At 48.3% G+C, this 72089-nt stretch overlaps 1 long non-coding RNA gene and 1 pseudogene across 4 annotated transcripts; one reads left to right on the forward strand and one right to left on the reverse strand.

Annotated features, from left to right (window-relative positions):
* Positions 1–19268: 19268 nt before the first annotated feature.
* On the reverse strand, positions 19269–33255 carry LOC119087240. Of its 4 annotated transcripts, none has more exons than XR_005090668.1 (4): positions 33172–33255; positions 22094–22177; positions 21416–21562; positions 19269–19882 (listed from the first exon to the last, which is right to left on the reverse strand). It is a non-coding gene; the product is annotated as an uncharacterized LOC119087240 (long non-coding RNA). The 4 variants fall into 4 exon arrangements; XR_005090667.1 differs by having other exon boundaries at positions 21390–21562; XR_005090669.1 differs by lacking the exon at positions 19269–19882 and adding an exon at positions 20068–20995.
* An 18181-nt stretch (positions 33256–51436) lies between these two features.
* On the forward strand, positions 51437–52285 carry LOC114700314 (annotated as a pseudogene).
* The last annotated feature ends 19804 nt before the right edge of the window (positions 52286–72089 follow it).

Here is a 72089-nt window from a genome sequence, read left to right on the forward strand (position 1 = left end):
GTTTCTTATAACCACCTGCCCCTCCTAGTCCTCCACAGATGGCCTGGGACTTCAGCATCTCCAGGCCTACAGAAGCAGAACCTGCCACCTAAACAAGGCCTCCAGCCACACCCACCTTCACTAGGAAGCTGGAGAAGTCGTTGTGTGATGGGAGGATAGACTGGAGAAAGGCACATCAAGATTAACAGATAAGAGAAGCCCATAAGTAAAGAAAGACTGGAAGCCCTTCCCCACCGGGGCTTCGAACAATACACAGAGCATGTGCGAGAAAAGTCCGGGCTGTACAAATGTGGGAGAACAGTCCTAAGTGAATATCATAGAAAGAGCTGAGGACTCTGGGACTTTTCCCTCTCCTCACCAGCCCTCTCCCATTCTCCCATTCCCATTTCCATTCCTTAATAAACTGCCTAAATTTCTATTCCTAACCACGTGTCCCTGCTCCAATCCATTGCCATGGGACATAAGAACTTGAGTACTTCAGCAGGGACTCAAACCCACACCCACTTCAGACCCTAGGCACCACTCACAAAGAACCATGTTTTAGCATACATCAATATCCACATTTGAATACTCAGTATATTTTTAATACAGCATTCAAACAACTTGGGTGGGATTGTGAATAAGGTGTTCACAATCTGAAGGCCCCCCTCTAAACTTCACAGGATTCACAAGCCACAGAAGTTTGTACTTGGGACACTGAAGGACCTCCCAATATTCTCCACCACACGGAAAAGCATGATGCTGGGGGTTTGGGGGGGGGGGTGGAGCTTTGGAGCTACAGAACAAAGGTGCTTGAAGGCTGAGCTTTTCCAAAGGTCTTCTAGCAGACCTTTGGAAGAGAAGAGGATTAGTGGGGACCGGAAGCAGCAGACTTGGGTGGGAAAGATGGAGATATATAACTAACCAGGGCCCGTTAAAGGAACGTTTGGTGGCCAGCAGCTCAAAGTCCCTTGCTGCTGTTGCACCATCGATGGTGCTCTGACCATGGGAGGGGACTAAGTGTGCAGCCAACTGGACAGTATCTGTGGGACAGCATGGCTTCAGCCAGCAACACGAAGCCCAGATCATTCCGCTGCTGGAATCGAGGTGTGACTATAAAGACATTCATGTAAAGGACGCTGTGGCCCACGAGCGACCGATGTCCTATGGACAGACATCCTTGCTCTCCTTCCACATTTTGTCAGCTGACCTACCACTCACATGATGGGTACACCACACAGCCGTGTGCAGAACCATCTAGACAGGTGCTGTACTCTCTGCCGTGTGCAAAGGGCAATGACATTGTCTCACAACATATTTCTCAAAACAAGTTCTGGTCTCTAAGCAATACACGGCTGTATTTCATGAGACCTTCCCGAGAGACTCCCAGTCAAGGCAATACGAAGCCCAGAAGGCCACCCAGCTCTCCAAAAGGTCATCTCAGAGCTCTGGGCTGTCACCACCAACAATGATAATTACAGCTGCCATTTTCACTAGCTGGGCTTTTTTCCCTGCTCCTAACGGCCCTTTAAAAATAGATCCTGAACCCAGACAGGCCTTCTTTCTCTTTCTTTTTCACTCTCTTATTCATTTGTTTACTTGTTCTGGTAGTTACAACTGTCATCATTGAGACAGCCTTAGATAGACAGAGTCTATATAACTCAGGCTCCAGGAACTCGTAGCCTCAGACTGCCAAGTGCCATGATCACAGGCATGCCCCCCTAATGCTGGCCCTGCCTTTCTCTCTATGGCATCCTGCGGGTTCGCATGAGCCTTCCCAGAGGCTCCAACTCCCTCAGAACTGACTGGCTGTGACAATCCAGACAATCTAGAAGGCATTTTAAAATCACTCACTCATTTCTTCAGCAGGGACTTTTTGGATGCCCACTTTATACCAGTGGTAAATGATCCTGACCTCACCCCTGCCCTTGGCAATGACGCAATCTGTTTCCTTGAAACCAGCTAAAAGCTAATGGCTGGCAGTACAGTTGTGTAGTGTGTACACTGCACAATGGTGCCCAGCAGACAGGATGGGTGAGACGAAATCTGTCCCTTTTCTCCCCCATCAAATCCGGTGCTCTAACTCAGAACTGACTGTCCCAAAAGGCACACAGAGATTCCCTTGTGCTAATTGTACCAGATGCTCCAGGCAAAGAGAGCTTGGTCCAATTTTACACAAGGTGCAGTATTGAACAACCACAGTCAAAAAATAGCTCTCACTCCCGTGCCCAGGTTAAGTCAAGGCTTTAGTTGTATTGAGTGGTGGTCCCAGAAGAGCTATCCACAGCACAACTCTATGCTTCTTACTATCACTGTCTTTTCAGGGAATGATTCTAGTTTGGGGCTGAGACTAATGTCTCATAGAGTGCTGGCTGGCGGACTTCTCTTCATGAGCCTTGCATCTTGATGTGCGTGGCTCACCCAGGAGCATTAGGGGACGAGGAGCAGCAGGCTCGATAGGTAAGAACATCTCCTAGTGCTTCCCCCAACTCCATGAAAACCAGAGCCCCAAATCCAGTGTTAAAGCTGTAGGTGAGCCCTGCCCACAGAGGGTCTTGCACCAGAGGCTGACAGTTCTGCCCTCTTTCCCCTTGAGCCCCTCTGTCACTTACCCATAAGCCCCCACGAGGCTTTCACCCCCCAGCAGCCAACTATTTTACTCTCTGCAGGAGGCTTTTCCCAGGGGGCTGGAACCTTCTGCCTGTGCCCCTGAGAGGCCTCAGCAGCCGGAAGCCATGGGGACCATTTCACCTGTGGCACCAGAATGGACGCCAGGCTTTTTTACCTGTAAATTGGGAGAGTGCACATGACAGCCTCTGACACTGCCTCCGCCGGATTGGACTTATCCCTGGATGTGCGTGCCATGGACCCAGATGTGTGCCATAGACCCAAGATGTGTGCCATGGACCGGGCTAGACATCATACTTGCTTGCCCGTTCCCTTCCCTAACATCTCCCTTTCCCTTACTGATTCTCCTCAGTGATGCTTTCTGGTAAAAATCACACACATTTCGCTGGCAGGTCAGATTCAGAAGTCAAATGCAGCATAGGAACCAATAGAAACTGTAGAACTGTAGCTAGAGTTTTCCTGCCTGGCCCACAGTCAGGGCAAATCTCTCTCACCTGCCAGTTCCACAGCCGCTCAGACCCAACCAAGTAAACCCAGAGACTTATATTGCTTACAAACTGTATGGCTGTGGCAGGCTTCTTGCTAACTGTTCTTATTTCTTAAATTAACCCATTTCTATAAATCTATACCTTGCCACGTGGCTCATGGCTTACCAGCATCTTCACATGCAGCTTGTCATGGCAGTGGCTGGCAGTGTCTCTGACTCAGCCTTTCACTTCCCAGAATTCTTCTCCTCCTTGTCCTGCCTATACTTCTTCCTGCCTGACTACTGGCCAATCAGTGTTTATTTACTAACCAATCAGAGCAACATATTTGTCATACAGGACATCCCACAGCAGTATAACCATATAGGCAGGGCATCTATCATTTCATTCCTTCATCATTCCAGTAGACATATGCCAAGGGCTACTTGAGGCCAGGAGTGATCCACTTAACTCAATCCTCTAGCTCCCTAGGAGATCAATTTCTCACTTTTGTCCACACACTCTCCATGAAAACTGATTTTCCAAGTGTTTCACTCTTTCTCACCCTTTTCCTCTCCCTATCTTTTGTTCTGCTCCTTACTTTCTGCTGAAGCTTGGGCATTGATATTCAGGGACTCCTAGAGATGTCCCTCTAGACGACAGCTTGATAGAGCAATAGCTGCTGGTACTGTCTGTGACCTCAGATGGGTGGGCCTTTGTATACTGCATGTGGCCCCCTAAAAATGATTGTTTTTTAAATTGTTATTCTAATATTGCTGTGATTGTAGCATGGGTGCCTACACTCTGCAGGAGATAAGTATCATAGGCTGATAGAAGCAGGGAGGGTCTGTAAGTCTGTACAGAGAAGGACAAAACTGGCGGGGGGGGGGCTTTCTCCCAGCAATAAGGGTCTCAAGTCCATTGTTTTGATGTCACAAAGAAGACAAATAAGTGATAGTGTCACACATAATAAGAACCGCCTCCCATTGGAGGACAGCAGAGGTGGTTGATCAGTGTGGTGTGGCCTGAAAGGAGGTAGACAGGATCCAGAGGAGAAGAGTGTGACACAGTTCAGCAGTAGAAATAAGGAGAGACCAACAGCAATACATAGACAAAACCCAAGTCAGGCACTATCAGAAAAGGGAACACACAGTAGGACATCAATAGCAAGACCAGAATGGAGATACAAAGAGAACACAGAAGAACGCCTGGGGCAGACACATGGAAGGTGCTAATAATGTCCCCCAGACAGCAGCCTGCTGCCATGTGCATGAGCCTTGTCCCCCCAAGAAGCCTCATATTATCTGAAATGGCATCCTCAAGAAAGACCCTCCAGCCAGGAGCCACCGAACAATAGACAAATCCTGCTGTTGTTTAAGCCCTGAGCTTGGGAGCGGCTTGTTATGCAGCCAAGTGATACTTGATGTAGACCTTGGAAGTGAGAGCTACCTTAACAGAGAGGTCAAGTGCAGGTGCCTCTGGAACCAGGCAAAGGGGGAGGCCGGAAAAGACATCAGGGGGGAAGCTAGAGGAAAGGACTCCAGTGGGCCATGAGGATGTGGGGGTTAAAGGTTCAAAAGGAAGTGAGTTCTGCATTGCTGGAAAAGAAAAAGTCCTACTGAGTGACAGGAAGTTTGTCATATATGCTCACCTTCCATGACATGGAACGAGAATGAGACCAAAGAACTGGGTTTAAATAAAGTATGGGCATTCGTCAGGGTTCTATGTTACTGCTCATAGGCAAACATAAGCCATTGTGTGTGTGTGTGTGTGTGTGTGTGAAGAGAGAGAGAGAGGAGAGTGAGAGAGAGAGGAGAGAGAGAGAGAGAGAGAGAGAGAGAGAGAGAGAGAGAAGTTTGTCAGGGAGGATAACCTAGGTATGGTCCTCAGGAACCTTCCATTCTTTTCTTCGAGACAAATCCTCTGTGATTGCACTGGATCACCACGGTGATCAAGGAAGTTTCCTTGGGCCACCTTACTTGATTCAATCATGTCTGCCTTTCCACATCAAACAATTACTAATTCCAGGAAAGGGCTATAAACATCTTTGGGATTGCTACTCTGTCTGCCACACCATGCTGGAAGCATCCATCCCTTTACACTCTACACATGCACCGTCTTCTGTTCCCAGCTAAGCTGAGAGCTCTGAAGCAGGTCAGGGGTAAAAGAGCGTAGACCTGCCTGTGGTCCACCTTGGGAGGCATTCATACTCAAGCTACAAAGCCACTTCTTACTGAGAAAAACTCACTTGATCGTGTGTAGAGAACAGAGTGCTCTGTTAGAGAGAGAAAAATCAGCCTTCATCCCACCCTGCATCTCATGTATCTTAGTCTTAACTGACCAACCTCCTGAAGTACAAGAAGTCAATTTCTGTGGCTTAAAAATCACCAAACCCAAAGCACTTGGTTGGAGAGTGAGAGGAAAGGGCTCTACCATCCATGTCCACAAGGATGCTAGACTGACAGGGTTGTGTTGATCATTTTGAATATATCAGCCGACTGTCTGTAGGAATCCCAGGATTCTGATGAGGTTCTTAAGGGGAATTTGTGGTGATTGCTCTTCATTTTAGGTCCATAGATGTTCATCACGTGGTCTGGGGCATCTTGGAACACCATCCCAATGTGAGGGGCTACTGTCCTTAAACCTATCAATCCAAGTTCAAAGCAAAGGCAATGAATGCCCTGAGTGGAGAGATGATGAGGGTCTGTAAAAGACACTGTGATTATAGAATTTTAGTTTCCACATGAAAAGACCACTGAAGTACCCTATATTCACTTCTGTGCTGGCTAGTTTTATGTCAACTTGACACAGACTAGAGTCATCAGAGAGGCAGCGACCTCAACTGAGAAAATGCCTCCATAAGACTGGGCTGTAGGCAAGCCTGTAGAGCATTGTCTTAATTAGTTACTGATGGGAGAGGGCCCAGTTCATTGTGGGTGGTACCATCTCTGGGCTGATGATCTCGGGTTCTACAAGAAAGCAGGCTGAATAAGCCATGCGGAGCAAACAAGTAAGCAGCACCCTCCATGGCCTCTACATCAGCCTCTGCCTCCAGGTTCCTGCCTGCTTGAATTCCTGTCCTGACTTCCTTTGATGATGAATAGTGATGAGGAAGTGTAAGCCTAATAAGCCCTTTCCTCCCCAATTAGTTTTGATCATAGTGAGTTTGTTCCTGGTCTGTTCATTTGATTTGTATGCTCTGATTGTATTTGTCTATTGGACTTGGTTTAGTTTATGATTTTACTTCAGGTTTATTATTGCCCATTTTCTAATCTTGACTATTCCTCTTCCTTGATATTTATATCTTTTCTTATTTTAAAATTTTTATTATAAAAATTAACTATACAAAAAGGAATTTTAAATCCTTTATCCAGTGTCTTCTGAGTCTTTCCTCCACACACCCTTCCCATTCTCCAAGATCTAACCCAGATTCCACATCCAGTTCCAAGTCTAGTCCAGTCCACCTCTGCACACAACAACAATCAACTTCTAGGCTTCTACTAGGATGCACCCTGCCTGTCCCTGAACCACAGACCCTGTCCATACCACATCCAACCTCTCTTGCACTACCTACTCCAGGGTCTAGCCAAGTGAGTCTCCCTGATCTCTCCTCCACTCACCCTCTATAACTCCCAGTTCTACCCTCCACTCCAGGTTCAGACCAGATAGTGTCCCAGCACTGAGACAAGGAAGGGGGTGCAATGTCCAACCCCTAACCAAGAAACTATTTGCAAAGAGAAAGTTGATTTTCTCCAATCAAGTATCATTAGGGTCAACAACCACATGCCAGGGCAGACCCCATGCCCAGGAGGAACTGGCCAACATAAAACCAATTCTGTGGCTTTTTATGTGGATTTTTCTGTCTTATTGATATTTGCTTTCAGTTTTGATTTTTGCTTTTGTGGTTTTATTTGTTGAGGTGGGAAGGGAGAGAGAATATAAATAGTATAAAGGGAGGTGGGAGATGTTGAAAAGTTGAGGGAGAAGAAAGGACATGATCAGACTGTATTTATGAAAAAAATAATACCAACGTGCTCAAGGTACTAGCTGGAGCAATAAGGCAAGAGAAGGAAATTAAACAAATAGAGAAAGAAGTCAAGCTATCTCTTTTTGCAGATGACATGATAATTAGAGATCCCACAAATTTTACCAGAAGACTTCTAGAAATGATAAACAAATCCAGCAACACGGCAGGATAGAGAATCAGCATGCACAAATCAATAGCTTTTCTATACACCAACAACAAAACAGAAAAGATGATTACAGACACACTCCTGTCCACAATAGCCTCAAAAAATAAAATAACTAAGATAAACCTAAACAAGAAAGTAAAGGACTATTGTGGAATAGTCTGCATGGAGATGTGCCACTGTGGTTGGTTTTATAAAGAGCTGGATGGCCATTAGCTGGGCAGAAAGGTTAGGTGGACTTCTGGGGACAGAGAGCTCTGGGGAGAAGAAAGGCGGAGTCATCAGCCTGACATGGAGGAAGGAAGATGGGCAATACAGAGCAAAGGGAACTGAGCCAGGTAAAAGAAACATAGATTAAAAATATAGAAATCTAAGTTATAAGAACTAGTTAGGAACAAAACCTGAGCTGAGGCCGAGCTTTCATAATTAATATTAAGTCTCCATGTCATTTTTTGTGAGCTGACAGCCCCCCCAAAAAAAAAGCTTGCTACAAAGGACCTCTACAATAAAAACTTTAAATCTCTGAAGAAAGAGATACAGATACTAAGAAATGAAAAGACATCCCATGCTCATATTGTGGAATTAACATTGTGACAATGGCTATTCTACCAAAAGCTATTCACAAATTCTGTTGAGAATCATACCAACCCAAGACTTTCTCAGAGGCCCCTGATGGAAGGACAGGGTGAATGTTAGTTCTATGTCCTCATCAGGAGCAGACTTAGCAAGCCCAGTCTGGGGCTGAGGCGCTGGGCCCTCAAAGGAGCTAAGGTTTTGGTTCCTTGGAATTTGGCTTTTCCCCTACAGAGACTGGAGTTGTCGGTCCCAAGGCTGCTGTGTGTGTTCAGTAGTAGGTAATGCTCTTGAGAGACCCTCTGTTCCCCTTACATAATGTTGGCTGATTTAGCCTTGCTGACTCTGTCTCATTGTATGATGGTCTCTGCTGACTCTGTCCCATTTCTGTCCTGGAAATGGCATATAAGATGCCATTCTTCCTAAGTTTGCTTAGCATGAGATACAGCTTATACAGGACCTCTCTGCCCCAGCTTTGATCTTCTCTGTCTTCTCTTTCTCACCCCCTGGGATCAGGAACCTGTAACTGAAGAAATGACCTTCTGGTTCAGGTCAAAATTCAGCACGATGCTAATCAAAATCCTCATCCCATTTTTCACAGAAATATATATTTAAAAAAAAACTCTCCTTATATTGATAAGCAACCACAAAAGACCCCAGACAGCAAAAACAATCCTGATCAGAAAGAAAAATGCTAGAGTGGTTACCATTCCAGACATCAAGATACATTAAAGAACTATAGTGATCAAAACAATATGTTCTAGCACAAAAACAGACAAAGACTCAAATGTAAGCACATGTGACTTCAACCACTTCATCAAAAAAGTAAAAAAACATACACTAGAGAAAAGAGAGCATCTCCAACAAATGGTCTTGGAAAACTGAGTGTCCACACACAGAAGAAGGAAGTTGAGGCCCACATCTGTCACCTTTCACAAAAACTAACTTCAAATGGATCAAAGCCCTAAAGGTGAAACCTGAAACTGCTAGAAGAAAAACATAGGCAGTCCCCTGCATTATGTAGGTATAGAAAGGACTTCCTAAATAGAACTGCATTACTCAAGAGTTGAGGCCAGCCACTGACAAATGACCTAGCAAAACTGAAGAGCTTCTGCATACCTAAGGAAACAAGAAAAGCCCACAGAATGGGAGAGAAACTTTGCCAACTATACAAAAAACAGAAAATAAAAAAATAAAAAAACATGGACCTGAGATCTGAACAGGGTTCTCAAAAGAAGAAACAAGTGGCTAAGAAACATCTCAAAACATGTTCCTCATCCCCAGCAATTACAGAAATCCATTTTTTTAATAATGAGATTTTTAGCCAGGCAATGGTAGAGCACACTTTAATCCCAGTACTCGGGGAGGACAGAGCAGGCAGATCTCTGTGAGTTTGAGGAGGCCAGCCTGATCAACAGAGCGAGGATCCAGGACAGGTACAAAGTTACCCAGAGAAACCCTGTCTCGAAAAACAGAGAGAGAGAGATAGAGAGAGAGAGATGAGAGACAGAGAGAGGGAGAGAGAGGAGAGAAGACAAGGATCAAACAGAACAGCTTGACAGCAAGTGCCAGAGGGTTGTGATGGGAAGGAATCCTCACTCACTGTTGATGGTGTGGTGGTCTGAATGAGAATGAACCTCATAGGCTCATCTATTTAATGTCTGGTTTCTAGTTAGTGGAGTTGTTTGGGAAGGATTAGGAGGTGTGGCCTTATTGGAAGAGCTGTCACTGGATTAGATGTGAGTGATCAGTTACTGCTCCAGTTTCATGCCTATCTGCCTTTCACCATGCTTCCCACCATGATGATCATGAACTAACCCTCTGAAACTGCAGGTAAGCCCACAATTAAATGCTTTGTTATATGTGCTGCCTTGGTCATGGTGTCTCTTCACAGCAGCAGAACAATGACTAAGACAGTGTGACTGCAAACTGGTACAGCCCACTGTGAGTCAATGTGGACAATTCTAAAAAAGCTGAAAACCTAGCATATGACCCAGCTATAACACTCCTTATTATATGCTCAAAAGACTAGACATCATACTCAACAGATACTTGTTCAGCCATGTTCATTGCTGCTCTACTCACAAGAGCTGGGAACTAGAAAACAACTTTAGTGTCCCTCAGCTGAATAATGGACAATGAAAATGTGGCAATACACACTATGGAATATTATTCAGCTATAAAAAAAATAACTAAATGAATTTTGCAGGTAAATTGATAGGACTAGAAAAGATCACATTGAGGTATCAGGCTAATCCAGAAAGACAGAGCCCATGTTCTCTCTCACTGGAAGCCCCTATCTCCCAGTCTTCATGTGTGAACATTAGCCTATAATAACTACAGAACCAGGAGAATTAAAGGGAATCGTGGGCGGGGTGCAACAAGAGGACAAATAGCAGGGTACGTGTCATCTGAAGGCAGAAGCTCTATTTAAGAAGGGGGAGCTAAAAACCAAAGAACAGGAAGAATGTCTGAAAAGTAATAAAGAATCATATTAACTGTGTACATAAAAATACCTATAATACCACTATTAGTCCATGTTTAAATATACATAGCTTAAATGAAATCTTCCCATCTAATTGACAGTACTCCCACAAAATCCATTAGAACATCCAACAAAACCCCTAATACCAAGCAAGAGAAGGAAGCTGTCTTTCTGAGTTATCAGAGTTATCTAAGAGACTCCCAAAATATTGTAGGCTACTGTCCTTGGTTGTCCCCTAGAGATAGAAATTAAGTCCCTATGCCTGAAGACACCATGCACTTTAAACACAGGACCAGAAGCCCTGAGCTAGATCTCACTAGTCCTCTGAGGACTCATTTTCATGGTATCAGAAAGGGTCATGTTAAGCTTCCAAAGGAAGGAAGCAACAAACAGTTCTACCCAGCAATGATGTCTATGAACCACAACAGTTACCAGCATGGCATGATAGCCCTAATCATCCAGTGGAGGCACTCATACACTGGTGGCCAGCAACAGCTCTTCTCATTGGATGGGGAAATCATGCTTGGTACCGGAAACCTAACCAACTACCCAGGGCTAGTGTAGTTGGAGAACATGTAACTGCCACTTTAGTAAGCCAGCTTAATCTCTAACGATGTGCTAAATATTTACCCTTACTTCCATAGATAAGTGTAGTCCTCTGCACTCATTAAGGAAACTTCTCTTTATGACATGTAGAAGCCATTACAGAAAACCACAACTGATCAAAATGTGAGTTAGAGACCAATTCCAAGGATAGTGCTACAAAATAAGCACATAAGGCCCTGAGGCTTCTGTGAAAGAGGAGGTGAAAAGATTGATTGTGAGAGCCAGAATATTGGGAAGTTTGCTGTAAGAGGCTATACCCATGAAGTCTCACCAATGTATCTGCCTAAACACCACCTAACCAAAGATGGCACCAAGGGACATGCTAATGTGAAAGCAGAGAAGCACAACCCCAGACAAATAACTACAGGCAACTAAGAAAGCTGACAGAGGAGGAAGTCTTCCCTAAGGAAGAGCACACCATTTAGTTATCCACACACACACAACACACCACACACACACACACACACACACAGTAAAAGAGATCTTGAATTTTAAAGATAGCAGTGGAAGTGTACATGGGAAGGTTTGTAGGGAGGAAAGGGATGGAGGAAATGTAATTATCTCAGAAAATATAAATTATTTTTAAATGATGGCATGCACTCATCCCATCTCTACCACCCACCTTCATCCCCAGTCTTTCTGTGAGCTTAAAAGTCTATCATGTTGAGGGTCCACCCATCCTCCAGCCTTGTCACCTAAGAGACAAAATATGCTCTGGGGTATCTTGAATGACAGCACATTTTGTTACAACATCACAGTGCAGAAGGGAGTTGCCATCCTTTTGGTGCCCATGACTTAAGAAAAAAGCACTCCCGGACACACCTGCTGCTGGAAGTCAGATCAGTGCCAGCACAATCATCATCAGAGAGACTTTCTCCAGCAGCTGACAGGAGCAGATGCAGAGACCCACAGTCAAACATTAGGTGGAGAGAGAAACCCAAATAGATTTCCATCAGGTCTCTCCCCTCAGAACTCAGGGAACCCCTGGAAGAGTGGGAGGAAGGAATGTAGGAGCCAGAAGGGTTGGGGACACCAGGAGAACACGGCCCACAGAATCAACTAAGCAGGCTCACAGGGGCTCACGGAGACTGAAGCAACAATCACGGAGCCTGTATGGTTCTGCACTAAGTCCTCTACGTATGTGTTGCGGTTGTTTTTAACTTAGTGTTTTTGTGGGACTCCTAACAGGAGTCTGGACTCTTTTGCCTGCTCTTGGACCCTTTTTTTCTGCTACTGAGTTGTCTCACCCTGTCTTTATGTGCGGTTTTGTGCCTAGTCTTGTTGTGTCTTCTTATGCTGTGTTCTGTTGACATCTCTGGAGGCCTGCTCCGTCCTGAAGGGAAGCAGAGGAGTGGATCTGGGGGTGGGATGGGAGGGTGGAGGGAGAGGAAACTGTGGTTGCGATGTATTGTGTGAGAGAAAAAATGAAAAGGGTATTTCATGAGTGTCGAGATGAAAGCTTGTATAAGCCAAAGTTTCTAAAGAATTTTAGGTGAAGGAAACTCCGCCAAGTACAGGCTTGGGATTCTAAACCCGGCCTGCCACCAGACTCCAGCAGCACCCCTACCCCATGCCACGTAGCCTGGGTGGAACTCGGCCAAACACACCAAACAGGAGCCTATGACACCAGCACTAGGGCACTATAATGATCTCTTTGTGATGAAGAAGCATGGCACAGTGTTATGGTGGATTGAGTGAGACAAGGAGACCCACATGCAGCCTGGGGCTGTCCGCCCTGGGCTCTGAGGAAAAAAACACAACACAACACCACCTGGCACTTGAAGCACCAGCCAGATGGGCATGAGTAAGCAGAGGTAAGGTATGGTATGTATGGTTTGTGGCATGGCATGCATGGCATGGCATGCATTGCATGTATGGTATGTATGTATGGTAAAGAGACAAAACGTTCATGTCCTATGGACAGAGGCACATCTGAAGAGGCAAGAGAGGAAGGGAGGGTCCTGAGGTGAGTGGCTTGATTGCCACCCGGGCCAAGGTGATGTCTCGGCCTGGTGCTGCTGGGACCCATGTCTGGGTTCCTGGCTTGACACAGCCGTGGTCCCTGTGGTTGTCTCTGACTCCTGATACTAACAAAAGCCAAGATGATAGAGCTTTACAGAGTTGGCCCCGCCACTCACTGGCTGTGCACCAGGGAGAGCTGGTCCTGTCCCTCACCGGCTGAAGCACTCAGGAGAGAGGATCCAACACCTCTCCTAGGCAGCACGACAGAGCCGACCCTGTTTGCAGGGGCGTGGGCAAGACGGCCCTGAGGGCATGGGAGTGGGAGAGCAGGCCACGCCCCTCTTGTGTCCCCATGTGGTGACCTAGATGAGGGAAAGATGCCCTCCTCCCCTCACCCCTCACCACCAGCAGCAGGTGGAGGACCTGACCTAACCCCTCACCAGCTGCAAGACTCAGGAGAACAGGCCATGTGCCTCACCCGGGCAGCAAAGTAGAGCTGACCCTGCAGATGGGCGCAGGAGAGCCAGCCCTGAGAACGTGAGAAGACGTAACTGGTACGGCCTCCCTCGTCTACGGTGAGGCGGTGGAGGTGAGGTAAAGGTGCCCTGCTCCGTGGCCTCTACCATCTCCAGATGGAAAGGGAGCTGCCCCCCTTGACGAGCTGCAACACGCGGAAGGCGAGCCTGCACCTCATCTGGGCAGCACAGCGGAGCTGACCCTGTTGAGAGCACAGGGGAGCCAAACTCTAGAATATGACCCTGGGAGACCTGGCCCCGCCCCTCATCTGCCATAGGGTGACGTGGTGAGGGAGAGAAGCGCCCTTCCCCCCACACCCGCCCATCAATGCCTGAGGCAAGTGGGAGAGCTGGCCCGAAGTGTGGGAGAGCTGTCTCTGACCCCACCAACTGCGCCCTGCACCCGACCGGGGCAGCACAGTAGCATCAACCCTTGGCGGAGGTGTGGGTGAACCAGCTCCAACGCTGTAAGCACGGGACAGCTGTCCCCACTCTTTGTCTTTTCTGCTGTGGTCTGGATGGGGCAGAGATGTCCCCCCCTTATCTCTCACCTCTTATCACCTGCAACAGATGAGAGAGCTGACCCTTCCCTCCCCCTTACCAGCGACACACTCGGGAAAGCAGGCCCTGTTCCTCACCTCCGCAGCCCAGCAGAACTGGCCTGGTGGTCAGAGATGAGGGTGACCCAGCCCCAAAGTCGTGAGCAAGGGAGAGCTGTCCACATTACTCATCTGACATGTGGCATCCTGGGAGGAAGAGAGATGCCCTCTCCACCCATCAATGCCTGAGACAGGTGGAGGAGCTGGCCCTGGGTCATAAGAGTGGGAGGGGTGTCTCTGCCCCTCACCAGCTGCAGCACTCGGAGAGTGACCTCTGTACCTCACCTGGGCAACACAATAGAGCTGACCCTGATGTGTGGGAAGAGCCGCTCCTAGGGCGTGAAAGCAGGAGGCTGGCCCCGCCCCTCCCTCATTGCTACTGGAGGTGAATTAGCCAGGGCAATGCTGGATCGCTCACCCTGGTGGTGAGGACAGGGGAGGGCTGGTGGGCAGACCAACCCTGCAGCTGCCCAGGCCCAGAACCAGGGTTATGACTTGTCCTGCCCCAGCATCCACCCCCGCTATGATCTGCTGGAACACATGAAGGGACCTGACCTGCAGACCCAAAGCTGCAGGATCTGCACAAGAGGAGTCCCAGTGAGGGACCAACATCAGTAGTGTGATAGAAACCAGAGTCCTCGAACCAGACCAATGACTCTTTGCGATAAAACACTTGCAAGATATATGGACAAAGGAGTTTAATGTGTGACTTGGTGTCACACTGCAGCTTCCATTGACAAGATTTTTAATTTTTTTTTCCTTTTTCCTCTTCTCTCTTAAATTTTGTTTTATTTGGGAGGGAGTGGTGCAGGGCAGAGGGTGGATTCAAAGGGACAGGGAAATGAAATGAATGGGATTAAGATACATGATTTAAAAGACAGACTAGAAAGTAAAAAAACAGTGAAAAGTCATTGAGGCAACCTACATGTCCACTCTCTAGCGAGTCGATCCCCACTTGCATAACTCAGGGAAAGAAAGACTTTGTCTTCATTTTCCTGTGCTGCTCTTCATTAAAGTCCAGATGTCCTCCGTAAGGGCTGACTAGGAAAGATTTCACAGCATGTCATGTGACTGAATGCTTGGTAGTGCTGGGAGATAGTGAAAACCATGGGGAGGGAAGCAGTACCTTAGAAAGAATTGGGTCGCTAGAGGGAATGGAAGCTTCCAAAAGCCATGGAACCAGCTGCTTCTGACACATCTTTCCAAACTCCCAGCACCTCCCAGGACAATTCCTCGCCTGTTCTCTGAAAGCCTAAGGTAAAGCTTTAAGTGGCTTCTTTGTCACAGGCATGAGAGAAGTACCTAATGCAGTCCTTGGGGTCAGCGACAGAAACCATAATGGGTGGTATCTTAGTTCACTTGTAGTGTCGGCTGCATGAGTCTGGAAGCTTTCCCGTTCCTCTCAGGATTGTCATCTCTCTGGATGGCCCCGGGTGTTCACTTTATCTGTTGAGATACCAACTTTGTCTTTCATTTTCTTAGTGTCGTCTGTTAGTTGAGGTGAGGGGTCATCGTTTTCTTGAGCCTTTCAAATAACCACCACTTTGGTTCTCTGGTGTTGCTCTAGTGCCCACTCAGTCCCAGTCAGATGCTTTTTCATCTGCTGCTTTGGGGTTTCAGCTGCTCTGCCTGTCTACAACTTTCAAGAGCAATCATTAGTTTTCTGAGGTACATGGGATTTTAAGATGGAGGAATCTGTGGCCATAAACTTCCCTCTTATACTTACTCTAAAATTTTTTTTTTAAGCATTACATAGTGGTGCCATTTTCCATCAGTGAAAGCAAACATGAAGAGCTTGGAAACAGCCCTATGATGAGGACATCCTTAGAGTTAACTACACCTTAATGACCCTGGCCCACCGATCATTTTCAAAGGTTAAGTAAGCATCATGGCATGTACCAACCAATATTAGAGTAGCTGTGAAGATCTTGGACAAGGCCATCATCAAGGCCTCTGATATCACAGCTGAGATGGACATCAGGAAGCTGTCCTAAACCCAAACATTGTGAAATTCTTCCAGATATTTGACAAACCAAAAAATGAGATTTGATCTTGGAATTTATGGCAAGGGGAGATATGGTCAACCTCATAGAGGCATGTGGATGCATGAGAGAGGAGAAGGTATGGCCCATTTTCCACCAGGTGGCATCTGCAGTTCAGTTACCTCCATGAAAGAAACATTGCCCACTGTGACATAAATATTGTTCACTGAGACATAAAAGCGAGAAATGTGTTCTTTGATGTTAACAGAAACAACAAACTCCAGATATCCTGGTGGCCATAAAAGTCACCACACCGCTGGCCAGATGTCATTGGCACACTTTCTTCTTTTGCACCAGAAATGTCAGAGGACAGAGGCTATCACGAACTTTCCATAGTTCACATGAGCCTTGGCATTCTGATTTTACACTATGGTCACTAGGTCCACACCATAACAAGGCTTCAACCTCTTTAGATCTGCACCAGCTGGTCACAGCCACAAATAGATCTGAGTTCTACGAAACTGATCAAAAACCTTGGAAAACTTCATTTCATACCTATACATTTTAGATCCTGGGTCCAAGGGGCCCATCAAACATGAGACATCCATGACTGTTTCTCTGTGATGAAGCCCTCATGATGAACCTCGAGAAAAACAGTCTGATGGGTACATCTATCAGCAAACATGGAAACTTGTGAAGATCCATTCAAACACAAGCCCTGCAGGTCCTTCTAAGCTCCCTTTCCCCATGAGGAGGGGAAGGGGTGAATCTGCTCTTCCTATCACTATCTCATCTAGAAAGAACCAACTGCAAGAGATGTAGAAAGGAGCAGGGCTGTACAGGGTACAGCCTGCCTGATATCGTCAGCAGTGACCAGCCCGAGGTTGCACCCACAGACTCCAAAAACAACAGAAGGGGCTAGAAGTGGGTGTGGATGTATAATCTTCACTTGTTTCTAAGGTTATATTGCTGTCTCCTTATCTAAAAGAAAAGCAGCACATATCCCATGGAAGAGGCTACAAAAAAAAGAAACCGAGTCCCACAGGAAATCTGGTAGACATGGCCACCAAGATTAATGCATTCTGCCATCGACAGACTGCATCTGTTTATAAAATACGAACCTTAATGTGTCCTACAGCATCCACCTAATCTCGGAAAGTTGAGCAAGAAACAGACAGCAGGTATAACCAGAGTCTGTGGAGGTGGGAGGAGGGTTTGGTCTGAGATAAATAGATTCAGAAGGAGGAAATCAGAGGGGAATAAGTAGGGCTAGCTCAGGGATGAGTAAGTCTGTCTATGTTAACAATCACTGATGGCATCCTTTTCATCTTCATTCAAGAATGAAGAACAGACCCAATTATCCTTTGCTAAACACTGGAGCTAATTTCCACCTGGTACGGACTTAGAGCCACAGAAGGGACACAGGCTGTGTGCTCAAAATCCTGTGGACCATCAGACACCAACAAGAAACATGGCACAAACCCCTACACCCCCTCCCCTAACAGCAAGGGTTGAGCTAACAGCTCCACCCTCCTTCAGTTCACTGTGACCCAAGCATCACTTTCTAGAGAGAGACATGGTCTACATGGCTTCCACCTTATAAAGTACCAACCCTCCAGGTTCTACATGTATAACTGAATGCTCACACAGAACTGAGCTCAGGTTCTTTACCAGCTATTCCCCTCATCCACACCAACAGCATCCCTGGTGAGCCTGGCAGAAGTACACAATCTGTATACCCAGAAGGAAGAGGCGAGGCAAAGAGAAAAAGGGGGGGCGGTGGAGTGGAACAATGCAGAAGAGAGAAAGTGGGATGGGGGAGGGCAGAAAGGCATGAAGCAAGGTGAAGCAGGAGCAAGAGAGTCCATGGGGAAATTCTAGTCACCAAGATGAGGAAAAAGGGAGTGAGCACACTGGGCAGGCCAGGGGCCTTGAACTAGCAGGGCCAGGGCCATACTTCCTCTGCAGAGATTGCGGGGCATGGCCAGCCACAAGAGGAGAGAATCTTGTCCCAGTGGGGGCCAGCTGGTACTAAAGGGCAAATGTGGGATGCTGCCTTGGAAATCAGCTCCTGGAGAAAGCTGGAACAGCAAGGTGTGCCAGGCAGGGCAAAGGGAATCCCCATTCTCCTGTAGAGCACTGTCTCACCCTCCTTCTCCTGCCTGATCATAGCTTCAGCAGCTCTGCCATCTTCTGTGTGTCTCCACAGCCCTCCTTACTCCAGCATCATTTAGGGGCACCTCCTCCCATCCTGAGCCTCCACAGAGGGATTCCTGGTGCTTCCGTTTGACCCAGCTGACAAGGTTATAAACAGGTAGAGCTCTGATGGCCATGGGGCTGACAGCCAGTAGGGGATTTTTTGTTTTTGTTTTTGTTTTCGTTTTTTTGGAAGGCCCTACTGGGTGAGGAACGTGCAGTGTCCTGAGCAGCATGCAGTCAAGGAGCACCACCTGGAACAAGCAGGGAGACACCTTGTGCTGACGCCAAGGGGCTAATCTCTGGGGCTGCACAGCTGAGAACACATTGAGTTCACTGAGTACTGGCCCATGGTAGAAGACAAGTTTCTGATTGTATCAGCCTCCAAAACTGCCGGATGTCACTCCTTGTTGAAGATCAAAGGATGACTGAGAGACTAAAGAGGTGTGCCTTGGGAAGGGTCCTGGTGTCTATTGTCCTGCCATTGGGTGTCCACTCTGACCCTCTAAACCCAGAGTTGTTGAGCACCAGGTCGTATTGAAGGAAGTGTCCAAGTGGCATGAAGGCTGAGCTGTCATGGGTAGTCACTGCATTTGCATCAGAGTCTACAACCATGACCACCAGATGAGTCTCCCCCGCCCCCATGAGAAACAGGGCCCAAGAACCAAGCAGCTTGCCTGTAAGGTGAGATGAGGTTTTAGGCCAGTAGGTGACTACTAAGTCAGGCCTCCGGTCTATAATGAAGCCAACAGCTGGGGAAGGTACGCATTTGCTGTTACTACGTCAGGGAGTCTTGCTGAGGACAAACGAAGTGAACCAGGCAAGTACTGAGTCTTTGAGATGCACAGAGGTGTGCACCAAAAGCCTGAGTGGTTTTTCTGTGGCATGACTACATCCATACTGTTCAGGACATGTTTTTCTGTGGCATGGCTACATCCATACTGTTCAGGACATGTTCCTTTGGCCTCTTACCCAAGAGAAGAGAAGTGGATGATGGACCCACAACGCCAGCCAGCTCATTCATATACTCGCCTGAACTGCTCCTCGATTTTCCAGGGGGAGAAGACACAGTCACAGGAGCTTACTGTGTACCAGGCTTTTAGCATCCACCCTCTTTATGGATTCCACAGATGTCACCTCACATGGAGAACACACTGTGAACCTTAAGGGACCCTAAATAGTTGCTCTTGGCCACAAAAAGTTTCATTGGAGAATTTGTAACTTTATAGGCAGTCTCTTGGTCCCAGCCATAATACCCTTAGTAACCAAAGGTCAATTCCAGAACTCTTGGGGCCATCTTTTCTTTCTTTGTTTCTCTTGAAGTAAGTGTTTTCAGGAGATATGTGAGTAAAGTAGGGTTCTGAAGGACATAAGACCCATGATCAGGCATGTTGGTGAGGAGCTGTTTCTGGGTGTGTTTCCAGATCCTGCAGCCAGGACAGCAGCAGGGCAGTAAGCCTCGCTCAATTCTGCAGAGGTTTCCTAACTAGGCCCTGCTAGTATCTTCCCAGGACTGGTCACAAGGGAAGGAGCCCCCAAACTCCAGCCAAAATGCACTCATTATTCTCTGGCAGGCCTTGGTTCTGGAGAACAGGAAACTTTTATGCCAGTTATCCGTTTCTCTAGAATGTTCTTCCTTTTTGCCTTATCCAGATAGACCATCTATGTCTCTTCCTCATTCAGTCTGAAGGACTTCCTCTGCCCTGAAGGAGACAAAGCCATGTTAGAATGGCATTGTTCATGCCTGCCCTGTTTAGAAAACACTGAGCCAAGAGTAAGTTCAAAGCCAAATGAAGCAGAGATGGGATCGTAAAAGAGTGGAGAAGATTTAAGAGTTAGCTCCTTCAGCAAGTAAGGAGGGCATGGACCTCAGTCAGATTACAGTGTCTTCTTTGAACACAGAAAACTTTGGGGTTTTATTCACAGAACCTCAATATTCATGGATGGGTGAGCTCATTGCTGAGCATGCTAAGTGATGTATTCACTACATTGCTGAACATCTCAGTTTAAGGTTATGGGGCACATGTTTAAAAGACTGAAGTGATGGACAGAAACACCGGTGGGTATACTGAGTCATGTAGTTGTGATGCTTCAAATAGTAGGAGGGACTCTGAGAAGGTACAGTGATACAGGAATTCTGTGACTGTCACTACCACAGCGGGCACCAGGGGAAAGCTGCTCCCTCTGGGGCACAAGGCTCACAGGGAGATGTTGGAGCACAGGCAGCTACTTCTAGAATTCATATCCAAAAACTGTTGGTGAGCTGTGCCCATATCACTCACTGAGAGCAAAATGTAGTTACCCGTGCCAGGAAGCCCCGAATGAAAGGGAACGCAACATACCAGCCAGTTGTGTCCCTCTGTCCCTGGTGTCTGGCCTCTGGAGCTCCTTTGGGAACATGTGACAATTGTATTTGCCCTTTACCCTCCAATTCCATTCTCCTGGGGAGTTTGCTCCTGCTTCTTCATAGCCCTCCCCCACCCTGGGGTCAAGTGGTCATGTTCCCAGTCCACAAGACACAAGGCTCACTGAGACCTCACCCTCTGTGAACCGCATGGCTGCAGTGTGGGGACTCATGCTTCAGTTGCATTGACCTTTCTGCAGCTATTGGGGGGACCTTATATTAGAACATTAGCTCCGGGAGGGTCTGCCAAAGAGGTCCCCGGAAATAGGACCTCTGAGTTTCTGCTCAGAGCCCAGAAACTGGGTGAAAAGATGATGGTGGTTGACTGATGGCCAAGTTATAAGCGTTGTGCTGGTGGCTCACTCCACCCCAAACCAAGATGCAGAGACGGTGGTAGCCCACGAAGCAGGGCCTATAAAAGAGCCATTGGTCAATGAGCTGGTGCAACTTCAACTTTCTTCAGGGACTTCCTAGACAGGGGTCACAAAACTGCTACTACCTCTCCTCTACTAACTAGTCAGCTTTGGGGCACCTGAACCCCTGTGCAGATTCTCGCATCTTATATGTCTACTTGGATTGAATTAATTGTAAAGTGTCCTTTCAAGAGAAGCACCTTCCTTCCTGGTAGTGTCCCCCTGAGAGAGGAACAGGGCAGGAATAACGGAAACTAAAGACCTGTGAATGCATATTGTTAGGCATCTGGCTTCATAAAGCTTAAACCATTAAACTCTGGTTGCTTAATATTCAACTGCATCTGAACTCTTCCATTTTAGGAGCATAGGAACCCAACTGGAGCCCTCCCGTACCCCCATTAAACTGTGGACTGTCTCACAAGCTCCAACTCTCATCTGGCCTCTAGGTGTTTGCAGATCTTGGAGGCAGGGCAGGATCTCTCCTCACGTGCTGCTCCTTGTGCTCGGATGTCAGTTGAGAAGTCACACCCTCTGAAGGCCCTGGCACTCTCCATGGTGGCATCAGTCTGCAAGACAGAAATCGAATCCTCTGCAGTTGATAGCCCAACTCCTCGGCATTCTCTCAGTAGACCCCATCTCTTCAGTTTCTCCCCAAGAGCCCACAGTTGAGACTCTCCCTGGGATGCCCCATTTCCTACAGTGCAGGGTCTGATGGCTCACCCACTGAAAGGCAAAGAAGAACCCATGAGGGTGATGCAGACAAAGTTGTGGAGAGGTGGGGCTTTTATTTGGCTGAAGTTTCTTCTGGACTTGGTTTGGAGAATGGCTGTGGATGGACAGAGATGCTAAGGGGGATGGAGCGGTGGTGGATATTCTAGACTGAAATTTGGAAAAGACAGCTAAAACAGGGAATGTCTAGCAGCTCAGCAGTCATCCCAGGACCTCCTATAGAGGATAACTGACAGCAGGATCCATGTTTATGCAGTATGAGGATGCTGCTGGCCTTGAGCAAGCCAGAAACCCTCATAGACCAGGACAGGAAGTCCAGGTGGGGAGGCACTGACACTCCCACCCCCATCTGGAAGCCTATTGAGTACCTTGACTAGGCTGATCCAGTCAACAAAGCAGACGACAGTTCTGCTGAAGATACTGGGATGGACTGAGCTCTCTCCAGAATCACCCTAAGAAAAGAGAGGAGTTAGAACAGGGTCAGAAACACCAGGTGCCTGAGTCAGGGCCCACACAGCGACACTGGCTCAAATCTCAAGGGCAGTGAGGTTGAGCATCAAGCAGCTCCTGGGCCTGTTGACTGGCGTTAGAATGGAGAAGGCAGAACCTGGCTGGAGGAAGGAGATCACTGGCCGTGTGTCTTTGGAGGCTGCATCTTGTCTCAGCTGCTTTCTGTTACAGGTCACTCACTCTCTTTCCCACCCACCATCAGGCGCTGCCCCAGCACACTCTCCCCTCCAGGATGCTGAACATTCTGAAGCTGTGAGTTAAAACCAGCCCTTCGCCCCTTAGCAGTTTCCAGCTAGGGGTTTGTTCTCAGCACCAGAAGCTGGCAAGCACACTGTCGCTCAGGTCTGCATTCAGAACACTGTCATCAGGGGCCACCATGCATTCAAACCATGAGAGACAGGGCATGAATGCTTTCTTAGCAACTGTCTAACTAACCTACCACAGTCCTCAGCCAATCTCTCCCAGTCTCCATTCTTTGCTTCTACTCTGTGTACAGCCTTGCTGAACCAAGCTCAGCACCTGCTCGGTGGTGAGAGAGTTGTCCTTACCAAGCACTGGCCATGGATCCCAGTGCACAGCACCACCTTTATGGCCACATTCTAGGAGGGAAATGTAACTGTGTCTCTCCACATTACTAGGAAACTGAGGCATAGAGAGATAGCCTAGTTTTTCAAAGCTCATTCAGCTACTACCAGAGCCAGGATGTGAACCAAGGAGAGATGTAAGTAACATCTGAGACATTAACCAGCAGCAGCACCCTTCACCCCCCAGGCCCAAGGCACAATTCTAAGATCCCCGTTTTACCTCCAGAGACATTGAGTGGTACACATAACAGGGTGGGAAGCTATGGAGGGGCACAAACTTCAGCTAGGTGACCAGTCCTATGCTTCAGTTTCCCCATGGTGAAATGGGGATACTAACCTTTCCCTTACATAAACATGAACATTAAAAATAACACATCCTGCCATGTACCTAGACCATGACAAGTGCTCAGAAGTGCACAGTTAACACCATTCAAGATGAATCTGGGGGCAAGCGGTGGGCAAATGAGGAAGCAAAAGTCTCTTCCCAGCTCCACCAGGACTGTCAACTTCACAGCAAGCTCTCCAAAACCTGACTATCCAAAACAAACAGCTGACCCACAGCCAGGGACATGTGCCAACAGTCACTAGCGCTCATTCTCTGCATACCATAATCCATCGTGCCGACAGGGAAAACTGCCGGGAGAGTGTTTCAAGCCCATTTGGCAAATGCAATTAATTGGTCAGCATTAAATTGTCTTTCCATAATTGCACATGCAGATGCCCAGGCAGGAGAAAGGGACAGAATGAAAAGGCCATTAATGTCACTTCCTTGCCAGTGATTAGCTATGCTGGTGGGAGATGCGGAGCAGTCCAGACACTGCGGTGGAGACCTGACTGCCCATTCACTCGCCACCCAGGCTGCAGAAGATCCTGGGAGGCAGCAATTCATCTGCACAGTGTTTCTGTGCTGCTGGCTACTTCTGAAGAGAGATGTCAGGTTCTGGGGCTGTGCCAGCTCCTCCAAGCCCTGAATCTTCAAGTTGCAGGTACATTTCCAGCCAAGGCTGTGAGCCAGGCCTGAGGTATTGATAGGACCCGCTCTTCAACAGGGAGAGTCTGGCTAGCCCAGGCTGAGTCTCACATGCACCCGGAGGAGATCTTGGCAGCTGATGCTCACAAAATCCCTGCCTCTCTGATCCCAGCCTGAATCACCCAGCTGCACCCGAGCCATGATTAACAGAACCATGGGGCTAAACAAGCTTCCCTGAAAACTGCCCCTCTGGGGGTTCTCACAAGGCCCCGACCCTCCCTGAGGACCTATGAGCCTTGCTGGGAGAGGAGGCATTTCTCCAGTGCTGTAGCCAATGTTAAGGTGCTTATGCTCCTGTAAAGAACCCCTTATTCCTGTTCCTGTAAGCAACCATAGTGAAACTAATTGGCTCACATATGCGTGCGCACGCGCACACACACGAAAAGTAGAATTACCTAGACTGAGACTCAGGGAATGACACCCACGTTGTAGAAGCGCCTAGAGAACATGTGAGAGGTGGGTGCCTGGCACAGCTAACGGCTTTGCCAGACGATTTTGAGACACACAGTCCCAGGGATGGCCTTCCAGATGCAGTGTGACCTTCCTCCCGTGAGCCTGGAAACCTGCAGGTTTCCATGTGAAATGCATGCCGTGGGCACTGCTTGCCTAGAGACTCCAGCGCAGGAGTGGCTTCCTTGACCGAGTGACATGAAGCCAGCCTAGCCCACGGTGGGTTTGCCCAGCCCAGAAAGTGTCTAAATATTTAAATAATTCACACCTAAGTAGCAGGAAACTTCCCAACAGAATCACCTTTAGTCTGAGAAGATGTAAAGCCATGCTCCTATACAGCCCGACAGAGATGGCCCCTTCCAGCTTGCCTCAATTCCCATTTGCCATCAAATTACCCATCTGGTATTTACATGGAGGAATTCTGATACAATAATAATAATAAACACCAGATAGTCACCTGAACAGATTGGAAAGGAGGAAATGGAATCCTTTCTCTTTGCAGATAATATGAGCGTAAAAGTAGGAAATCCTAATTGAAACTTCACATACATACACACATATGTGCACAACACTCCCAGAACTAACTAGTGAGTCCAGCAAGATGACAGGATATGATATCTGCACACAAAGGTCAATTGCATCATTATCTATTAATAGCGAACAGATCTAGACTGAAATTTGAACATCATATTCAATTGCTTTAAAAAAATCTAGCAAAATATCCTGGGAATAAATCTAGCAAAATATCCAGGGCTTCTATGCTGGAAACTAAGCAACATGAAAGAAATCAAAGACTATCTTAAGAAATGGAAAGGCATCCCATGTTCATGGATGGAAGGACACGACACAGTACAGGTGTCCATTCTCCCCACCTGAATACACGGGTCTAAAGCAGTCTCAACCAAAACCCAGCAACACACGGAGATGGTGTCTAAATACTTGCAGAAACATGGTAAAGGAAAACAAGGGGACAAATCATGCCACCCACTTTTGAGACTTACTATAGAGACACAGTATCAAGACAGTGTGGCACAGATAGAGGGGCCCACACAGAGAACAGTAGAACAGACAGATGTGGTAAACCCACAAACACACCCCCACAAGCAAGGCCAGGGATCCTTTTTTTCCAGTGTGCAGAAGCCTGTGGCCTCGTGCGCATCAGGCAAGTGCTCTACCACTGAGCCACACTCCAGCCCTGGCCGCTGACTGACAAAGATACAAGAGTTCACTGGAGGAAAGACAGCGCCTTCTGCAAGTACTTGGAAGCCTATAGACAAAAGGCAGAGGAAAGTTCTGAGAGAGAAGGGACCTTACTTTGGCCACAGCTCTGTGCTGAGCACCAGCTGTAGTAGGAAGAATTTAATAAGCACTCAAGAAACACATGCCAAGTGTGAAATGGTTATTTTAAATTTTTTAGACTATCTTTTTTTTTTTTTTTGGCACAATGAGCCACCCAGAGCCCTGAATATCTAACATAGTTAACCTTAACCCAATCAGATGGGTGTTATTATCCTTCCAGCCACTCACTGGCTCTATTAACCACATTCAGAGTAGGTGCCATGCCCAGGAGTAGTTAGCTAACACAACACAAACTCAATAGTACTTTTGTATACTTTTTGTCCCATAATGTTGTTTGGGCTTTTTGTTGTTGTTGTCTTATTGGTCATTTGCTTGTATATTTTAGCTTCTGTTTTTTGTGTTTTTTGTGTCTAGGGATGGTCTCTGTGGTTTTATTGTTTTGTTTTTGGTTGGTTGGTTGGTTTTTAAAGGGAAAGAGAAAGGGCTCGAAGTTGGGTGTGGGGAAGGCAGGGAGGATCTGGGAGAACTTGGGGGAGGAACAAGCATGATCATAATATACTGTATGAATTTTTTCAATTAAAAAATAAAAAATTAAGATAGCTCAATGGGTAGAGTACTTCAGTGTACAAACCTAATGACCTGAGTTTGAATCCCCGCACCTCCATAAAAAGCTCAAAATCTTCAGATGTAAGAGTGGTCCTCACCCTTCGTCAAGGAAACTTCTCTTTGCAACAGACAGAGACCATCACAGAAAACCACAGCCAATCAAAATGCAGAGTTGCTGAGCCCAGGCACAGTGGATACATCTACGATATAACTCCCACACCTAAGGCTCCGGGAACATCGGGTAAGACAGGGCGGAAAGATTGTAAGGGTCAGAGGATCAGTTTACTGTCAGACAGTGTCTCCTAGGCAATGTTAGGAGCTGCACCCGTGACGTCTCACCAGCATGGCTGCTCAAATGTGATTCTAACGTGGGGGGGACAGGGGGGTGGCACTCAAGCCCTGTGGCCTCAGCCTACACAAAGAACTCCAGACAACTAAGGAACGCTGAGAAAGGGATCAATGACCTTCCCCAGGGAAGAGCACGCCAGCCGGCTGTCCAGTGTCAAATGGTCAGCCCTGGAAACACACACACAAGTAGCACTGTGCAGACTGGGCACATTCGATTTAGGAGTGGGTGAGTGTGTATGCGTGCATGCGTGCGTGCGTGCGTGCGTGCGTGCGTGTGCGTGTGCGTGTGCGTGTGTGACCATCTAACAATTATTAATGGGGAAAAAGGCCATGAATTTGAAAGAGAGCAAGAAAGGGCATAAGGGAACCTCTGGAAGAAGAAAAGGAAAGGGAGAGATGATGTATGTATAATAATTATACGAAATCACTAAAATAAAATAAGCAGATAAAAGCTGGGTGTGGCTGCGGCTCCAGTGCAGAGACTGGGAGTTCAGGGGCCAACCAGCTCGCCTGAGACAGTGAGCTTGTGGTTCGGTGAGAGGAAATGTAACAGAGAGTGACAGAAGAAAACACGCCCTCCCCTGGTCTCCAAGTGTGTGGGCAATGGCACACACCCCTGTCCACTCATGTGCATGACACACACACACACACGCACACGCACACGCACACGCACACAGTCTTTAAAAAGAGAAGGAATTGTTTTTTAAGCAGTGGCTACAGGAAGGACACACACTGTCTAGTTGAATCCTCTCCTTCAGCCCTTTCCTCTGAGGAAGGAACTAAGAAGGCCGGCTGTGGCGACATACACCTGTGATCCCAGCACTGGAGGAACTGAAGCAGAATGGGAAGTCCCAGGCCAGCCTGGGATGCAGCGAGACAGCAAGACAGCGTCTCCAAAAGGAGGGGAGGGCAGTTGACCGGCAATGACCCCAGGCCCTACTGTCCAAAGACCAGAGCTGCATGCATCCCCCCAACCCATGCTCCCAGGCCTTTGCTTAGAGGCTCCTTAGTGTATACAGCTTAAGTACCAGCGCTCCTCGTGGGGCACGGTTCACCAAGCCGGCTCGTTTATTCATTAATTTGCTTTCCATATTTCCAAACAGAGGTGGCTGCAGGCGGGGCGAATCAATATTGCACTCCGTGATTCATCTTCGTCCCTGCCACCTCCTGCACCAGCTCCTTGCGCAGCTCCTCCGAGGGTCCTGAGCGCTGACGAATGGGATTCTCTGAGGCAGCCACACCACGTTAGCAGATTAAATCATTAATATCTACATCGGTCATTTTTACGAGGCTCCCTTACCCCAGATGCCGCCGCCCTGTTTAGAGACCCGTGCAGACATGCTGAGGCCAGAATTGCCGCTTCTGTGCTGTGATTGGCTGTGAAAGTCGAAATATTGATTTTTCTCTTCTGCATTTCTAAAAGCAGGTATATTGCCCACAGTTGCAGAAACTATTGAAACGAGGTCTGAATTCCTACCCGCTGACCCCACCCGCACCCTACACCACAGGGCTTTTCTAGAGAGAAGAAAATGGTCTTGGAATTAAAGCTTCAAGTTAAGGCCCATGGGTTTGTGGCAGAGGTCCGTCAGCACCAGGACTCTCGGGCCTCCCAGCCACCCACAGAGATGTCACATGTTCTACATGCCTGTGTTTGTTTCCCCTGCATTCAAAGATGATGCTGCAGACTTCCAGAAACTGAGTATTTTTTCTGGTTTCCTAAAATCGTGTGTATTGCCCATAAATTGGACATTCCATCTTTAGAAACTAAGTTGAGGCCATAAGAGCAGATCCTTCAAGGTGGATTAGTGTCCTTAAAACAAGAGGGGAGGACCCACTGAGGTGGCCTGGTGAGTCACACCAGTAACCTTAGTGCTGGAAGGAGGGGAGAGAAGAAAGGGGAAGAGAGACCCTCAGAGCCTTGGAAGTCACGGGCCAGCCATGGAGCCACCCGTGAGCTCTGGGTTCAGTGAGAAACACTACTTCAAAATCCATAGGAAGATACCCAACATCCACCTCTGTGACATCCACCTCTGACTGTTACACAAATGCACACACACCTGCACATTTTACCTGTATCCACACATGTACACACACACACACACACACACACACACACACACACACACACACACACACACGCTACACAAACATACAAAAATAAAAGTCAAAACAAAAATAAACCAAAAGGAAAGACCCCATGTGGGAGCCCTCATGGAGGGGCACTGTCACCTCCCTGGCTACCAGGGTCCAGGGACCGGAACTTCCCTGCTATAAGCAGAGGCCCCTTGAGTGTGCTTTTGCTCTGCCCTGGGCTTAACTCTCTATTAAAGGAGCAACTGATAAATACTTAAGGGAGTCTTTCAAAGTGGCACGGAAGGGATCGTAGACTACAGGTGATGAGAAGAACTGTATCCCGATAAAACTTTATTTATAAAAGCAGGGGACCAACTGAACTGGCCTGGGTCATCCCCCATTCAGCAAGATGGGCTTTTAGGCATGAGGCTGACTGACCCCTGGGCAAGCGCTGGCTTGCCCTGTACCATGCAGGGAAACCAAAAGGCAGGGACTTTGAGACACTTCCTTAATTCTTCATCCCTCTCTCCTCCTAGATTTTGACGTTTTACATATTACTATACCAGGTTACATAGGGCCATTTATGCAAAGATGACTGTGCTTGGCATTATCCTCCCATGCCCCACTACTCTTCCCTCTCAAGGCCTCCCCTCCCTTTGTCCCCTGGCCATCTTCACATCTACTTCCAGGTCATACATATAGACATGATTTTAGGAAATCAAAAAGTCCCCTAGCTAGAAAGTTATTTTTTCTCTTAAACCCTAAAAAAAAGCTGTCTTTGAGGTTTAAAAAAAAAAAAGCTACTAAAAAAACTATTGAAAAGTGTGACATTATCTGCTAAATATGAGATGTTTAAATTCATATAAAATAATAAATCATTACATGTCAGCATAGGTAATTTTATACAACAAAAATTAAACATGGGCCCCATTCTCCCTCCCCCCAAATTAGGGGCGATCAGGCAGGCACGGCAGGAACAAAGTTCCCCCTCCACCCAGTGGAACCAAGAGAAGTACCAAGGCTCCTCCAAGGAGCAAACGCCAACCTGGAGTCGCTAAGGCAGACATGGAGAAGAAATCTCCCAGCAGAGGTAAAGTTGAATGCTTTACAAGGGGCTCCTGATGTCACCCCACCTCACACTGCCCCTCTATCTTTCACTGACCCCCAACCCATTCTCCAATCCCCTCTAATTTCTTAAGCTGTTCCCACACACACTGTCCCAGCCACACCGTCCTCTGTCCTCTTCCTCACACGGCCAAGTTCGATCTCACTTCAGAGTTCTGGTACATCTGCTCCCTCTGCCTGGATTCTGAGAGGCTACAACCAGTCTACCCATTGACCTCAGTAAGTTCAGGCAAGATCAGCCAAACCTGCCCTGTGACAGCAGAATGCCTCGGCCAAGTGACAGACTCACAAGAAAGTGGGAAGTTCGAGTCACCTCATCGTGGAGTTCCTTCTTACACAGCGTAGCGAGCTGACACAGAGTCCGTGCTACCCATTTGTGGTGGAACTCTCAACAGAAGCATTTATTCTGTACAGTCCTCATCAGAAACACGGGGGAGTTGGAGATTTTAGTCTGCCTTTGTCTGGCATTTCAGCAGTGCCCAGCTCTGTGGCTTGGCCTTCTTCTGGAACTCTCTTCCCTTGGCTTGTAGGACACTCTGTGTCTTAGTTTCTTTTCCTGATACTGTGACAAAAACAACTGAAGCCAAAAGTGGTTTTTTTATGGCACACAGTCAGATGTCCGCTGTGGCAGAGGAGTTCACAGCCCACAATGAGTATATTGCTCCCCACTTATGCTTCCATATTCTTCTTATGTCCTCACCCTCCAGTGACTGGTTAAAATAGAGAAGTGTTAGTCAGCTCTCCTGATACCATGATAAAACACCTGAAAAAATCAACCTACAGGGAGAAAAGGTTATTTTCCTCACAGTCCAGAGGTTTCAGCCCCTGGTTTCTTGATACATTGTTTTGGAGCCTATGGAAAGGTAGAGCATCATGGATGGGAGAGCATGAGAGACAGATCCATTAGCCTCATGGTGGCTGAGAGCAGAAAAGAAGCTGAGGCTCCAGTGTCCCCTTCAAGGTCATTTTCTGATGATTTGGCTCCCACTAGGCTCCACCTCTTAAAGGTCCAACGCCCTCAGTAGTGCCACGGGTTGAGGACCAAGTCTTTAACACATGGGCCTCTGGAGGCACTTAAGGTACAAATTACAGCATTTCTCATGGCCTGGTCCATGGTGCCACGTCCCCATATTGTAACCTCATAGTGTTATCCCGCCCATGGGTCCTCGCAGCCAGATCCAGGGCACACACTTTCCTTTGTGGAAGTCACCCACCAAGAATGGGTAAGGTGTTCATGCTTGGCTTGAAGTAACAACCACAAAGGACCAGGGCCCAGTCAACAAACCTAGAGTGAGCAACTAGACCCTCCACAAAAGGACTTTGTCCCTGAAGGACAAGTTAGACAACTCACTGTGACTCCCTCTCCCCCTCCACCCCACCCTTCCCCCTCCCCCTCTCCTCTTCCTTTTCTTTCTCCCTCTTCAAGCAAACCTTTAACCTGTCTCACACCTACCTTCTGTCTTTCATCCTCTTCCATGCCTATCCACGCCTATCGCATCCCTTCCCTAGATGAACACAACCAACCAGATAGTCTCCCTGCTGCCATGTGAGCCTCCTCCTTTAACCACGGTTCCTCCTTCACCCAGCAACCCAAACTGCAAGCTTCCCAAGCCACACTCCTGATAAAATTCTGACTTCCCGTTGCTCTTATGGAAACAGTGAGGCCCAGGCTGGCTCCCGAAGGCAGCAGGGTCATCCCGCTCATCCTCACTCTCTCCACGGCACCCACACTGGCCTTGCCTCAGTTCCTGAGGTTACTGCAGGCTTTCCTACCACCAGACCTTGCTATTACTTCTTCCTAGGATGCTCTTGCTCCCCACCTTCACCTACCTATCTCCTTTCAGTCCCTAGGCCTTAGCTACAACATCATTTCCTCAGGGAAGTCCTTCCTAGACCTCCTGACTGGATTGATGTCCTAGAACACACGAATGGGGTCTTGTGTGACTTGGCTTCCTGAATCCCTGTCGCTGACATGGCAATGAGAATTATTCTTAAGGGGGGACAGAGCCATGACACAGTGCTGTATTTGCTCCTTCATGCTAGAATGCAGGCTATTCCTCTCCAGGGTCTGATCCTTCTCAAGAGCCACAGCTAGGAGAGAATTAGCAAGATCAGAACTCAGTCTGACTCCAGAGTTGAACTCACTTCATCAGCAATTATAAAGCCTGGGTCCCAGGGGGTTATGAAATTCATCAGGGGGACATCTTGGGAAGCTGGAAACCTGAACAAATTCAGAACTTGAGAGACCATGCTCATCTCTCTGCCCACACGATTTACTACCAAGAACAGACCACTGTTTCCTCTCACTGTCCACGGCCTCATCCTGAACAGCATCTCAGTCGATCTTAAACTTGACTTCCCAGTCTGTGGTGTCCCACTCAGGTCTCCAGCTTACTCTCTGGATATGACTCCCACTGTCTGTCCAGTTCTGTCACTTCACCTGTCCCTAAAGCCTCCAGCCACACTCACTCATTAGAAAAATGCCTCTTCGGTGGGCTGGAGAGATGGCTCAGCAGCTAAGAATTCAACTCCTAGCACCCACAGGGCAACTCACAACCATCTGTAACTCCAGTTCCAGGGATCTAATACCCTCTCTTCTTGCTTTTTTGGGCCCCAGGCATACACATAGTACACATTCATGCATGCAGGCAAAACACTCATACACATAAAACAAAGATAAATAACTTTTAAAAATACCTCTTCAGAGGCATGAGAGGTGGGCTTAATAAAGTGTTTGCTGTGTAAGAACGGGGACCTGAGTTCAGGTGCCCAGCATGCATAAAAGCCAGACATGACAACATGCTCGGGCAATCCCAGAGCTGGAGGCTGGAGACAGGAGGATACCCAGGGTTTATTGACCAGCCAGTCTACCCAAACAGTGAAAGACCCTGCCTCAAAAAGAAGGTGGGGAGTGAGCGGGGAAGACATGTAACACCAACCCCTGACTTCCAAAGACATGTCCACACATGGACATGGGGACACAGATGGACACACACTCATTCACTCATCTACACATCCACTACATATACAAAGAAGAAGAAAATATCCCACCCATCCTCAAGCTAATCTGACTTGGATTCTCTCCTGGCCAGAAGCCAATGGTGGGTACACATCTTTGGTTGACACATCAAGTACCTGATGACGTCAAATCCTATTAATAACTCTGGCAGCTTGCTTGTCCTTTCCCTTGTATTATGAACCCAGCCTTTGCTTACCAATAAAAACCTATCATTTCCTCCGGGTTCAGCAATTCCATGCTCACCACCTCTTCCTGAACTACTGTCTTGTCTCATTCTCATCTCCAACCTCTCTCACCCCAACTCATCACTCAATCCTAAGGAACTGGCTCCTCTAGAAAACACAAGCTTAGCCCTTCTCCAGCAGCACCTTCTACAGCCCAGACATCTCCCTAAACTCTTACCATTCCATTACTTCATCCAGCTTCTGGATGCTATGGGGGTCTTGGGTGAGGACTGGTCATCTAGAGTTAGCTCTGAAGTCATCCCAGGGGACAGACGATAAAACTGTGGGTCTTCAACTCACTCAGACAGGAGAGAGGAGAGGCAGCCGTGGAGTGAGGGGCACTGACAGTGAGCCAGCTAGAGATCTGAGGTGGGAGACTTGAAATCTCAGACAGCCGGGGGCAGGGAGGGGGGCGGAGGCGGGGATCGAGTAGGCGAGATCAGCAGGGTTCTGGACACAAAGTAACAGTTAGAACTCCATAGGAGGGCAGTTAGACATCCTGAGGCAGTTATAGACCCAAGGGCAGTTACAGACCTAAAGGCAGTTACAGATCCCAAGGCAGTTACAGACTCGACGGCCTTTACAGACCTGGGGTCAACGGACAGAGTGAAAGCAACTGAGAAGCACCAGGCACTAAAAATAATTATAAGAACGGCTCCTATCCCCTTAATTAGAGATATCCCAGGGTTGGGGACCTTGCTTGAGGCTCTGGATTTGATTGTTTATAGGCTCCAGGGCCCTCCCGGTCTTACCTCATTGTGGATAGATATTATCCTAGCCTTAGCCCTTGCAAAGGTTGCAGTCTCCTCCAGGAGCAGGGGAACAGCCAAGGAGCAGTCCTTCTTAAAGGGGCAAGTCCCTGTCTTCCAAGTTCCTCAGCCTCTCCTTTACATGGATCACCAGCTTTCCTTCTCTTGCCTGGTACTTTCCCTGTGGAGATGTGAGCGAGTAAACACCTGTTCACCCCCCATCAGGCATTGACAAAAGACATAGACATCATCTCACCATCATCTAGTTGGATAAGACAATAAATCTATAGGGCTTACTTACTAAGAGTGTAAAAAGCCCACTCCCAAACCTGTATCCCTGGAGCGGCCTGCTCAGTGTGCAGGCCAGCTCCACCTGAGAGTCTCCGCTCCGCTACACAACCTTGAGTGTCTTGTGACTTTCTGAGCTTCCGGAAGAAGTTCTTCAAGGGTCTTGGTTTTCCTGAGCCTCCCCCCTCTCTCCAGGGGGTGTTTGGAGGGGTTTAATTTAAATAAACAGCACACCACACCTGAGGGCTTGCCTTACCACCAGACTCCATCCTGCGGATGTGCACGGCCTACCTAAGACACCTGAGAACTGTTATATGCCCGATGCCAAAGAGACAGAACCCCAACCAGTGGCCAGCTGCTGAGACTTAAATAGGTCTCACATGGGGAACACCTCTGAGTACTTATTCCACACATCTGGAAGGGTTATCCAGGAAGATGAATCTCCACTTCTGCATACTGCTCACTAGCTGGCCATCCTATGTTTCATAGACTTCCTTTTCTGTTTTACTTCTCCCTCACCCCTGTGGTGATCTGGGAGGTCATCTCCAAACAAACTATACTCCATCCTGTTTCAGCATCTGGTTGTGAAGGATCAGAATGTCCTCAGGCCCTCATCTCCTCTGGGTACCACCACCTTCTCCCTCTTCTGGACCAGGATGTGTGTGTCACTCATTTCCTTCTCTTACCCTCTCTCCAGTGTGCTGAAGCCTGCTGCCTTGGGTGTCTCACCCGAACTGACGCTTTACGTGAATACCATCTTGCCTTTTGTGACACCTCTACAGTGTTCAATATGTGCCACTCTCCCTCAGAGCTCTCATCCTGGCTTCATGTCACCGTCTCTGCTCTTCCTTCCGCCGGCCATTGCTCCCACACACTCTAACTACCCTTTAAATGTGGATGCTCCTACAGGCTCCCCACCCCTGGTCTTCTCCTCTTTTGAGTTCACACCCTCCTTAAAGTTGCCACCTTCCCATCATGAGTCACAGCTGGCTCCTCACCACCTTGTCCAAACTGAGCAGGGTCCCAAGCACCAGATCTTGATGCTAGATGTCAATCAAATCTTCTCTCTTGCTCTTCACTGCTCAATGTCCCAACCATCCACCCAGTCACCCAAGCCACCCCACTTCCCACCTTAACTATCACACACACCATGATTTGAATACTAGCTGCTCCCTCATAGGCCCATGTGTTAAATGCTTGAAGCCTGGATAGCTGTCCTGTTTGGGGAGGTTCTGGAAACTTCAAGAACCCAGGTAGAGGAATTAGGTCACATGAGGCACAGCTTGAACCTAGTACTTTTCTCTCTGTTTGCTTTCGGTCTACCATGAGACAAAGAAACGCCCTGGCTACACACCCCTATAGCCATAATGTTCTGCTCAAGTGGATGGGGCTGAGCAATCATGAATGGAACCCTCCAAAGCTGTGAGCCAGAACAAGTCTTCCCTCCTTCATGTTGTTCTCTCCGGGGTCATGAGAGTGATACAGCTAACACCACATTTCACACTCAGACTTTTCCTATCACCCCCTACAAGCCTCTCCTGTCCACCAGCACTGACAGGGCCGCAGTGATCAAGCCCAGGTCTGTATTACTGTTCCTTTACTCCCAGTGCCATGTCCCATCCTCCACAATCATTGCTGCTATAGCACAAATGGGAGCAGCTAGATCCTGCTCCTGCTGTCGTCTGTGCTCACTGCCATCCCCAGGCTTCTGTGACACCCCTGCCCTGCAGTCCAGAGTGCTGTCCTCCCCAGAGTCACTTCTCCCACACTGCGCAGTCTCCAGCTCAGCAGCTCTCCACTCTCGCTCAACATCACAACTGCCCAGGAGTCCTCTCTTCACAAAACGAAAACTTACAGGATGAGCTATAGGGGCAGATATTTGCTCTCTTTCTGTGCTCCAATGAGACTAGCAGCAGCCCAGGTTGAGCGCACTCTCCATCCCAAAGGATCAAGGTCTTTCATGCCCACAACCCTAGCACCCAGCACAGTGTGGCCCTGCCTTAAACTCAGTGCAGATTTGTTGAGTGGAATTCTCCTCCAGCCATGGCCATGGAACTTTGTCATCTTTGATTTCCCCACCCACTTCCTCTATTTTCGTGCCACGACATATAGTAAATGCTCAATAAATAAGCATTTGTTGGGTGAATTAATACAGAAAGGAAAGAGTCAAGCATCCACCCAGCCCTCGTTTTTATAGGCAAGCTCTAGGGGAAGAGAGACAAATCAAACTGAACTTCCTACAGTTTGCTAAAATGGAATTTGCCAAAGACGTGCTGAAAAATGAATTTAATTAGGCCCGTTAATAGGGGAGTCGTTGGTGGCAAAGATTTAGAGCCCAGGCTGGAAAGGTATCGATAATTTTACCATTTTAAATTATATAGGAGGTTATTTCTCACTCTTGCCTTAATTATAAGAATGTGTCTCAACAAAATCTGGCTTTGAGGGAAATAAAGCCAACGGTGGCAGTAAAGTCTGGTGTACCTCCGAAGTGAGGCGTCTGAGGCAGCAGGGTAGGAGAGCAGCTGATCGGTCCAGGCGCCCACCAAGGTGGGAGTGTAGCATGTCGGGCCACAGAACTGGTCCTCATTAAGCTCACGACTGTCACTAAAACCCCAGTGGCTCTTACTTGCAAGAGTCATCAGCAGAAGGAGGTGCTGCTGCGGTGAAGTGGAGGGTCCTGGAGCCTTGGGACTGCGGGTCTCCTTCGCCCTCTCTCCTTTATCTACATTCAATATCCAAGTTCAAACCTGTCCCACCACCAGGCCCGGGTCAGGACACTCACTTGCTCCCCACTTGCCAGCATCAGAAATCACAGCTTGCCCACAAATTACAGTGCTCAGACTGGGCTCTGGCCCCCTTCAGATACAAAGAATACTGAACAGTCACGAGGTGCAGGAATCTCTAGTTTCTAGAAATGAGTCTCCATATGTCATAGAGGACTACTCATTGTACAAATCTGTATTGCCTGGTGCTCCATGACACTGTGTGGTCCACACGGGAAGGAGTAGGGTGAGGCAAGAAAGAATGTTTTTCAGAGAGCACCAAAAATCTAGCAACCAAAATTATCAATACTTTAGTATAAGTTGATTAACAATAAAAGCCAATTTTAAATCTCTACTGTGGTCTGGTGGAGTGGCATACATCTGTGATCCCAACACTCAGGAAACAGAGGCAGAAGATCTGAGCTCGGGGTAGCCTGAAGTACATAGTGAGCTACATAGTGAGCTCAAGACTGTCCTGGTCCAGCTGAGTTACATAATGAGACTCTGTCTCAAAAATATACATAAGTATACATTCACAATGAACAAGATGCAAAAACCTTTCACTGGGCACACGTGAGATCCATACACCCTCTCCCTCCCAGCTCTGGGCCCAGGCACTGAGGTACAGCAGGGAACTGGCTAGCTGTCCCACAATTCCAGGGCTAAGAGGAGAAAATGAGGATGAGGTGTCAGGGGAAAGCATGGAGGGTGGTGGGAAAGACTCCAGAACCAAAGGACTTAGCAAGAGGGGTGACCACACTGACGTCTGCACCCCATCCCAGCCCAGACTTCCTGCCATCTATTGTAAAGAAAGGATTTGTAGTGTTTTCTCAGATCTGTGATCAAGAGCCTGAAACCATTTCTGAAATGGGGGCTCATTTTCTTATTTTGGTTCAAGTTCCTGATGAGTCTTGACCCATTTCTACCTGCCAGGTCCTCAAGCTCCCCAAACAATGTCACCAGCTGGAAACAGTGGTTCAAGCATGAGCCTGGGGAGGGGCATCTCAGATTCAAACCATGCAACAGAGATGCAAAAGGTAGCAGAGATTCCCACTGTCACCCGCTCGGTCGGTCGGTCGCACCATATCCCATGCTCTGACAATGTGCTGCGAGATGTGGAAACAGTGGTAACAACCCACCCTGCTGCTGCACACGTGTGTACGTCAATTCCTGCATTCCTCTTCCGAGCCTTAAGAGCTTGGCCCCACACAGGGAGGTGTAAACATCTGCAGTGCAGGAAGCTGGCTTTGGATGAAAGGACCCTGCCCAGGGAGAGACGTAAACTTTGGGGTTGTTTAACACAAGTTCCCAGTCATATGCTCCATACCTCAAGCTGAAACCAGGCTCTATCCCAAAGGACCTGAACTAAGTTTCTGGATCTTTCTGAACCTTGTTGTCCTCATCTAGAAAATAGGAACAGAACAAGGCTCCCATGTCCTATAACTCCACTGTGACGTTCAAGTGTTCCTGCCAGGGCAGGCAGCCAGAGAGTGTGCACCCCTCTCCCTCCAGCCCTGCCCAGGCCAGCAACACTGTCTCCAAGGTGACTGGACTCTGCAGAAGTTCAGAAGCAACCCACTTTCTATTTCCTTGACAGCCGATTTCATGGATCACCAAGACTGACGCAAGCATGGCTGCTTATCCAATGGAGAAAAGAACAGATTCATTTTCATTCCTAAATGCCCATTGTGACCTATTCTCTGTCGATTTCTCCTTTTGGAGGCTACAGCTCTTCCGAGGACTTTCAATTTAGCCAAAGACAGAAAACAGGTCCTAATGACAGAATATCCTGCCAGGAGGGTGTGAGGAGCCCGATGGCTGCCTCACCAGTAGTAAGTCCAAAGGAAGATATTATGTCACCCTGTCTGAATTAAACAGCTGAACTATCATCCTGGCCATTAAAAAACGAACCAGTGTGCTGGAAGGCTTCCAAGCACTCTGTGCCTGGCATCCCCAAAAAGCTCCAGGATCCAGTGGGGGTTTATATCCTCCTTTTCTGCCAATAATTCTATGTATTTGCAAACCAGAGGAATAATTGATGAAATGACCCCTTGAGCTCCTAGATACTGGGACAGGCCACAAGCAGGGGTTTTTGAAGCCCTTGAGAAGTGTGGCAGGACACAGAATGGAAAGCAGAGTGGGGGACAAAGCAGAGGAGGGGGGACACAGAGCAGCCAGCCAAGTGAGTCTGGAGACTGTGTGATGATGAACTGTCCCCTGGAGATGTTTTCTCCGCTACAGACGATCAGGGATGCTTCCCATCTGCACCCCAAAGGTAACTTGTCTCTTACAAAAGAGGAATTCTAGGTGGTGACGTCCAGATGCCTGCAGTGGCTGAGCAACCAGCTCCCCACCCGTCCTGCCCTTCCAGGACACTGTGGTCTCTCCTCAATAACTGCCAGTGCTTGTGTGTGGCCTGACCAGGCTCCACCTCTCTGAGAATCTCTTCAGCCTTTGCACCCTCAACGAGGTCACTAGAGCGGGGCTGAAGCCTAACCCTGCTGCGCACAGACCACGGACAGGTTACTCGGGTAAAATGCAGCCCTGCTTTCCTCATCCAACCCACTCCAAATGAACAAACCAGTTTGCCTTAGACTGCCCATAAAGAGTGATTTTAAAGCGCGCGGGGGGGGGGGGGGAGCCAAGCCATCCACATGTTATCCACTCAGCAAATGCCACAGAAGGCTGGAACCTCTCCTAGGCACTGGGGACACAGCAGGGACAGGATGCACACTTCCGGCCGAAAGGATGTTACGACTCACACTGAGCAGGCCTACCTGTTACAAAGGAAGAAACTAGAGCTGAGGTGGATGGAGAATTTGAGTGTACAGCACAGCTGGCCAGAGGCACAGCCTGGACTTAACCCTAAATTCCCCGCACTAAACTCCCCACTGTGGAGACTGCTGCAAAGCCTACTGGGAACTGGGCCTCCGTCTGCCCCAAAGGCCTAGGATTCCTTTAAAGACAGCAGCGTCTCTCGCCGTTTGTCTAACTCACTGGTTCTAAAACTTGCGTGTGCCTCAGTGTGAGGAAAACCAAGGGATATATTAGTTTTTCCGAGGAATCTCTGTAGGGGTGTTTGCTCCGCCCATGACCTTGGGCTATTACAAGGAGGCGGGGCTTCCTGCCCTTGTATTTCTGTCCTTCAACAAACTTCAAACTTCGTGCTTCTGTTGACTCCAAGTCAAAGTGGGCCTCCTTTAAAGATGACTCTAAGCCTTCATACTCCTTTTGAGCAAGGCTAACTTTTTCAAGTAGTTTACATTTTTCTTCAAATTGCGCAGAAAGCTCAAGAGCCATTTTTTTTTCTCTTCCCACATAAAATCGGCTTTGAATTGATCGGAAGCCTCTCCACACAAACAGGAGAAGAGTAAGCAATCCAAGGGTGAGCACACATATCGCCAATTCCAAATGAAAAACCGCTAGACTCGAAGCCTGCTCTCTTATCTTCAGGCGACAGGGCCACAACCCTCGCGCAGCAGCTCGCACGCACCATGGGGCAGCCGAGCGCCATCGCCCCGCCCACGGGCGGAGGCCTCGCAGCCTGCGGGCCAGCAGCAGGGCAGGCGCAGTACAAGGGCAAGTACAAGGGCAGGAAGCACCGCCTCCTTTGGGCCCTATAGCCCAAGGTCACGGTGGAGCAAATACCACTACAAATCTTGGGTACACATGGCCTCACTCACACACTGGGGTGAGTGGCTTTCAGCTTTGCTCAGAACTGTCTGGCTTTTTAACTTCAAGATCCATGTCCTAGATCTTTACCCCACCCCACCCCCAAATGGGCTAAATGGAAAAAAAAAATTAATCTGACCCTAAGTGCTCACTCCCCATGTGTTCTGTGCTAAGCAGCCAGCTGGGTCACTGCTCCCTCTCCTGTCCTCCGGGCCACACTAGGTCAGTACATGAGTCTTGCATGAAGTGGACATGGGAGATAGACACACTATATCCACCTATGGGAAGTGTAGTATCTCTGGGCCTGGATCCCAAACGCAGCGATGAGAGGTAGAGTTTTCCTGGGAAGAACTCACATCCTAGGGTCATAAACCATGGCCTTGACCTCTAGCAGTCTGTGACCAAATATTTCACACCATCTCTCCAAACTTTTTACTTCAGAAGGTCTTGCTGAAGCCTTGAGGCAGTACAGCACAGAGCCCTGACATTTGGCACTTACTGAGTGCCTTCTGTATACCATGACTGGCCTCATAGGACCCCTCACCACAACCTGCAGCAGTCAGCCTCCCATTTTACAGAGAAAACACTCCAACAGACTCTGCTGGTGTCTTGTGTCCTGTGACCCTCAGAGTCAGAGTCTGAGGGTCCCTGGATTCTGCCTGGTGGCTTCTGACCTAACACGTATCTGCCTCCAGACCTCCTCTGATGTCACCTAAGCATACTCAGGGAGAGCCAGAAGTACAGTCCGTCCTTCCACGGGAGCAGCGGCAATGGGCAGCACTCAGGTCAATGAGGCACATCCCACAGTTCTCTGAGACGCCCACAGGACCAGGCTCATGTGGCATATTCCCCTCCCTAATGTCCCTTCCTGGCTTTTCTCCTTCCCAGCCTTGCTGTGCCTGCTCTGGGCCTTGGGATCACTTCTCATACAAATTTCTAGTTCTAAGCACTGCTTTTGAGTGACTCCAAACTGAGACCAACAGGGTGGGAAGCTTGCCCAGAATGACATGGCTACTAAGTGTCAGAATCTGGAGTTGAACTTGAACCTGTGGCCTCATATAAGCAGACTCCCATATACAGTACAGGCAGGCCTTCTGATCATCCTTGACATCATCATACCTTAACCCTCTCAACTCCTTGTTCCTTTCCTTACAGCTACTTCCCTTCCAAGAGCTCTGGTCCTCTCCCCCTTCCTGCCTCCACCCCTACAGAGAATCCATGCTTGAGAGCTCAGAAGGGCCGGGGAGGCTGTGGCATGATCCTCAAAGAAGAGCAAAGGCATCCTTGGTGGCTTGTCACCTTTGAGCCTCTCCCAGATGCTGGTCCCCCACCCCATTCCCGTCCCTGCCGAGTAAGTTAACTCTGTGACCTCTCATATAGCCAAAGCTAAACATGGACATCCTCGAATGTCCAGATTTTATGAGCAAATAACAGGCAGCAGGCGTCTTGCTCATCCCTCCCACCCCTAAGCTGGACCTCATGGAGACTCAGATGAGTCCCAAGGGATGTGGAGACGTGTTTGCTGTGTGCATTAAGTGCAATTAAAACCAACTGAAGCTTCATATTCTCTCAAAGTCTCAGGAAGAACACCCCAGGAAGGGGACACTTAAAGGAATATTTGTTTACCATGGAGAAGAAGGGACGTAACCTAAATGTTTATCAGTGGAATGAGTAAATGATGACATTCATCAATAGAATACCGTAGTGAAAGTGAGTTTGAGATGCATTTATAAGCACTGATGATCACATAAATGTTACATTGAACGCAATTTGCAGGAGGGTATGCAAAGGACGCCACTTACATCAGGATGAATGGCAGGCAAAGCTCCTCCCTGTGGATTTGGGGGTTTCCTTTCATACTTGAGCTATAAAGATGTATGTGATAATGCTGAGCATTGCATTCAGGGTTGCCATGGAGACACACAAGGTGGAGGGGTAAACAGGTTTGGAGTATGTGTTAGATTTTCGTTACTGTGACAAAATACCTGAAAAACAAAAATGTACTTTCAAGGGGAAAAGGCTTCTCTGGTTCACGGTTTCCATCCGTGATCCCATTGCTCTGGGTCTGTTGCTGGACCACACACTATGGTGGGAGCACGTGAAGACCCGTTCACCTCACGGCAGCTAGGAAATAAAGATAGAAGAAAGGGCTGTGTCGTAACAGCCCCTTCAAGGGTGTGCCTCCCACACGATCACCTAAGGGTCTCCCACCAGGCCCGGCTCCTACAGACTCTACCATCTTCCCTGAGCACTGCTGGCAGGCTGACAACCAAGCCTTTGACACACGGGCCTCTGGAGACACTTCAGAACCACATTGAGGCATATCAGAATGCCCTTTTCTGGACCTTGGGCATGAGTACGTGGTGGATCTTTGTGGTATTATTCCTCTCATTTCTGCAAAGCACTAAGAAATGAAAATGGAGCAGGGGCCCAAAGTCAGTCCAGAATCCACTTGCTGATTCTTCAGTGTCAAGCAGACCTGAGAGACAACCATGGCTGTGGTACCAAGATGGCACTCATAGCGCTGTGACAAGCCATCATGCAGCATCAAGTGATCTAGGAGTGTGGACTGCGTTGTAGACCGATGGCCAGTGCTTTGTCATCTTGACACAAGCTAGAGTTTATTTGGGAAGAGAGAAAATGTTCCCACCCGATTGGTCTGTAGGCAAGTCTGTGGGGGTATTTTCTTAATTAATGATTGATGTGGGAGGGCCCAGCCTTTGTGGGTGGTGCCAACCCCAGGAAGGTGGTCTTAGGTGCCATAAGAAAGCAGGCTGAGCAAGCCATGGGGAGCAAGCCAGTAAGCAGTGTTTCTCCATGGCCTCTGCTTCAGTCCTGACTCCAGGTTCCTGCCTTCAGTTCCTGCCCTGGCTTCCTTTGATGATAGACTGTGGTGTAGAAATACAAGCCGAAATAAACTTTTTCCTCCCCAAAGTTGCTTTTGGTGTTGCTGTTTTATCTTGATAGGAATCCAAACTAAGACACAGACAGGACAGAAGTACCAGCTGTGTGGCTTTGAGCAAAGAGCCAAGTTTCTCTGCTTATTGTTCACCCTGCAAATTGGAGATGCCAATCCTAGCACCTCATAAAGCTGTTTGAGGGTAAACAAGACAGTATAGGGAAGGAGTAAACAGGGCCTTCCACAGAGCCAGCTCTCCAGCCATCACATAACTCCAGCTGTGACGCTGGAGAAACCTCCAGGCTGGGGTCAGGTACCAGGCCCAGGCTGACCCAGTGTGTGCAGGGTTACTCTTGCTGACCCGGTGTGAGCAGGGCTACTCTTGCTGACCCGGTGTGAGCAGGGCTACTCTTGCTGACCCAGTGTGTGCAGGGCTACCCTTGCTGACCGGTGTGAGCAGGGTTACTCTTGCTGACCCGGTGTGAGCAGGGCTACTCTTGCTGACCCAGTGTGAGCAGGGCTACTCTTGCTGACCCAGTGTGTGCAGGGTTACTCTTGCTGACCCAGTGTGTGCAGGGCTACTCTTGTTGACCCAGTGTGAGCAGGGCTACTCTTGCTGAGCACCTGAGGTAAATACACAAGGAAAGCACAGGGTGTGTTTGGGACTTGATAAGGAAGTGCTGAAGGCCCTTGCCCACACTGAGGCTCACAGCAGGGGCTCACTGGGAGAGAAGGATGTGCATCAGAGGAAGGCAGGAGAAAGTCTTGCATAGGAACACTCTGTAGAGAACTTTGGGCAGGTACTCCCCATTAGCGGGTGCTGAAGGAAAGAAGGTTTGTCATTTGAAAAGTTTCATGACACTCTGACCAAGGCTCAGGGGACATCACAGAGGAGGGACAGAAATATGGTAAGAACCAGAGGCAAGAGAAGATTGGTTTGGAGTAATTATGTCTTCTGGGAATGACAGAGTCATTTCATTCATGAACTCGGAGCAGCCATAGTTGCCAGCACAAGACCTGCACAAGATCAAGCCAATCAATGCTTGAGTATGGATGGAGAGGGGAATCATGAGGCCCCACGCTTAACTGAGAAGCTCTTAGCAGCTGATGGCTTCTGGGGAAGGGAGAGTCAGTTTTCTTAAGCCATGTGATACATGGTAGGTTGCCCACGCTCCAATGAATGGTGCCCCACACACATTCATATATAAGCAACACTAATTTTATCCAGTGGGTTATTTTTTAAAAGAAGTAGGGAGGTAATGTAGAGGGTCTAGGAGGAGTTGGAGAGGAAGAAAAGGGGTTAGATACGTTGTAACTACATTGCACTCATATATGAATTTATCAATAATAAATTAAAATTGGTTAAGTGAAAATTTCACGACCCACTGAAGCTATGGCTCCCCGGACAAGGCTGCACAAGATCATCCCCATCACCATTTCATCATCATGCACAGAGAAGGTTTTCAGAAGCCCCTCTCCCGTGCTGAAGGACCCAAAGAAAAGAAAAAGGAGATCAAAGAAGGAGAGGGACTGTTGTAAAGAAGAGGAGTTTCAGTGGGAGCCCGAGAGAGAGGATAACGGAGTAAAAATGCCCCAAAGTTGGTGTATACATGTACTAAATTGTCAAAAATAAAACATTTCACATTTGCATACATGTGCACTCACATGTATTCCTCTACACATACTTCCATGTCCACACACATGGCTGTGTGTTATTCCTATGCAAACACATGCACACACATATACTCTGCTTTAAAACAGAAGACTCCATGAGGGCTGAAGCACCATGGAGTGGAGCCTGAAGAGCAGGCTGGTCCTGACTGCTGTGTCAATCACATCACCCTGTTACCACCCATTTTCCACGCGTGGGAGCCGAGGTTTGGTGAAGTTAAGTGGACCCTGCAGTGTCACCTCAATGGTGGTCACAGGTTTTGAACCACGGCATGCCAGAGACCCACCATTTCTGTCTCTACTGCCCTGTCCCAAGCAACCTAATGTCCAAAATTACTGCACCAGCCACTCTGGGTACCCAGCTATCCTGCCCCAAAATTATCATGGCAGCCTTGCCCAGCTCCTAGCTCCTTGCCCTGATCCTCCAGACTGTCCTTCACGGGACATCCTGAGCCAGATCTTCTGCTGGAAAGTTCCAGCAGCTCCCAGAGCACTCAGAAGAAATTCCAAAGCCCTTCCAGAACACACTGCCACCCTCCTTGTGGCTTCCATATAACCTCCACCTTTAGAACTTGGTTGTTTTGATTGCAGGAACAGATACAAGCATTCACACACACACACACACACACACACACACACACACACACACACACACTTGCACACTCACACTACTCCCTCATTCTAACTTGTCCTCCTAACATTTGTTCTCCCATAACACATCTGCTCACTTCCTCAAGTCTGTCTCCCTCCATGACCATCAGCTCAATGAGGGCAGGCAGTAACACCCTACCTAACACTGAGCAAGACCCCGTAAATGCCCGTGGAAGGAAAGATGGAGGAAGAATCTAGACATTATTGTGGGTCAGTGAACAAACTCGGGACACTGGTGCCTGACACAGTAAGTGTGTCTGGTGCAGTGTTGGAATGGATTTGCACTAGAGGGCTGCAGCTGAGGGCCAGTTTTCCGAAGTTGTCTTGAGTGCTGCTCTCCTCCTCGGAATATGAGAAATTGTTTTGCCCTATCCAGACACCTTACACTGAGACTTTTCAGTGTAGGAGTTAGCAGGACAAGAAAACATGAGAACCTTTATGATAAAACTAACCCTGGTAGAACACACACTGGAAGTGTCTGGGCACATGGTCATTCATCTAGGAAAAGCCAACTATGAAAGGCTAGGGGTCACTCAGCAGAAAGGTTTGCCCAGCCTGGACCCTGGGCTTGATTCCAGTGCCACATAAAAACCAAGCATGGTGATGCTCTCCTGTAGTTTCAGCACTCAGAAGGCAGAGGCAGGAGTAACAGGTGGAGGTTAAGCTTGGCTACAAAGAGAGCTTGAAGCCAGTCTGGGACAGAGAAGACCTTCCAAAAAAAGAAATGAGGTTGTGGAGAGGGAGGAGAGAATCCCTAAACCACCTATGCGGTGCCTCCCCTCTGCTTCTCACGGGCAAGCCCCAGAAGAGCTGGGTCTCACTCCCACTGCCCACATTGTTGGGTCCTGTTAATCCACAGATGCAAGGAGAAAGACCACTGACCTAAATCATCACAGCCAAATTAGTTAAAACAAGCTCCTTTTGTTCATGTACACAGCTGTCTCTCCTTAGAGGTCCTGTTCAAGAGATCAGTATTGGCCATGGGGAAGATAAGGTTTTTATAGTTCAGGAGGAGGGGTTTCCAAATGGGGCATTTGGCAGACAAATGGGCAAGGGTACAGAAGCAGAGCATAAGTGTAACAAGTTGGTCATGGCAACCTGAAACAGACATGGTTGCAAGGTGGTCATAACAAGGTGGTCACAATAACCTTTTGAAACCAAGGCATGGTTGCTGTTTCCTGGAACAGGCAGGACAGAACCATTTGCAGTTAAGGTTACAGGTGGGGCATAGCTCAATCCTTGAAAAACGATTTATTCGTAAACAGGAATAAACCTAGTTTGTCTTTCAAGCCCAAGATGGAGGCAGACTGGATCATCAGTCCACCATGTCCCTTACACTGAGCTTCACCACTAAAGGCACCGAGTGCCTCTACCTCTCAGTCCCTTGTAGGGAGCACAAGGCCGGAGGTCAGCTAGAAGAGCACCACCCCCTTCTTTTCCTGGGGAAGATTATCATTTCTGGACGAAAGGATACAGCACATGGAAGCAGAGCAGCCCCCTGGAACAGCACAGGGATGACAGTGACAATTAGCAGTGACAGTGTTAGTGACAATCAAGATACTGAACGTTCCTCTCCAAGGAGCACCTTCTTCTCCCTATGATGCATACGCAGCAAGCCAGCCTGCTCCAGACCTACTAAGTTTAGGCAAAGCAGTGGGGCCATCCATCTCCTGCGTGTGAAGAGCTGCCTTGCACTTTTCTTCTCTTGAAGAAAGCAAGTGTGTAACAGCAGTGTGCTGGAAGTTGTACATATAAATTTGATTTATTGCCAACACCTTTAAAAGCTACTTATCAACGACTATTGTTAGAACCCAGATCCTCTGAATGTAGTCTCTTTCTCTCATGGCTGCTATGAAGAGCTGATTAGTCATACCCAGTTTCAACCTATCTCCCATCACAGCACCCAAAAGAGCCAAGTTCCTTCTGCTGGGAACAGGCTCTTCCAGATAGCAAAGCCCTAAATGGAGAAGGGTTCCGGGCAGGATAAGCGGCCACAACACTTCACATATTGGCAAGACCCGTTGGGTTTTTTTGTTTTTTTTCAGACACCCCTGAGTCAGCAATGTCTGTGGGATTCTTCAAGCACCTGCCTCAGCCTGAGCTATGGAAAGATATAGCATCTTAGTCTAGTTTAGCAATGTCAGCAGACCATCTCCTCGTGACATAGGAGTACCTCACTACTCCTTTACAAGTGACTTGTCTTATTTAGGGTCACTATTGCTGTGATGAAACACCATGATCAAAAGCAACCAAAAATTCAAAGAAATGGTTTATTTGGCTTACAAATCATGAATCACCGTTCACCGGGGGATGCCAAGTCAGGAACTCAAGCCAGGCAAGAACCTGGAGGCAGCAGCTGATGCAGAGGCCATGAAGGATGCAGCTACCGGCTTGTTCCCCATGGCTTGTTCAGCCTGCTTTCTTACAGACGTCAGGACCGCCAGCCCAGGGAAAGCCCCACCCACCATGGCCTGGGCCCTCCCACATTCATCACTAATTAAGAGAATGCTCTACAGGCTTGCTTACAGCCCGATCTTATGGAGGCATTTTCTCAACTGAGGTTCCCACCTTCAGATGACTCTAGCTGGTGTCAGGTTGACATAAAACTAGCCAGCACAGAGCCTTGACAGGGCAAAGCTGCTCTCTGTACAGTCTGAGGATTTTACTTCAGACCCTGCCCATGCTGCCTGCTGGGGAGATAATGTCCTCACCTGAAGGAGGGCCCCTTGTCACCTCTCTCTCAAACCCTCTTCCTCCTCAACACCTAATGACTGTCCCAATTCCTTCAATGTATTTCTTAATCCAATCAGTTACTCAATAAAGAACTATGAATGCCCACTAATAATCATCCCACTGTGTGTCCTTGATGGCAGGTGCTGCCTCCTCAGAACCATTACATTACAGAAGGAACCGGCCATGAATAACAATGTACGGTTCATCGTGTCACGGGAATATAAATTAGGAAGTGGTGTAAAGAATGCTAGGGCCTCTAAGAACTCTTCCTGGAAAGTTGAAAGAGATTTCCTGGAAGGGGGCTGCTCAGTCTAAAGCCAGGAAGAGAGGGAGCAAAAAGAAACCCAGGGAGCAATAGGGATGGCCAGTGCACCCTGGAGCAGGAAGGGCTTGACATAGGAAATGGTATAGCAGGGTCATACGGAGTTCTGTTTTTAGTGTTTTGGTTTTGCTTTTTAAGGAATGGCTGGTTTTCTACAATGGCTGGCAAATTTTGCATTCCCAATTTGCATTGTGAAGTGACCGTGGTCACTTGTCCAACCTGTAACCATTCTCCATTAGGGCTTTGCTATCTGGAGAGCCTGTCCAGGGCAGAGAAGAACTTGGTTCTTTTTGAGTGCTGTGAGGGAGACAGGCTATAACTGGGTGCGGGTAGTCAGCTCTTCATGTGGTGTTGCCATCAAAGCCAGGGAATCCCACTAAGCAAACACTCTACTGGGATACCGCCATACTTTTTGCAGTATATGAAGGTCCCCTTGTCCCATATCTCTGACAGCATGTTTTTTTTTTTTTCTTCGTGATGGCCATTCTGACTGGAGTGACATGGAATTTCGGCATAGTTTTGACATGCATCATGGACACCTGCACATTCGTATTTACTTCAGCACTCCCCACAATGGCCAAACTATAGAATCAGCCTGGATGCCCACCAGGAGATAAGGAGATAAAGAAAACGTGATATTGATATGTGGTGGTATTATGTTCCCCAAAATATTGTGTACCTTAATAAACTTATCTGGGTCAGAGAACAGAAAAGCCACTAGTTAGGCAGTGATAGCACACGCCTTTAATACTCGCATTCCAGAGACAGAAATCCATCTGGATCTCTGTGAGTTCAAGGCCACATTGGAAACAGCCAGGCATGGTGACTCACGCCTTTAATCCCAGGAAGCAAGCTTTTTAATCCTAGGGAGTGATGGTAGAAAGCAGAAAGGTATATAAGGCGTAAGGACCAGAAACTAGAAGCATTTGGCTGGTTAAGCTTCAGGCTTTCCAGCAGCACAGTTCAGCTGAGAGCCATTGGGATGAGGACACAGAAGCTTCCAGTCTGAGGAAACAAGGCCAGCTGAGAAGTTGACCAGGTGAGGTTAGCTGTGGCTTGTTCTGTCTCTCTGATCTACCAGCATGGACCCCAATAACTCGCCTCAGGTTTGATTTTATTAATAAGAACTTTTTAAGAATCCTGCTACATTGATATATATGCAGAGTGAAGTTCAGCCATGAAGAGTGAAGTTGTACTGTTTGCAACCAGAGGTCATTATAGGAAACAAAATAAGCCAGGCTCAGAAAGACAAATAGTGTATTTTCTCTCTTCTGTAGATCCTAGACTTTTAGACATACATAAAATGTTATATGTATACATGAAACTTTTTGTGTATGTATGTGTGTATAATACTACATGGAAGTAGAAGGGAGCCGAGGGAAGGAAGGAGGCCAGCAGGAGTGCAGAGGTGATGGGGGGGAAGGGAGGAGTAAGGGTGTGGTCAAATAGATGACATGCTTGAAACCCAACATTACACGTAATCTATATTCCAATAAATACTATATATGTATGTACAGTATGTGTGGATGTGTGTCAGGGGGAGAAGCCAAAAAGAGGACATCAAGTTTCCTGCTCTGTAACTCTCCATGTCCTGCTCCGTAACTCTCCATGCGCTGCTCTGTACCTCTCCATGCCCTGCTCCGTAACTCTCCATGCCCTGCTCCGTAACTCTCCATGCCCTGCTCTGTAACTCTCCATGTCCTGCTCTGTACCTCTCCATGCCCTGCTCCGTAACTCTCCATGCGCTGCTCTATAACTCTCCATGCCCTGCTCTGTAACTCTCCATGTCCTGCTCTGTAACTCTCCATGCCCTGCTCTGTAACTCTCCATGCCCTGCTCTGTACCTCTCCATGTCCTGCTCTGTAACCCTGCACCTTAGAGACAGGGTCTCTCTCTGAACTTGAAGCCAGGCTGGTGGCCATCCAAGCCCAGCCTCCTCCTGTCTCCACTCCCCACACCACTGGGATTACAGGCTCCCCATGGCCACACCCAACCTTTTACTAAAGTCCTCATACTTGTACAGGAAGTGCTCTCACTCGCTGAGCCATCTCTTTAGACAAGAATTTTCAGGAGAAAGAAAGAAGTGAGCAGCGTGGCTGGGAGCATGAGAACAAGCAAGGAATTGCTGTGAGAAGACTGGGAGACCCTGACTCAGCAGGACCTTGGAGAGCTGGCAAAGAATTGGGAGTTCAACCTGACTGAACTCTCTACAGTCCTCATAACCCCTTCAGCAAGGAGACAGAGGCTGGCAAAGCAGGCTCTCAGGCCCTCAGGAATTCTCCCTGAAAGGCGTTCCCGCTCACTAGTCTTCTCAATGGCGAAGCACCTAGGATATCAATGACATCCTATGTGTGTCTGCACATATGTTTCCCTGGAGGAAGTCGCCCCTCAGTGTCAGCACATCCCTTGGGTGTCTGAAGGACATAAAGAGGAAAAGGATAAAGCCCACAGCTCAGGTGTGCTCCCTGCCTCTATGTACCAGCTATCATGATGGACTGAAACCCCCACAAACAGTGAACCAAATCCTTCGGCTTCTCTGGGGTCTTCTGTCACAATGATTAGTACCATGCCCATGAACCCTTTTCTGCCCAAGCTGATCATTGTCACTGATGTGACTACCTGCTGTCAGAGAGGCATTGTTCTCCCTCCCACCCTCCACTCTGCCCCTCCCACCCCCGCCTCACAGGTGCCATCACCATGGGAACCAAGCTGGCCAATGAGAACAAACACTAAGCCACCTCCTCCCAGACAGGCCACAAGCAACATTCAGAGGCCTCCAGGGCCCCTCCTGGATAAACCAATCCCACTGCTCCCTGCCATTAAGGCGGAAAAAGGGGGGTCTTCTGTCTGGAATGCTCAAGAGCAAAGGCCAAGCCCATCATTACCCAGCCTAGAGCTCCAGCCACATGTGGGGTCCAGCCATGCAGCAGTCGTTCGGAAGCCCTAACAATTGTCTACAGCGCCTTGGGAACACCCCACAGCATTGAGAGCCTCAAGAAGAGCACACAGCACCTCCAGCCAGAGGCATGCAGCATCTCCACCCTGTCGAGCAGTGGCTATGCAGCTGACGAGGAGAGCAGCCGGGCCAGCCTAGTTAACCTCAAGCAAATTGGGAGGCTGACTAAGCAGCTCCCTACCCACGCGGACGGCACCAGAGCAGTGAGCTCTTCATCACCTCCTCTCCCACCTCCCCCAGTGCGTTCAAGATCCAAAGGCTGAACAGTCAAGGCCAGGACACCCAGCAGGCTGGAGGGAAAAGTGACGCCAGCCTGCCCAGCGGCAAAATCAGCAGCCTGAGCAGCATGAGCTTCCTGAGCCCAGGCAGCAGCTTCCTGTCCTACCAGGTGAGCAGCGGCTTCTCAGCTCCACCAACATCAAGGCCTCCAGCAAGGCCACCAGTAACCAGACCATCCGGGTGGACTGCAGTGAGCAGGGGAGCCGAGGAGCAACACAGAGCTCCAGGAAGGCAAGGCCAAGGACCCAGAGGAAGCAGCAGCCAGCCCCCCCAGGCTGAGCAGCCCGCCCAGGAGCCCATACCTTTATGAGGCGACTCCTCAGCTCCTGCTAACATCTAAACACGAGGACCCGACAAGCCCGGATTCACCTGGGATGTTCACTGGCAATATAGGAAAAACCAAAGAAGTAGCTGCTGTGTCTTCTATAGCAACGACCATCAGCAGACAGGTCACACACAACACCATCTGCTGAGAAGTAGGCGATGTGACCATCTATATAGAAAGCTGTTGTAAGGAGAGCTGGAGCAAGAACCAACCGTCCATGCTGGGCCATCTGTATCAAAACCACCTATGGGAAGAGCATCCACTACATGAACCTCGGCACAGGTTATCCACAAGATCCAGCAAAACCATCGGCACCAAGATCAGTAGTGGCAACTGACAACTGTCTTAAGAACCATTAGAAAGTGGAACCTTCCATGATGGACCCATTATAAACGAGGAACACACCTACAACAACCACATGCTCTGAAGAAACAAGGGCTGCCTACGCTGGGAGTGGCCCAGGACCACAAGCATCTGGAAGGATGAGGACCCTGCATGGGATGTTGGACCATGGGGAGCTCAGTCCCTGCTGAGCTCTGCAATGTGCTTCCACAGCAGGCATGGCCCACAGAAGCACCAACCTGGGGACACGGCCCACGGAGAACGCCCATGACTCCCAGCAGCCCAGCCCATCTAGGGGACCATCAGGAGCAGCTGGGAGTGCCAGGTGTCTAGACAGAACTTGTGAGAGGAGATGTCAAAGAACCCATGTCCCCAAAGAGCATCACCCACCCATGGAGAGTTGTACTTCTGTGTCCAGTTCTTTCTGGACAGCTGCACCTCAGATCCCATCCAGGAGCAAAGGCTCGGAGCAGTGTTTGTGTTCCTGTGTGGGTCTTAGAAAAGCAAACGTGAGAAGCCAGGGCAGCCCTTTGTGCAGATGGTTTGGAGCTGTGTACTCCCTACGGCAGCACAACGTCATCATTGTAACTGCTACATAGACTCAGAGACCAGCCTGCCAGGAACTGCTGGGGTGGGAACTCCAGGCCACGGATGAACACTGCCTACATGGGTAGGAGGCCTGAGGTCCTGGCCGCCTTCCTTCTCGAAACAGTAGAACCCTTTCCAGGGCTAAGTTTGTAGATCCGGGAACAGGTGGGTGCACAAAGAGGCCAGAGGCGGCAAAACATCCACTAGGCACCATAAGAAAAGTTGAGGGGGCACCAAAGACAATAAACAGTGTCTGGAAAGGCCACGGGGGCTTGGGTCTATGTGTGTCTTCCTAGGGGACTATGGGGAAGCAGTCCAAACTCACCAAAGAACCACCTTTGGCTGTGAGTCAGACCGCTGCCACTCCAGTAAAATGCCTGGAGTAAAATACATTTTCCGAGACACGGTTTCCCACAGACTTCAAGTCTAAGGTCCAAGGCACTGACAGGAGGGGCCACTTGATCATAGATGGCGACCTTTACCCTGTAATGTCACAGGGAGGAAGGGCAAGGACACTGTCTGTGACATTTTTCACCAAGATGCTGATCCCATTCATGAGGGCTTCACCCCTGTGATTCAAAGGCCTCCTGTTATCTCCCAGCCCCAGAGGGGTGGAGATTGCATTTCAACATAGGAGTCAGGAGCTGGAGAGAAGGCTTAGCCGCAAAGCGCTGTTGTACGAGCACAGAGACCCGAGCTTGATCCCAAGAATCCGTGTTTAAAAAAAAAAGAAAGAAAGAAAGAAAAGAAAAGAAAGAAAAAGAAAAAACCTGCTGAGGTGGTACACACCTGTAATCCTAGTCCTGGGGAGACGGGGACAAGAGGATCCTTGAGGCTTACTGGCCAGCCACTCTGCCTGCCAGTAAGCTCCCGATCCAATGAGAGATCTTGAGGAAGATACCCCACATCAACCTCTGGCCCACACACTCATGCAAACCCACATGAACATAACGCCTACACATGTACCACATACACACGCAAACACATGCATATGCACACACACATACGTGTTGAGGGGGTCACAGAGACTCAACTGCAGCACTGAGCCCCTGTCTTCTGCATGCCTAGCTCTGAGGGAGGCTTGGTCACCCCTCCCCCCCTTAGAAAGATGAGCACACAGATTGAGATGGAACTGTGGGACGCTACAGCACACTGTATCTCATCATGGAAGCCACAGGCTTCTTAGGCACCAAGACCAAGCCTAGTCCTTTCCTCTAACAACCTTGCGTGTCCCTCACCACAGATGTGTCCGCACACCCAACCGTCCCACAGTCCCTGACACCTCTTCTATCCACTGAGATACCCAGCCCATAGCTTCATCTTCCCCTACACCTGTGGGTCCCCTATACCCGTGAGTCCTCTACACCCATGGGTCCCCTACACCTGTTCATCAGCATTGCTGGGGAACATTTAAAACTCAGGTGCCCAGGCTGGGCTGCCCTACTCTGTGGACTGTGAGTCAGTTGTTTTTAAAGTCCCCAGGCAGTGCCATCCTCATGTTGATGGCAAACACCTGTAACAATCAGCTTAGAGACAAGGCTTGTGGAGGCAGCTGGTTCCGGAGTGTCCAGTCCGAGGTCTCTTGGCCCCGCCTCTTTGAGCCTCTGGCAGCACATTATGGGAAAGCATGTGGCGGGGAGGCCTGTTCACAGCATTGCGGCCAAGAAAGAGAGGAGAAGGAGCTGTGACTCCAGTATCACCCTCTAGGAGGGTCTAGAGGTGCAACTACCTCCTAACAGTGCCTGATGCTAAGCCTTCGGGTGGGGGGACACTCAAAATCTAAATGACAGCACCAGATGGTGTCTGTGTTCAAGCCAGGACTGGGGAATGTGGCTTCCCTGGATCTCCTTCTTCCCATGCCTGTAACTCTGGAAAAACACACACACCAGCCAGGGCCAGGGAGGTAACTGGGAGGGAGTGGGGGAGGGGGTCAAAATGAAGAGTGTGCGTCCTATACAGAGAAGACAGGAGTCTGAAGACAGTCTCCTGGGCTTTACATTTTGCTCACAAATTCAAATGAGAGGGAGGGAGGGACCTAAGAAGACACTGTGATCTTTCTGAAGATCGCCCCCCTCCTGGCCACTCCTCACACCATCACCTCCCATCCTGTCCCACCCCTGAGTCACAGCTCCACCCCTGTTGCCTTTGCACATGCTGTTCCCTCTGTCTGCCGTAACTTACATGCAGCAAAACCCACCCTGGTTACTGTGCAGCTGTGACCGCTGCAAACGCATGCATCAGTTCCATGCCCCCACCGTAGGAATACCAAGCAGCGTTCTGACGGTCTACTATATGCACCAGGTCATGGCTATTCCATGCAGTAGGAGGTCCCTCTGGTTTGCCCTTCTTGCCCACTGTGAGCCACCCAAAATCAAGCTCTAATGGTGGTGCACAGTGCATTGGTCCTCGGCTGGCAGGCCCCAGACTGCTCCTAGTCTGGAGATTCAACTCTAGGAACATTTGGACACAGGACTTTGTGTCACCAGAGGCCGTACAGTTCACTGCATCAGCCCATCAGCCCGGGGACCAGAGTTTGGGACAATGTGGTGAATGCGTAGCTTTTTATAAGAAAAATTTCCAGTGAGTGGTGACACTATTACCCAAGGAGGCCGCAGAGGCAGAAGGACTGTGAGTTTGAAGTCAGCCTGGGATATATGTATAGCAAGATTCTGTCTCAAACAAATAAAACTGCCCACGACTTTCCCCACCCAATCCTGCCTCCAAGTCTGAGAAATCCTCCTGTCTCCAAACCCACAGTGTTGCAGTGCCAGAGTGTCAGGGTACTAGGATCTAAACTCCTATTTTACTTGCTGTGTGTTCTCTCCCCACCTCCTTCTCTCTCCCCTGTCTCTTTCTCTCCCCACTCTCCATCTCTGTCCACCTCACTTCCCATTTTCTGAAAGTTGATGTCAATTTGCTCACTGTATTAGAGTTTGGGGGTTTCCTTGACAACAGATGAGGGTAACCTATGCAGTCTACCATTGTTAATCCACTTTACCTATGGGGAGCTGAGACACAGATAAGATGTCTCTGTGTAAGTGGAGGAACTGGGATTTGAACACAGAATCTAGCTCTGGAGTCCATGTTCTTAACCATTAAGCTCTCTACCCTGGCACTCTGCTCTAAAGACATTTGCAGACAATGGTGTCCCTGGCAGCCGGCCACCCATGTACAGAGCCTGAGTGTGTTGTTTCTTAGGGACTCTGAACACAGCACCTCTCTCTCCTTCCTGCCTGAGACATGTGGGCTTGCAGCCCCAGAAAGGACTCCCCATGTCTCACATCTCCAACATCCACTTCCATGTCTTCAGCATCACTGAACGGAAGAGGGACAGAAGATGAAGGACCAAATCTAAAGACAAAAGCTGTACCTTCCCAGGCCTGGAGTGCAGTGTGCCCTCACAGGTGGCTCAGGATCCCCAGGTGAAATAGTGCTGAATGCACGTACATCAGGCCATTCCTTCCTTCCTCACATGTGCCCAACAGATATGTCTCAGAGGGGCTCCCTCCCACCCCAGCATAGGGACCAGGCAGGCACTTGAAGGGAGGCCTATTTATCAACTAGGTGATTTTTCCTTTCCTGCGCACTATCCCAGCATTGAGGATGTCGGTGGACTGAGAGTAATGGGTGGCCGGGGGTGCTCGTTCCTGAGCTGGGAAGAGAGCCGTTTGCCACTTCTTCCTGGTCAGCAGACTAAGGAGACGCTCAGACTCCAGCCAGTAGACCTCATAGGCCTGCTCGGTAGGGCCTCCCTTCCTAAGTTCACCTTGGCCTCAGCCAGCAGCCTGGATGGTACTTTACCTTTCTTCCTTGCCGGAGTACCTGTCGCTCTGAATTCATGTTCCTCATTGCTCCGCCCACTTCAACTCCTCCTGAGCCAGGAGCTCAGTGCAGGTGGGAGTAGACAGGACAATGTCTCAGCCTGCATCCTCCAAAAGCTGGCTTGAGCTGGGGACTCTTGTGGGAGCTATCCAGGCTGTATCCCAAGGAGGCAAGTGAGGAGGGAAGACTGGCGGGGAGGGGAAGAGGGCATGTAACTGGGTCTGGCCTAAGACTGCCTCAGCTCCAACTCACTGGGACTCTGGAGTGAGACCCACTTCATAGAGCCTGCCCAGCTCCAGCCTTTGATATGCAATGCCCTGAGTGTGAGTGTCTGTGGTGTGAATCTGTATACTCCCTCGGGTTCCTGTGTTAAATGTTCTGTCCTCGGCGTGAGCTAACATACTAAAGGCTGTGGGGCCTTTAGGAAGTAGGTTCTGGCTGGTAGAAGTTAGTCATTAGGGGTAGGCCTTTGAGGGTTATCCACCCCAGAGTTCCAGCTGTGTCCTCTGCTTCCTAATTAACCATGATGTGAACAGCCCACGCCACTCACTCCCATCAGCACAGATGGAGCCACCCTGTACTGCCTTCCCAAACCATGATGGACCAAATGCTCCACAATCATGAGCCAAATAAACCTTTCCCCCAGCCAAGTATGGGGTCATAGTAACACAAAAAACAATTACCAATACGAAGGTGAAATGTTCCCCATCCTGTCAAGAGCAACTATCCCAAGAAGGGGTATCTAAGAGCCACCAGCAGCCTTGGCCATACCAAGCCCAAGGTGATGCTGTAGCTCCAAATCCCCAGGAGTCCGTTCCTTCCAGCTCTACGGTCCATCACACTTCAGATGGGACCAGGATGGTGACCACATGGACAAGCCTAATGTAGGTGAGCTGAGCCCCAGGCATGTAGATGTATCCAACCGTCTTATTAAATAAGAAACACAGAACCAATGCAAAGAAGAAAGCCAAGAGATCAGAGCTAAGAGCCTTACCCACCTGCTGCAGTTAGCCTCTTCAGCCAAGAGACCTCTCCGAAAAAAAGCTACTTCCTGTCTGTTTGTCTTTATATAGTCTTACTGTTCTGCCTTCTCATTGGTGGTAAACCCAAACACATGACTGCCTCATCACTGCCTGTATGTACAGCCCTCCAGGTCTTCTATGGTATTAAAATTAAAGGCGTGTGTCTCCAATGCTGGCTGTATCCTTGAACATACAGAGATCTACCTTAGCTCTGCCTACCAAGTGCTGGGATTAAAGGTGTGCGCCACGAACGCCCAGCTCTGCTATGGCTTGCTATTAGCTCTGACCCCCAGGCAACTTTATTTATTAACATACAAATAAAATCGCATTTCAGTACAATTAAAATATCACCATACAGGCAGACCAGAACACCACCAGCAGAGCCCAGCCATCGTGCCAACTTGCAGGATTCTGAGCTGCAGAAGATGTGGGTGTGCAACACCATTACAAAGCTGACGCTGATGTGACCGCTTCAGGATAGAATTCTCATCATGACTACCAAAGGTCTGTCCTTCTGACTGTTGTGGTCTCAACTCCCTCTCTGTGGAACTTCCTCAGCTGCACACACCCCACCCCAGGGCTGTTGCAGTACCAATGTTCCTAACTTGGGTATGCACTGCTCCCTCTCCCTGGTCACTTCCTATGCTTCCTTCAGAACTCAACTCGGGTATCTCTGCCCTGCAAAGGTTTCCTCCCCAAGCCTATATCCAACTCGTTTGCCTGTATGTACTCTCAGAGCTGTGAGGTGACAAATTTGCCTCCCCAGTGAACCTTTAACGCCATGAGGGACTGTGCATGGTCGTGGTTGTATCCCCAGAACCTATACTAGCACTGTTCCCAGCAGGTGTGACATTGTGTCCTCAGCACTGATAGCAATGCCTTGCATCCAGCAGGTGCTTAATAAACACTCTGGAATGAACCATCTGGAGCTAAGCATTGAAAAGTCTATCCAATGAGAATTGGTCAAACTGTAATCACTTCTTAATTCTTTTTTTATTATTTTTTAAATTTATTTTACATACCAACCTGTTTTCCCTCCCTCCTCTCCTCTCTTTCCCTCCTCCCACCTCCTTTCTACCCCGCCCCCATCCACTCCTCAGAAAGGGTAAGGCTTCCCATGGAAGTCAACAAAGCATGCCATATCAAGTCGAGGCAGGACCAAGCTCCTCCTCGTTACATCAAGGCTGAGCGAGGCATCCCACCATAGGAAATAGGTTCCAAAAAGCCAGTTCTTGAACCAGGGATAGATCCTCATGCCACTGTTGGGGGGCCCTCAAACAGACCAAGCTACACAACTGTCTTACCCATGCAGAGAGCCCAGTCCAGTCCCATGCAGGCTCCACAGTTGTCGGTCCAAAGTTCGTGAGTTCCCACTGGCGTGATTCGGTTGTATCTGTAAGTTTCCTCATCATGGTCTTAATGCTCCTTGTTCATAGAATCCCTCTTCCCTCTCTTCCACTGAACTGGTGCTTGGCCATGGCTCTCTGCATCTGTTTCCATCAGTTACTGGATGAAGGCTCTATGATAGTTAGGTTATTCATCCTTTTAAGGTCTGTGAATAATTGTGTTGGAATTTTGATGGGGATTTCATTGAATCTGTAGATCGCTTTTGGTAAGATAGCCATTTTTACGATGTCAATTCAACCTATACGTGAACATGGGAGATCTTTCCATTTTCTGATATCTTCTTCCATTTCTTTCTTCAAAGACTTAAAGTTATTGTCATACATGTCTTTCACTTGTTTGGAGTTACCCCAAGATATTTTATATTATTTGTGGCTATCATAAAGGGTGTTGTTTCTCTGATTTCTTTCTAAGCCCATTTATCTTTTGTATATGGGAGGGCTGCTTTTTTGTTGTTGTTTTGTTTTGTTTTGTTTTGTTTTGTTAATCTTGTATCCAGCCACATTACTGAAGGTATTTATCAGCTGTAGGAGTTCCCTGGTAGAATTTTGGGGGTCACTTATGTACCCTATCATATTGTCTGCAAATAGTGAAAACTTGACTTCTTCCTTTCTAATTTGTATCCACTTGATCTCCTTTTGGTGTCTTATTGCTCTAGCTAGAACTTCGAGTACTATATTGAATGGATATGGAGAGAGTGGACAGTTTTGTCTTGTTCTTGATTTTAGTAGAATCGCTTTGAATTTCTCTCCACTTAATTTGATGTTGGCTACTGGCTTGCTTTTATTATGTTTAGGTATGTCCCTTGTATCCCTGATCTCTCTGAGGCCTTTATCATGAAGGGGTGTTGGATTTTGTTAAAACTTTTTCAGTATCTAATGAGATGATCATGTGGGGTTTTTTTCTTTCAGTTTGTTTATGTGATGGATTACATTGACAGATTTTCATATGTTGAACCATCCCTGCAACTCTGGAATGAAGCCTACTTGATCATGGTGGACAATATTTTTATGTGTTCTTGGATTCGGTTTGCCAGTATTTTATTGAGTATTTTCACATCAATGTTCTTGAAGGAGATTGGTCTGTAATTCTCTTTCTTTGTTGCATCTTTGTGTGGTTTGGGTACCAGAGTAACTGTAGCTTCATAAAAAGATTTTGGCAATGTTCCTTCTGTTTCTATTGTGTGAAACAATTTGAGGAGTATTGGAATTAGCTCTTCTTTGAAATTCTGGTAAAATTCTGCACTGAAACCTTCTGGTCCTGGGCTTTTTGTGGTTGGGAGACTTTTAATGACTGTTTCTATTATCTTAGAGGTTTTAGGTCTATTTAAATTGTTTATCTGGTCTTGATTTAATTTTGGTATGTGGTACCTATCCAGGAAATTGTCCATTTCTTTTACATTTCCCAATTTTGTGGAGAACAGGTTTTTGAAGTATGACCTAATGATTCTCTGGATTTCCTCAATGTCTGTTGTTATGTCCCCCTTTTCATTTCTGATTTTGTTAGTTTGGATAATCTCTCTCTGCTTTTAGTTAGTTTGGATAAGGGTTTGTCCACCTTGTTGATTTTCTCAAAGAACCAACTCTTTGTTTCATTGATACTTTGTATTGTTCTTTGTTTCTATTTTATTGATTTCAACTCTCAGATTATTTCCTGTTATCTACTCCTCATTTTTGTTCTAGAGCTTTCAGTTGTGCTGTTAAGTCACTAGTGAGATTTCTTCATCTTCTTTATGTAGACAGTTAGTGCTTTGAACTTTCCTCTTAGCACTGCTTTCATAGTGTCACATAAGTTTGGGTATGTTGTACACTCATTTTCATTGAATTTTAAAAAGTCTTTAATTTCTTTATTTCTTCCTTGATTCAGTGGTGGTTCAGTTGATTGTTTCCATGAAATTGTAGGCTTTCTGCATTTTGTATTGTTATTGAATTCTAACTTTAAGCCATAATGATCCAATAAGGTACAGGGGGTTATTCCAAATTTTTTATGTCGGTTGAGATTTGCTTTGTGACCAAGCATGTGGTCAATTTTAGAGAGGGTTCCATGAGGTGCTGAGAAGAAGGTATACTCTTCTGTGTTTGAGTGAAATGTTCTATAGATGTCTGGTAAGTTCATTTGAGTCATAACATCTGTTATTTCCCTTATTTCTCTGTTAAATTTCTGTCTGGCTGACCTGTCCATTGGTGAGAGTGGGGTGTTGAAGTCTCCCACTATTAGTGTGTGGGGTTTGATGTGTGATTTGAGCTTTAGTAATGTTTCTTTTACAAACGTGGGTGCCCTTGTATTTGGGGCATAAATGTTCAGAATTGAGACTTCATTGATGGATTTTTTTCCTATGATGAATATGAAATGTCCTTCTCCATCTCTTTTTATTAATTTTAATTTGAGGTCTATTTTATTAGATATTAGGGTAGCTACACCAGCTTGTTTCTTAGGTTCATTTGATTGGGAAATCTTTTTCCAACCCTTTACTCTGAGGTAATGTCTGTCTTTATAATTGAGGTGCGTTTCATGTATGCCGAGAAGGATGGATCCTGTCTCCGTCTCCATTTTGTCAGCCTGTGTCTTTTTATAGGCGACTTAAGTCCATTGCTATTAGGAGATTTTTATGACCAGTGATTGTTAATAACTGTTATTTTTTGGTTTTGTTGTTGGTTCACCCCATTAATTCTTGAAATGCCCAGGGTGATCAGAGAGACGGAAGAAGTTAAAAAGCATCACACACCAGGTCTAGTAGCTGGATAACATCCTCAGGTTGCAAGATGACAGGTTGTAAAGATAGGCTGATGTGGCTCTTCGGACCACATGGTCTACTCAAAGGACCATCAAATCCATCTGTGAAAGCCTGTCTGGAATCCTTTTCTTTCTGGTGAAAATCTTTCACACACAACACAGCAGCCAGTGTAAGCAAAGGGTGCTGAGTCCCAATCCTGGAGTTCACAGCAGCCAGGAAAACAGACCCTGGGTAGAGAATCTTTAGGCACATAGTCTCAGAACTGCCACACATGAGCTGTGTGCCTGGAAGTATGTGTTCTCTATGAGTGTTACAGCTCTAGAGGGAAAGGTATCCTGACTTATCAGGAAGCCACAATAGGACAGCTCTGGAGGCTGCAGCCGCAATAGGACAGCTCAGCCCTGGAGGGAAAGGTATCCTGACTTATCAGGAAGCCAGGCTATACCTAGAGCCATAATAGGACATCTCTGGAGGCTGGAGCCGCAATAGGACAATTCAGCCCTGGAGGGAAATGTATCCTGGCTTGTCGGGAAGCCAGCCTATACCTACAGCAGCAATAGGACAACTCTGGAGGGCAGAGCCACAGGACAGCTCAGCCCTGGAGGGAGAGGTATCCTGACTTGTTGGGGTGTCAGGCCATACCTGAAGCTGGGGTGCAGTGGGGAGTGTTCTCCTTGCAGGATATAGCAATCCCACTCCTCTCCTAAAGAGTCCTTACAGCTGAGCTTTGCTCTGTCCACCCCCACCCCACCCCCACCCCACCCTCACCCCACCCCGGTAAGAGGGCTTCCCAGCAAAGCTCTGCTGCTTCTCCCCGGCTCAAAATGTTGCTTCTTTCGCTTCACTCTGCTAAAGGGGAAACCCCCCGCAGAAATGTAGCAATCTCTTCTGGCCCCAGTGAAAAGGTGTTACTTTTTGTCTGCTCAGCCTCCCTAAGGGAATTTCTCAGCAAGTTTTTTTCTGCTCAGTCTCCCTAAGGGACGTCTCAGCAAGGTTCTTCTACTCTGCCCCGGAGAATGAAGATCTTCACCCTCTTTTGAGAAAGAGATTTATTTGGGAAGGAGGAGTCCAAGAGAGTGGCTAGGGTAGGAAAGCACAGCCCACAACTGAATAGAGCTTCTTGGGGGTGGAGTTTTCCCAGGGAGAAGATTTTCTGCTCAGGGATTGGTTAGTTTCATTGGTCAGGAGCAGAGATAGCTCTGATTTCAGGGCCAAACTGTGTTTCTTTCACTGGTCCTTTTTCAGCCTTTTGGCTCTAATTGCCGAGCCAGGGTGTATTTCTTTCACTGGCTCTGATTCTAGGGACAAAGTATGTTTCTTTGGCACTGGTTTCAGGGTCAGGGCGTGTTTCTTTGATTCTGGGTTGGGGCTAAAGTGTTTCTTTCATGGCTAGCGTGGGTTTCTTTCACTAGCTCTGGTGGGTTTCTTTAGCTGGCCCCTTTTCCCTATGTTCTCGGCAGTCTTTTTGATCCATACAATGAAGTGGCAGCCCTGCCTCCTACAGTCACTAGACAGAACAGCTTGGACAGAGCCCTTGGTCAGCCAAGGGCAGCCACTGTTACAGTGGAACCCAGCTCGGGGTGATCTCGGAGATGCCTCCCAGCATGGCTTGTTCACCTCCACCTCGGAGTCTGCAACCAAGTGGATGGCATGGACATTTCCTAAATGAGGAAGCCGGACCTTGAAGAGGAATGGCAGCATTCAGCCCACCTGACTGAGCCTCGCCAGGCAGTGTGGGGTGGGAGGGGCAGGGGATGCTCAGCCCATGCAGACAGCATGGTAAGAGTGAGTCTGCCCTTGGCTGCTTATGGCCCCAGATTCGTGACTCGTGTCCTCCTTCTCATAGGAGATTTCACTGAAGAGCCACACTGCCAGCCTCCTGGGGCTGAGACTACAACATACTCGTGTTTCCTTGGCCTGGAGGCCTCAGAGTCCCAAAGCTGGTCTACAGAAAGGACAGGTGGGTAAACAGTGATATCCATAGTATGGTGTCACTCTGAAAAAGCAGGGGCACCCCAGGGAACGGGACCTTGACCATCCTGGAGCGAGGAAGGGGGAAGACAGGCTGTTTCCACCAGGGATGCACATGGACAGCCCGGACACGGACAGGATTGACAGATTGATAGCTCTTTCTAGATTCCGTTTTTCTGAATTTGCTGAACGGTTCAATGTTTGTTTAAAACAACTGAAGCTATATGCCTCCCTTTAGACTCCTCTTCTCCCACACAGCACTCCTACTTTCATGGTATATATATGTGTGTGTGGTATATGTGTATGTATGCATATGTATGTATGTATTATATATATTATACATATATAATATATTATACATTATATATATATATATATATATATATATATATATATATATATTGCCACTCGGCCTGCAGGAATGATCATCTTTGAACAGGCCACTCGGCATAGGTGACCTCTGAAGCCCCTCACTTTTTCCTAACACAGAAAACAAAATGATGAAGGAACAGAAAGAAATGTGAGGCTGGTAGACTTGAGAAATGGAGGAAGGCTTGTCTTTGAAAAGAACAGAGTCAGCCATAGATGCAAGAATGGAAACCAACCTGAGAGTTCTCACCACAAGACAAGGGCTGTGGTGTTCCCTTCCTCCCTAGTGCGGACATCAAACTAATCACCATGGTAACTCTTGCTTAAGCCTCCATTAGCTCCCCATGGCCCTCCATGAAAAGTCCAAATACAAACACTCTAACCCTCGACGCCCTCCCACAACCCAGCCTCTGTCCAGCTCACCACACATGTCACTGCCCTCCACACAGTCTGGGCAGAGGACCTTTCTTTCTTTCTTTCTTATGGGGCTCTTTTTTTAACAGTGCTTTTTCTGATGGAAAAGGCCTCCCCTCCCTTTCCCAGCCACCCATATGCTCTGGTTCAGATGTGGTGTGTCCCTGCAGACCTCGTGCTGAAATCTGATGCCAATGACCGGGATGGGAAGGTGTCCGTCCCTGTGTAGGGTTAAGGCCCTCTCTCTCTCCGAGCCAGGTTCCCATTTGGGACTTTCGTGAGACAGATGCTCTCCACAAGAGCCTGCCTTGCCAGCAGGGCCTGCCCACTGGCCCTTCCACCTCTTCCACCAAGTTGTGACCTAGATGCCCTCACCAGAAGCAGAGCAGATCGCAACACCACACTCTCGGACACCCCAGTTTCCAGAAGAAAGAGCCGAACAAACCATTCTTCTCTGTAAGTCACCCAGTCTCGGGCATTCTGTTACAGCAACGGAAAACAGCAAAAACACCATCTCTCCCTGACAGGGTTCAGTTCAGGAGCGCCGTCCACCGTATATCCTCACCAGCCACCCTGAGGCTGGAGTCGGAGGCTCTTGCCATGTCTGCTGCTTGCATTCCTCGTCAGTAGAGGCACCCTGAGCTGTAGATGTCCCCTGGCATCGGGACTCTGTCACGGTCACAGAGCAGGCCCGCAGTGAAGGCGCACTAGGGGAAGAAATGAGAACAAGAGCGAAAGAGCTGTCTTACAAAAGCTGTGCAGCCAAGCTGGCCTGGCTGGCTGCTCTGGGTCTCTTCCACCACTTGGGGCTACAGGATTCAGCAGTGCCAAGGTGATGCCAAGCAGGGCCCCTGCTCATGGAGGAGCTGAATTCCTCAAAGATCACGCAGTCACAAGATGGCATCAAAAACTCCAGCAGAATCCTACTCTTGCCCCTTCTCCAGAGGGCGGGGCTCCATCTCTATGACAGGTCAGGAAAATACGGGGACAGAGCAGGAAGGACAGACACTGAGGGTTTCTGTTTCTCTAGGCTGCTGTGGGCTCTGGCCACATGAATTATTCACCAGGGAGTCCGCTGGAGGTAGTGTCTTCGTCTTAATTTTCAATTCCCCCAGTACCGGCCAATTCTCTGCCGAAAACGTCTCAATTATTAATGTTTCTAAAATAGTATTTGTTTTCTCGGCACCTAGCAACAAGCAGAGGCCTCACAGCTCAGATCCTGCCTGGAGATCCCCAGAGAGAAGCTGGCAGGGGGTCAGGAGTGTTCCAGGCTGCAGCTACTGCCAGGTCCCTATGGAGCCTACACTGAAACAGGTCTTGAAGGTTTCCCCCGTGAGCTGCGACTCCAGGGACAAATGAAGCCACGACAATAAAAAGCAGGACCGAGCGCCCCGCTCCTCCACGCCAAGCATAGCCCTGGGCCTTCATTTGCTTCCTTGCTTCTCACCAGAACCCTGTGGATTATGATTTCTCATTCCCGTTTTACAGTTGAGGAAAATGGGAGTCTGGGGCCCAGCCCCAGGCCATGTCCATAAAGCACAGAGGAGAGAGGGATTTGAGCACAATTCTATAGGATGCCATGGCACCCAGTAGTGCTACCTGGGATTTTAATTGCAGAGAGAGAGAGAGAGAGAGAGAGAGAGAGAGAGAGAGAGAGAGAGAGATTGAGATTATTTATTACGGGCACAGATCTGAGTCCCAGAGGCACCCACCAGGGCTTCTGAGTTCACATGTCACATTGCAGATGGTTGCACCAGGGACATGCAGTTCAAAATAGAAATAGAGCTAGTTCATTAAGAAAGGGAATATACCCCCAAGAATGGCGAGATCTGGAGCTGAGGGAAAAGCCCACGGAAGCCCTGGGCCACAGTCTGTGATGCTCTACAGTGTGTGGACACGGCATTCACCTCCCTGTGGTGTTTGTACAGCACAGGCTGTTCTCGCACATGCTCTGTGTGCTGTCTGAAGCCCAGGTAGGGAAGGGCTTCCGGTCTTTCTCTATCATGTGGCTTCTTTTGTATGTTTATCTTGATGTCGCTTTCTCTAATTACTAGTCTCCTGCCGTGATACCAAGCATAACATTCTGGAAATACACTTGAGTACTCCCAAAGAGCAAGGCATTGTTGGAAAGAGAGACAGATGAGACATAACCAGAGATGGGCGCTGGAATGTCAGGGGCTCCGTTGCGGCCAGGATGGACTGCTTTCCTTCCCTGTGGCATGACCTACGTCTTCCCAGGACTTGTGAGTGGCACGCGTGGGGAGGAGCAACAATCCCTGAAGCAGTGGCGGGTGTCTGTGAGCCTCAGAATAGACAGAGGGCATGGTGGAAGTTCCAGAACCAACAGAACAAAAGACCCAGGCTTCTGGACCCAACCAGCCTACAAGCGCAGACAAGCTGAGCTGCCTCTGGCCTGCTCCTTAACCTCTCTGAGCCTCACTTTGCCATCTCTGAGGAACAGGGTGCACCCGGCCCCTTCTTCGTTGGGCCATTATGTTGCATGCCTGAGATAAAGCCACGGGGAACCTGGGACATAGTGAGGGACTTACAAACAGCCACTGGCCATTTCGAGAACAGCTGCTAAAGAATGAGCGGGAAGCCGGCGGTGGTGGCGCACGCCTTTAATCCCAGCACTCGGGAGCAGAGCCAGTCGGATCTCTGTGAGTTTGAGGCCAGCCTGGGCTACCAAGTGAGTTCCAGGAAAGGCGCAAAGCCACACAGAGAAACCCTGTCTTGAAAAACCAAAAAAAAAAGAATGAGCGGGGTAGAAAGGGAACGAATAGGACCATTTCCCACGGCCCTTCAGCTGCCGAAAAGAAATCCACTCATATTAGCTGACACAAGGATGGGAGAAGGTGGAGACGAAGGGCCCTCCCTGTGGGGACAGAGCAGAGCTGTTAGACCTCGGTGGTAACCCAGGCAGCAGCAGGTCAGGGCTGCTTCCTAGAGTGTCTCCACTCTCTCTAGAATTCAGCATCCTATGGCCCTGTGAATTCCAGAGTCTGTCTCGCGCCCCTCTCTGCGAACAGCCTTGCCACTTCTCTGTGGAGAGGCGGACACCTCAGGGCTACCAGGACCCTGTGTCCCAATGGAAGCACTTGGAAGCATGAGTTTCCATCAGTCCAAAGTCTGGCTGGCCCCGCCCACCGTCAGAGACACTCTGCGTCAATAAAACATGCGGGGCAGGCTGTGAGTGCGGACATGGCCACTCCCCCGAATCTAGGGAGAACATCTAGGGAATCAAGGAGGGCGCCGGTGCCTGGGTCCTCCCACAGTCCCTGTTCTAGATCCAGTTCCTGTTGCTGTGACGAAATATGTTGACAAAGGGCAACACCAGGAAGGAGAGGTTTGCTGGGCTTAGAGTTCCATGTTCCAGCCTATCACAGGGGGACGTTAAGGCGGGAACTCAGGCCCTTGCTCGTATCACATCCACAGTGGGGAGCAGAGAAAAGAATGCACCCATGCGGCTGACTTGCTTTGTACTCAGCCAGGCTTCTCTATTCTTATGTAGTCCAGGACCCCAAACCCAGGGGTTCAGTCCCCCTATGTCAACCATGAGGACAGTCAATCCCCACCACAGACACGCCCACAGGCCAAGCTAATCTGGACAACTGAAACTCTCTTCCCCGATCACTCTGGGTTGTGTCCAGTTGGCAGTCGAAACTCACCAGCACAGTCCCCATCCTTCTAAGATACCGGCAAGGCTGGGTGACTGACTCAAAGCAACAGACAGGGGCCAAGTGCCGACTGCCACACTTCCAAGATGAGGCTAAGAAAGACTGGTGGCTGGCTGGCTGGCTGGCATAGGCCCCTCCTGCCCTCCTGCTAGACAGATGCTGCCTGCATTGATGTGAGCTTCTTACAACAAGGTCCCTCATGAGCTACCATGATGGAGAGAGACTAAAGTCTCTAGTCAACAGTGACTTGAGACAGCTTTGTCCCTATTGTACCCACAGGACACCAGCTTGGCCTCACTAGGAAACTAAGATGACAAGTGCTGCCTTTGGCCAGTAACACACAGCTGCTGCACAGGGGACGGGGGCCGTAGGCACAAGCAAAGCAGCAGCAGCTCCTTCTCCAAGGTGTGTAGCAAAAGCAAACCTCCCTGGCCAGTATCCAGCTCTCTGTGATTCACTACCAAGCCTTTGACCTCTCTCCAGACCCAAGAGACACCACCACCTATGTGGAAATTAGCAGATCAAATGGGTTCCTAAGGAAGGGCCTTGCATGGGTCACGACCCTTAGCTTTGCAAGGACAGGTCATGTTTAGGAACTGCATCACTAAAAATGCACTGCAAGGGGCCTGGAAAGATGGCTCAGCAATTAAGAGCACTTGCTGCTCTTGCATAGAACCTGGATCAGTTCCCAAGACCTACATGGCAGCTCAGAAACTGTAACATCACTTCCAGAGTATTCAAGACCTTCTTCTGGTCTCCTAGAACCTGGTACCAAAACAATACAAGTGGTACACATCATACATACATACAAGCAAAACACTCATACACATAGAATATTTTTTAATGGTATTACTAGGCCAGTGAGATGGCTCAGCAGATAAAGGCACTTGTTGCCAAGCTTTTATAACCTGAATCTGATTCCAGGGACATGTGGTAGAAGGAGAGAAGCACCTTCTGCAAGTTGTCCTCTGACCTCCATGCACACACACACACACACACACACACACACACACACACACACACACAAACAAAAAAAAAAAACAAGCATGCACACTAAATTCAACAAATATATGTCATAAATGTTATTTTTACAATGCATTGCTGGGGCTGGGGATGCAGCTCAGTGGTAGCCTTGCCCTGCATTCACAGGTCCTTAGATTCAACCCCCACTATCACAAAACAAAAGGACAGCTAAGCTGGGCCTGACTGTTCACATCTCTGATCCCAGCAGTAGGGAAGCCAAGGCAAGAGCCTCGTGAATCTGAGGCCAGACTGGATGCACAGTGAGACCCTGTCTCAAAAAAAAAAAAAAATAAACGTGTACATATTTCTGATTATGGGAGAAGTATAATTTAAAACCACAATGTAACTCCATCAATCCCCTCACCACAATGGCCAAACTGTGATGAGACCATGCCCTCCCAGAATGTCATCTACTGTGGGTGTGAAACAGTGTGTCCACTGCACAGAACTACTCAGTAGCATCTTCCAGAGTCACATACAGCCCTACCCTCTGACCTGGCATAGTTGCACTTTTTCTTCGGGACTGCCAGCCCTCAAATAATGACATGGAGGCTTGCTATTAATTATAAAAGCTCGACCTTAGCTTAGGCTTGTTCCTAACTAATTCTTATATCTTAAATTAACCCCTATTTCTTAATCTATGTTCACCCACAAGGCCGTTACCTCATCTCTGTACTTTCCATCCTGCTTCCTCCATATCTGGTTGGTGACTCTGCCTTTCTTCTTCCCAATGTTCTCTCTCTGCCTGGAAATCCCACCTATACTCCCCTGCCTAGCTATTGCCCATTCAGCTTTTTATTACACCAATCATAGCAATATATCTTCACACAGTGTACAAATATCCCACAACAACCTGGCAGTTCCACCCCTGGTTATACGCCCAAAGAGAAATTAGTGTTTTATATCCATCAGAAAGAATATATGGAAATATTCATAGCAGCCACAAACTGAAAACAGCCAAAGATCCCTCAGCACTACAACAGGTAAATAACTTGTGGTATATTCATGCAATGGAATATTATGTCACACACACACACACACACACACACACACACACAACACACACACCAGAGTCCTCTCCTATATCACAGTTATCAAGAGAGGCTGTCTGAAAAGGGTGTAAACTATCTGACTCTCTTTACACAAAATTCATCTGTGGTGGTGGAGACCACAGAATAACATGTATCTGGAGCATGTGAACTGGGAAAGGCTCAGGGAGCCTTGGTGCCTGAAGAAGGTTCTGTTTCTTGTTCTTAGTGGTTGGTTATATGAAGCAGTAAATTAAGAGTGTAAGATTTAGGCCCTTTCCTCAGAAAAAAAAAAAGAATTTCCATAAGATACACAAAATCAATTATATGATTATCCAACCCTACCCAACCGCACAGTTACCTGTTGAAATTGGACGTAAGGCTCAGATGCATGGACCAAGAAGTAGGTGGTAGATAGGTGACTGTTGTGAGAGTGTGTGTGTGTGTTTCTGTCTATCTGTATGTATGTATCTATGTATGTGTCTCTGTGTGTCTATGTGTCTGCATGTCTGTATCTGTGTGTCTATGTATGTGTCTGTGTCTCTTGTGTGTGTCTATGTATGCACATGCACAATGAGGAGAGATGGGAAGACAGCAAGGAATAAATCTTAATTGCTCTAAGAAACTTTCTGGCTGGGTGGTGGTGGCACACACCTTTAATCCCAGCATCGGGAGGCAGAGCCAGGTGGATCTCTGTGAGTTTGAGGCCAGCCTGGTCTACAGAATGAGATCCAGGACAGGCACCAAAACTACGCAGAGAAAACCTGTCTCGAAAGATGAGAGAGAGAGAGAGAGAGAGAGAGAGACTTTCTGGACCTGTGAGTGAAGGTAGAGAACCCAATGGATATTGAGCACAGCCAGCAGGAATGACTAATGACCTAGGTAATAAGAAGGTAAGGGCGAAAGCTGAATCAGAAGCAATGCCCACTATGTTTTTCTAGTACTGGGGTCTAGAACAGTAGCAACACCAGTCCCAGGTAATGAAGCTGTGGCAGCAGATGTGAATTTCATGGTTACAAAGAATCTACAGGTCTCACCTGGGCCGGTGCTTCTGCCCACCATCCTAGTTAACAAGCACTGAGCTATCTATTCCCTCAGCCCAGGCAGCTTCATCTCCCATCCTCCAGATGATGGAGCCTGCCTACAGATGATGGGAGCCTACCTACAGATGATTGATTAGAGCCTGTCTCCAGATGATGGAGCCTGCCTACAGATGATGGAGCCTGCCTCCTGGCTCCCCGGTCCCTCAGCCTTCAATAGATCTTCATTTTCCCAAAACCCAGTGCCACCACAGAATTGCCTTCCCTGTGCAACAAGCCTTGTGCAGCATCGATTCTCCTCCCCCGTCACCTCCTTAAATTCCCAGGCACATCCTGCCCCAGGACCTTGTTTACT

Source organism: Peromyscus leucopus, unplaced genomic scaffold, assembly GCF_004664715.2.
Source record: "Peromyscus leucopus breed LL Stock unplaced genomic scaffold, UCI_PerLeu_2.1 scaffold_469, whole genome shotgun sequence".
Classification (NCBI taxonomy): domain Eukaryota; kingdom Metazoa; phylum Chordata; class Mammalia; order Rodentia; family Cricetidae; genus Peromyscus; species Peromyscus leucopus.